Raw genomic sequence first — 72,089 nt, forward strand, 5'->3', positions numbered from 1 at the left:
CACTATTCGATACAAATATAAAATCTATAATAGAGGTGGCTCCTCTACCATTAAAAGTCTGAGTGAGAGATTAGGGTCTCATTCAGACAATCCCCACTTCTTGTATGCGGAAAATGAGTTAAATCATTACTTTTCTCGTCTGACAATCCACAAGTTTGATTAGCGTTAATCCCGCACGGTGTTAAAATAAAATCACCACCCCATATTATAAATACATTTTTAGTGGTCCTATTCTTGAATTCCTGCAGGGAACAACGAATTTTTTTAAAGTTGCAATCAGCAACAGCTTATCCATATTATTGTAGAAATTAACGAGCACAAAAATGTCATATTTGTTCATGGCAAGGCTTATAATTTTGAAATTAGGTCCAGTTTAAGAGAAACTATTTCTTCAATCTCCAAGAGGTTGGAGATAAATATTATCAACCCACCCTTGGCTCACCCGCAAATAGACGGAATGGCGGGCGGAAAATAAATCTTATATCCTTCCATATGTATGGGTGAGGAAACCCAAGTCTCTTGGAGACAAAGAATTTTCCAGCAAGCCTAAGACCTGCTCCGTTCCAATAGGCAATGTTAAGACTGGACAGGCCAGTGGATTCAGTCTGCACCGTGCCTTGTTTGTTTGGGTCCCTTTGGGGGTCACAGTTCATCTCGTTTCCCACGCCTCCCTGTTTTAACACCAAATTGCTATGCGAATTTGAGGCAGTGCCTACTGGGGGACCAAGATGATGAGTAGACTGAGAAAGTGGTACATGATTAATTTTCACAATACAAAACCTGGAATTAGATTTTAAAACATGTTCCTGAGAAGGCGGAACCTTCTTAATGGATTCATCAAATACCCTCTGAAAATTGAGATTTGACTTGACCAGTTAGTCTGTTTCCTCCAAACCTGATAGCATATCAGACCTATTGAAAGTTGGAACATTATAGAGGTGACCTTGATTCCATCTCGAGTCCCAACCCACTGAACCCTTCTCACCATCTTGAATTTATTAAAAAGTTGTTCTGTTACTCCTGTCCTCCTGCCAAACCAATGAAGTTATTTGTTCTTCAATGATTCCCAAGTTTCTTTATCTGACGGCTATTTTTTCGGTACATTTGCCAGGATGATTATATAAGGGGTGGCTTCAGGTGGTAAGTCAAGATGTTGATCCAGTCCAAGTCTATTTTGGGTTTGAACAGGAAGGAGAGAGCCAGAATGTTGCAATGCCCGGGTAAGGGGGTTGAGCTTGTCATCCTCTAGTATCCTCTTAGGTCCCCTATACCCTTCCCCATGCTTTGTACTAATTACTTGATTGTTCATCTCCTTTCTGGCCTGAAACGCACTTTCCTTGGGATTAGTAATTTTAGGCATTGGGTGCTCACCTTCTTAAGTTATACTTAAACTTCTTTTTAGTTCGCATGGTATCCCACTTTGCAGAGTGTTTCCCCTATTTCCCATTCTTGGGTCAACAGATGTCAAAATCATGTCTTTACCTATAGTAATCATATTGGACATAGATGCTTCAATTAGAGTCAATCTCTCACCCATTTGGTCCAATCTGACCCTAACATAGAGATCTAATCTTTCGACCAAGGTCGTAATACTTTTTAACTCGCTACTGTGTACGTCACATTTTCTACTTTCCTCATCCTTGCCTTTACAAGAGCCTTTTCTTGACCCTAGCCTCCTTTTCCCTTGAAGAACTGATTTGAAAACAGCACGAACAGTTACTTTCCTCTGCTTTTTCTAAGGAGATTGTAGGGAGGAGTCAGAATCACTCACCACAATCTCCTCAGACGTCTGCTGAACACAGCCATTCAAGACTGCGTTAGACTGCGTTAGACTTTAAACCAGACCTCACGAAGTCCAAGGGCTCAAATTGTTCAAGTTCAGGGTTGTTACGTGATAACCCTACCTCTAAAGATTCTTCTACAGAAGATATCAGTTTGTCCAGAGTCCCCATTGCCCCTGTGAGATAGCTCAATAGGGTTTGCTGTGCGTCGGTGGAGACCTTTTTTACCACACTCGGTTTAGGGCTAGGTATTTTTATGTTACCCATAATAAAAAACAGTTCTTCACTAGATGTAGTATATGTATGATCTCCAGGGCTCGGAATGCTCTTGCCCGTTGATCTTTGTTCCACCGTATATTTAGATGATACAAAAATATAGCAGTAATCTGAGGATTTATATTCTACTCACCAACCTGCCTTAAACAGTTAGCAGAGAACACACATCATTACTTTAAAATCAGTCACATTTTCTACCGGTTCAGTTCCTTACTGTAAGTCTTTATCCGATGTCTCACTGTAGAACCAAGAGAATAGGCCTAGCCCAGCCTCATCCGGGCACAGACGTTAAAGGACGGGTCCGCCCTCGGCCCACGCGTGTCCCGCGCCGCAGGAGCCCCGGGTGATTTTTAAAGGGGCCTCGATATTTCAGCAAGTCCCGCACCGCAGGAGCCCCGGGTGATTTTTAAAGGGGCCTCGATATGTCAGCATGTCCTGCACCGCAGGAGCCCCGGGTGATTTTTAAAGGGGCCTCGATATCTCAGCAAGTCCCGCGAGAGCGCACTGACTCCTGGGGATTATAGTCCCGGGCAGTCCTGCGCTCCGCGGTCGATGTCAGCAGCGGGTAGTTGAAGCAGTCAGAAGGATCCCAGACGCCAAGGAAAAAAGTAAGTGACCAGCACCAAATGTGTTTAGGCGTCTCAGTCAAAACACGATACACAGATCAAAACTTCATAGAGTACACTTCAATATTTAAACAGACACTAAAAATTATGCGGTATATATGAAATATAACTTTCCTCACATCATAAAAATTACACTAATAAATAACATTTCTACAAACATCTCAAACTTCACTTTCAGGCTACTGCTTAACCATTGGACAACTAATTATAATAATAGATCTACCCAAATACAAAGTAGGAACCCTTCATATATCGTTAGTAAAATTCTCACTGTATTTCTAAACCCATACATGCATATGTCTCTACCATAACACTATCCAAACCTTAAAAAATCACCGAACAAACTTCCAATTTCAAACAAACATCAACAATCATTTTCCATGCATCGACTGTACTTCTCTAGAAACTTGAAAAAAAGAAGCCTAATTAATAACGCCTTATGTCAGCATCTTTTTCACCACACTTTTGTGCTCCATCTTCACCATACTACTAGTACTCACAGTTTTAAGCCTACCACATAAAAAACAACAACACCTCTTTGTTATACATTATGCACCTTCAAATGTATAAGACATATGAAAATACATATACAAGTAGAAACATACTTCAGACAGAAGTCCATGCAAACCTTAAAACTTGACACACTCCACCTCCAAATTTAAAGCAACAGCTAAAATTATGCGGGATACTATAAATGTACATATTTACACACTACAACAAACTACCATAATCAGTAATCCATATTCCAATATACACATATTACTATATAGCATCTATTTCAAACAACATTTAACTACAATAAAACAAACTACAATAAACATCTCTACATTTAGTTACAAAATAAATGTTTTCACTTTAAAAATAAAGCTAACACATAATACACTTCACAAATGTGTAACTCACCTTCCAAATTGATTTTTAGAATACAAATATCAGAAACTCAGAAATGATTTTCTTATGCACACAATCAATGTAATGTACTGCTCTCAACAAGGTAAAACCAGTAACTTCAAACTTTCCCTCTCTTTCTCCACGCAAATAAATGCAAATCACATTGCGTCCAACATTATTCCAAATTGTAAAACACATTCTATTGGTTAGACATAATAACCCTTACCAATTGACTTCTAAAAGTGCCCAAACTAGTTCTGGAATTTTTTTTGAGTCATGACTGCATCGTGCATCAAAGCGATGGAGCTGCGGCTCTATACAGGAGTTCAAACATATATTACTAATGAAAATACCACTATTTATTTAAAACACACCACTTCTAAAGATACTACTGACTTGGGAAATCTTACTTTATTAACATTTCACTTATATATAAATTAAAATTTTACATTTTAAGTCTATAGTTCAGTTTCAACCCTTCCCCCATTCTGCTTCATGCCAGTTTCCAAAGTAACAGTTCTTGGAACATTCAACTGAACTGACAGGTCACAATTTCACTATATTTTCAAGTTCACCACACAATTTTACAAATGCAAACAGCAGGTGTGGTTGACATTTTAAAAATATGAGCTTATCCTATCTACTGTAGCTTACAAACATTTTTTATACCAATAAGAAAATGCTTTTTAAAGACAGTAATATGCCCCCTAATTTTGAACAATGTTCTCAAACAGCCAATCAATTCTCTACTTTTAAAAAAAACAGCATCTTGTCCACCATTTTACATTTGAGAAAATATTGAGATTGGTGGTACTGATGATATTTCAGATGTCATCAGTGATGTCGTGAGTGATGTCACTGACCATGTCATGAGTGATGTAATATGTGACGTCATCAGCAGTGCATTGCGGGCGCGCAAGTTATAGTTAGCTGAGCTAACTATAACGGAGGAATTTCAAAGGTTTTGTATGAGAGAAATGTTCAGCTAACTTTAATGTGTGAAACCTATGGTTTTTTCAATAAATTTGCATGGTTTTTTAAATGCTATTTCCTAACTAGAACGTGTGTGAAACCTATGGTTTTTTCAGTGAATTTAACAGGTTTTGTAAATGATAATTTATAAATGTAATAATTATTATGTCTTTCTTTTTATACTAATGTGTTATATTTTTAATATAAATACTTATATTTATTTTATTTTTTAGATTATATTTCATATTCTTATTATAAAATAATAACAAAACTAAATTGCAAAGTAATTTTTAGATGAATTATTGCTTGACGTTGGTTGCAAGTATTTCACAGCTCAAGCAATTCTCTTGGGGCCCTATGCTCACAATGCTGTATCAATCCTTACACCTTCTTCAAGCATGTGCAAGGTTTTGAAGCAGCATAAGCTCAAAAGTCACTGAATAAAATGTTATACATTTCACTCAGTCACTTTTAGGAGGCCTTGCTGCACCCCCTTCTGCAGAAGAAACACTCCTCTGGCACAACGCTTTACAATGTAATACACCCTCCAGATGTGTCACATTGTTAATACCACACACCATGGCACATCTTATGTACTACCGCTGTGTCACAAACGGCTGTGTAAAAGAGGCACAAGGGGATTGTAAATCCACCCCTAAGGCATACAAATTCACCCAGGCACTTTCACCAGCAGCGTAAATTGAAACATAGGCTTGTAACATATTTATGTACATATGATACATTCAAGTGCTTCAGACATACTACAGTATACTATAGATAAACACCTTATAGATTTATGCTGTAGCAGTTCTTTATAGTTCTGCACTTTCACATTCTCCATACACTAGTAACATATTCATTCATTCATTTATGAACTACACATTCATTCTGACAAACTTTTACATACTAACATACAAATATAGTTCTTTCTTTGACCAGTGAAGGTAGTTCTAAAAAGAACTGTTTTTTTTGTTTGATATTTTTTTGTGTTTTCTCAACAAATTCCAAGCGAAACTAAAGAATGAAAAAAAGAACAAATAATGTCGAGGACAGCAATGATCCTGCATCCTGCGTTTCATCAAGTCTATAGACTTTTCCCAATAACAAAAGTTTTTCGCAATAAATGCATAGAATTTTAACTTTAGCAAAGTTAGAATCAATATGTGGGTGTGGACTGCTTGCTGAAAATGCTGCTGCCGCAGTTGATGTGCTAGGTGTAGCAGCAGGTGGGATCTCGTTCAACCTCCATCTTGCAGCTCGAGCAAAGTTCTTGGGGTGCAAATTCTTCACGTGTCGCACCATATTTGCTGTGCCGAAGGAGTATTTTTTACACGGATCACCCCTTGAAAGAGTTGTTTTGCAAATTTTAGAAGTTACTTTTGGAGCATTAACCTTTTTTTGACCTTCTGGAAAAGTGAAAAACCTCCAAATTAGAGCTTTTTTCCTCTTCTTTGGAGGTTCTTCAGGAATGAAATCTCCCTCTGAAGAACTGCTGGAAGATGACTCCATTGCTCTTATTATTGTGATCTTTCTTCTATTTGAGAAGATTCTCAGAACAAATGCTTCTTCTTAGAAAGTCAAAGTCGAATAATTATAATGGAACAGAACTTTCAACAGTCGCGATAGGAAAAGTTATGAACCAATCAAATCTCTACTTTTTAAGTCACATGGCTTTGCGTACGCTTATGATGCGCTTGCGCAACTCTTTCAATACGAGTACGTATGATGTTCTACCGCGATTTGTGTAATTCTTTTTAAAAGTAATATATGATTATTACAAGTATAATCATAGTTATCACAAATGTCTGTCCTTAGTATGTACATTAAATACAAACATGTTTTAAACCAAGTAGAAAAATTGCCCCCTTTTGCATACAGAACACCGTACATCACGCCACACCAAAGCTTTAATGCGACGCGTAACGTCAAAGCATATTCATACTGTATGCGCGGGTACACGCTGAGTATGATAAGCAGTACAAACTATGGTGCGATCACCCTCTCAGTGACAAATCAGAGCTCAGGGCGCGCTAAGGAGAATGATTAGAAGTGCTGACTCATTGCAGATCCGATTCTGGGCCTGCCTCTGTGCACATGATAACACCGCCCCCATCTCTTTATTTATTTATTTATTTGAAAGTTTTATAGAGCGCAAACAAAACCCTTGCAGGTATCAGAGCGCTTCACAGTAAAGAAGTGCATAGACATACAAACAATAAAATAAGCTGTAACGTAAGGATGGCACCAAAAGCAATTTACAAATGAAACATTTAAGGATAATGAGGACCAAAAGGGTGGCAGCAAGTCAAGTCAAGTCAAGTCAGAAATTTGTATAGCGCGCTACTCACCCAGAGGGTCTCAAGGTGCTTAAGGGAGAGGGGTTCGCTACTGATCAAACAGCCAGGTTTTGAGTTGCTTTCTGAAGGAGAGGTGGTTCTGTGTGAGACGGAGGTGGGTGGGAGCGAGTTCCAGGTCTTGGCCGCCAAGTAGGAGAAGGATCTTCCTCCCATGGTGACTTTTCGGATGCGTGGAATTGCGGCGAGGGCTTGGTTGGACGAACGTAGTTGGCGGGTGGGGATGTAAAAGGTTAGGCGAGTGTCAAGGTATCTAGGTCCTAGGTCGTGGAGGGCCTTGTGTGCGTGGGTGAGGAGACGGAACGTGATTCTCTTGTTGACGAGGAGCCAGTGCAGGTCTCTCAGGTGACCGGATATGTGGTTGTGGCGAGGTATGCCTAGGATGATTCAAGCTGAGGCGTTTTGAATGCGTTGAAGTCTTTTCTGCAATTTGGCTGTGGTTCCGGCGTAGAGGGTGTTTCCGTAGTCCCGTCGGCTGGTGACAAGTGCTTGGGTGACCGTCTTCCTTGTTTCGGTGGGGATCCATCGAAAGATCTTTCGGAACATGCGTAGGATGTTAAAACATGATGATGAGACGGCGTTGACTTGTCTGGTCATCGAGAGGGAGGAGTCTAAGATGAATCCCAAGTTGCGAGCATGGTCCGTTGGTTTGGGTGCGCTGCCTAGGGCCGGGGGCCACCATGAGTCGTCCCAGGCAGAGGGGGATGATCCTAGGATGAGTACTTCCGTCTTGTCGGAGTTCAGTTTTAGGCGGCTGTTCTTCATCCATTCGGCTACGTCTTTCATCCCTTCGTGTAGGTTGGTTTTGGCGGTGGTTGGGTCTTTGGTAAGGTAGAGGATCAGCTGGGTGTCGTCTGCGTAGGAGATGATGTTGAGGTTGTGTTGGCGTGCAATGGATGCGAGGGGACTCATGTAGACGTTGAAGAGGGTGGGGCTGAGCGATGATCCTTGTGGAACGCCGCATATGACTTCAGTGGCCTCTGATCTGAAAGGGGGAGGCGGACTCTCTGGGTTCTTCCGGCGAGGGAAGAGATGATCCAATACAAAGCCTTATCTTGTATCCCGATGTTCCTGAGGCGTTGTACAAGTGTGCGATGGCAGACCGTGTCGAAAGCTGCGGAAAGGTCCAGGAGGATGAGGGCCGCAGTTTCCCCATTGTCGAGCAGTGTCCGGATGTCGTCTGTGGCTGCGATGAGGGCGGTTTCGGTGCTGTGGTTGGCTCGGAAGCCAGATTGTGAGGGGTCGAGGGAGTTGTTAGACTCAAGGAAGGCGGCGAGCTGACTGTTGACGGTCTTCTCTATGACTTTGGCGGGGAACGGGAGGAGCGTGATGGGGCGGTAGTTCTTAAGTTCGGTGGGGTCTGCTGTAGGTTTCTTCAGGAGGGCGCTGAGCTCGGCATGTTTCCAGCTTTCTGGGAAGGTAGCGGTGTTGAAGGAGCAGTTGATGATGTCCCGGAGTTGGGGTGCGATGACGGAGTCGGCCTTGTTGAAGATGTGATGGGGGCATGGGTCGGTTGGCGATCCGGAGTGGATGGAGTTCATCAGGCGGATGGTGTCATTGGTGCTGATTGGGGTCCAGGCGCGGAGGGTGGTGGTGGGGGGCTTCGGTTCAGTTGTGAGGGGAGTGGGCTGGTCGCCGAAGCTGTTATGTATGTCTACGATCTTGCTGTGGAAGAACGAGGCTAGAGAATCGCAGAGGTCTTGAGAGGGAGTGATGTCGTTGTTGCCGGCGCTGGGATTGGTGAGCTCTTTGACAATGCTGAAGAGTTCCTTGCTGTTGTGGGTGTTGTTGTCTAGACGATCCTTTAATGTAGATTTCTTGGTGGTGCGGATCAGCTGGTGGTGTTTGCGAGTGGCGTTCTTGAGGGCGGTCATGTTGTCTGTGGTTGGGTTTTTTCGCCAGGCTTTCTCGAGGGTGCGGCAGTTCTTTTTGGAGTTCTTGAGGTCGTCGTTGAACCAGGAGGCTTTTTTGCTTCCTGGCTTGTTGGAATGGTTTTTCAAGGGTGCTAGTTCGTTAACGCAGTGGGTGATCCACTGTTCGAGATTGATGGCTGCTTGATTAGGGTCCGTTGATATGGCGGGAGGGTTTTGGTTCAGAGATGTGGTGAGCTGGTCGGTGGTAATTTTTTTCCAGTTTCTGCGGGGAACCTGTTGCGGGTGGTGGTGGGTCGTGGTCTTTCTGAAGCTGAAGTGGACGCAGCTGTGGTCCGTCCAGTGGAGCCCAATGGTGTGATTGAAGGAGATGTACTTGCTGGAGGAGAAGATTGGGTCGAGCGTGTGTCCGGCGTAGTGGGTGGGGGTGTTCACCAGTTGTTTGAGTCCGAGATTGGCGAGGTTCTCCAGCAGGGTGGTGGTGTTGTTGTCGTTGTTATTCTCCAGGTGGAAGTTGAGGTCCCCTAGGAGAATGTAGTCATCGGAGGGGAGGGCGTGTGGGCTAACAAAGTCAGTAATGTCTTCGCTGAATTGAGTGCGGGGTCCTGGGGGTCTGTAAATGAGGGTGGCTCTGAGTGTGGTCTTGGGGTCGGTGTGTATCTGGAAGTGGAGGTGTTCGGTGGCTATGAGGGTGTCGTCGGAGTTGGTCGAGATGCTGATGGTGTTCTTGTAGACGATGGCGATGCCTCCTCCTGTTTGGTTAATGCGGTCTCTTCGGATGATCTTGTATTCGTCCGGTATGGCTATGGCGATTACAGGTGCTGAAGAGGCGTTCATCCAGGTTTCCGTGAGAAAGGCGACGTCCGGTGAAGTAGTGTCGAGTAGGTTCCATAGTTCAATGGCGTGTCTGTGGACCGAGCGGGTGTTGAGCAGGATGCACTTCAGGTGGTTGTTCTTGGAGCTCTGTTTGGCGTTTGTGGTTGTAGAGTGGGTCCTGATGCAGCAGACCTTGCAGGATTGGCAGGTGAAGGGTCCATGGGTACGGCCTCGGGCGGCTTGGTGGCAGTCATGGAGGCGGCCGTGTTGAGTGCAGTGTGGGTTGCGGTGTCGTAAGTTCGGCGGTAGGGGTGGAGTTTGCGGGATCCAGGGGGTCTGGCGCTGGGCACGGTCCAGGCGTGGACGGGCGTAGACCGGCGTAGACGGGCTTGCCTTTGGCGCGCCTTTGGCGCGCATAGGGTGCGCGCGCTGCACGTGAACGCTGTGCGTATGCGACTCTGCCATAAGTGGAGAGCGGAGGGGGCGGAGAGAGGGAGGAGCAGCTGGGAGGCGGGAGCGGGGTTGCGAGGTCCAGAGATGCTGGAGGGAACGGGGGTAGGGCCGCTGGGGAGCAGTAGAGGCACAACAAATGGCACCAAAACAAAGCAGGACGGGATCGGGGGCACAATCTGGCACAGACACGAACCACCAAAGCAGCGATACCAGGCAAAGCAAAGTAGAAATGATACCAGGCAGGCACAGATGCGACTCACAAAGGCAGTGTGGATACGATACCAGGCAAAGCAATTTAGAAACAAAATTAGGCTAATCAGCGTAGAAACAATAGCAGGCACAGCAATAAGGAAAACGATACCAGGCAGCCCAGGAGCGAGCAATGCAGAAGGAGGGAGCAATGTGGAAACGACAGCAGGCAGCTCAGGAGCGGGTGGAGCGACCGGTTCTGACCAGATCAGGACGGTCACAGCTCCTCTACGCACGGGGCTTTCCTTATGTTATTCAGTGGGAGGGAGGAGCAGCTGGGAGGCTGGAGCGGGGTTGCGAGGTCCAGAGATGCTGGAGGGAACGGGGGTGGGGCCGCGGGGGAGCAGTAGAGGCACAACAAATGGCACCAAAACAAAGCAGGATGGGATCGGGGGCACAATCTGGCACAGAACGAACCACCAAAGCAGCGATACCAGGCAAAGCAAAGTAGAAATGATACCAGGCAGGCACAGATGCGACTCACAAAGGCAGTGTGGATACGATACCAGGCAAAGAAATTTAGAAACAAAATTAGGCTAATCAGCGTAGAAACAATAGCAGGCACAGCAATGAAGAAAACGATACCAGGCAGCCCAGGAGCGAGCAATGCAGAAGGAGGGAGCAATGTGGAAACGACAGCAGGCAGCTCAGGAGCGGGTGGAGCGACCGGTTCTGACCAGGTCAGGACGGCAGGACAGCAGAGAACAATCAATGGTTAGAAGGGAAAGTCAAGTAAGGTGCGACACTGTACCGATTGGGTTTGATGGATGATGAAAGTACATTGAAGGTAAAAACGACAAAAATAAGTGGCGCACAGCTGTAAAAGAAAGAGAAAACAGTACGTGGAGCAAGGCTGTACATGTAAGATCCACAGTCATGTGAGGCAATGTTTATGTGAATTTAGCCATAAGGATGCTTTTTACTTCCAGTTTGAAGGAAGAGGAGGAGGGGTTCAGTCCTATTTCTGGTGGAAGGGCATTCCAGATCATAGGTGCCATTCCAGAGAAGGAGCGATTATACGTTTTTTTCTTTTTTTCGATTTGAATTTTTGTGGTTTCAGAAGGAGGTTTTCAGCACTTCTTGTTGATCTTGAACCTCCAGATATTGTGAGTTTATGTGTGAGATAGCTGGGCGCATTGTGATGTAGAGCCCTGTGGGTCATGCAAGCTATTTTCAGGTGGATTCTGGCTTCAAATGGCAGCCAATTTAAAGATTTTAGATGAGGGGAGATGTGGGCCCTTTTTTTTGAGCCAGTTATTAGTCTTGCTGCCGCGTTGGTAGAGGCTCTTAGAGGAGCTGTAGTGGTCTTGGGGAGACCGCATAAAGAGACGCTTCCATAGTCCAGTCGAGGTAAAACTAGGGCCTGAACCGCTAGCTTGGAGTCATTGGGAGGTAGGAAGGGCTTCAGCTTTCTCAGGGTATTGATCTGAAAGTTTGCTCCCCTCGTAGCATTGCTAATATGCTTCTGCATGTTGAGGTTACTATCCAGAGTGATTTCGCTGAGTCCACGATGGTTGGTTGAACATCAAGTGCTGTGAGGTGTTTCATCAAATTGTGCATAGTGGGGAGTTTGGCGGGTGGGGCAATAAGGAGGAATTCAGTTTTTAAGGCATTCAGCTTGAGGTGATTCAGTGCTAGCCATGATTTGGTGGTCTTAAGAGTATTGTTGAGTAAATTAATGTCGTCCAAGGTGTTGATTTTAAAGTAGAGTTGAGTGTCGTCTGTATACATGCGGAATTGCACGGTGGATGTTTGTAGCAGATCGGTGAGTGGTTCCATGAAGAGGTTGAAGAGTGTGGGGGATAACGAGGAGCCTTGTGGTACACCTAGCGTAACAGGAACTGGTTTGGACAGTGTGTTGTTGACCTTGAATTTTTTAGTCCAGTTATGCAGAAATGAGGTAAACCAGTCAAGTACCGGTCCTGAGAGACCCATTCTGTGTTTCAGCAGATCTATCAGGTTTCTGTTGTTAATTGTTGGGGCACACATTCACACTTGCACATGCGCGGTGCATGCCCTCCCACACTATACACATGCCACCACCACGCATGCTTGACACACATGCCACCACCAAGCATGCTTGCTATCATTTAGCCTGGAAACCAATACATTAGCTAATGGGATGTCCCACAGGGCCATCATTATTGCAGACCGCGAAAACGCTACCAATGACGGCCCTGGGCTTGGTTTGGTCAGCCCCCGCAATTCCCATATAATGCGGGCACTGACATGAGCACGCTCTCTTTTGCCTGCCTCTGCTACGATGACACACAGACTGTCAGAAACACCCCAGACTCAGCGAAACCACAGCCTTTCGAGACACGACAAAAGACGACAAAAGCAAAGGTAAGAGAAGACATCACAACATCAGCCTCCACTGTAAATTGTATATGCATATTACTATTTTTTTTATCCTTCATATGGCTTTCCTTCCCCTTAAATGGTTTTAAATTGTACTTACATAATTGAAATATTTCTTTATAAGTCTATAAGTCACGAGGTCCTATACACCTCTAATCTTAAAAATTGTGCAAGCATAAATTTCGGTGTCGTATTTCTGTACTACGCCACATGCTTAGGCCTCTATTATTATTAATTGTGCGTACATGATAGTATTTGTTTTTCTGCGTCACGAGGCCGTCCCAGGCCTCTATTAACTTATTGATCTTCCTTTGTTTGCTGGAGCTGCAAAAGTCTTAACTACGGAATATTAAGAACTCACATTAAAATTCACTTTTGATAGTAGTTACGCAACTCCGTTGACGATGACTAATCAAAATGTCCTTTTGTTTCCTTCAGCAAACATCGTTCAGAAGCAACTACTGCCTATCGAGCAACAGCAATGGAATTCTCTGCAACTTATTGAATATACTTTGACGTATAGAAGCAGAGTTCAAGTGGAGTGGTGAACTCCGGTGGCCACACTGTTTATACAAGGTAAGCACAGTAGCCTAGATCTACAAAGCCTTTACAGGAATGAATTAGAAATAATTCGGCATAACGGGCGTTAGTAACGCAGTAGGCACTTCCATATAGACACCACTTAAATGCGGCACTTTAACAAGTAAAATGTACCAGGTACACTGCACTCGTAAAACTGTAGTGTAACTTTTATTTATGAAAGGAGAGACAACCATATTATCAAACCTTGGCAACAAAATTATCGCCAATTTATCAGCACCAAACCGCTAAAGTGGCCATAATAGGTTTGATAATATGTTCTATAGAATTCCAATCGAAGCTCATGTTAGATGTGAAGGACATCTAACATGAGCTTTGATTGGAATTCCATAGAGCATATTATCAAACCCATTATTGCCACTTTAGCTACACTTTCCTGCCGATAAAGTGGCGATAATTTTGTCGCGCAGGCTTGATATTATGGCCCAGAGTTTTAATGTTTTAATGCGTTGACACCCCCACCCACATAGCCGGACATACGCTCGACCCAATCTTCACCTCCAGCAAGCACATCTCCTTCGATCACACCACAGCTCTCCATTGGATGGACCACAACTGTGTTCACTTCAGCTACAAAAGCGCCCTGACCCACAACCGTCCACAACCTATTCCTCGGAGAAACTGGAACAAAATCACCACCGACCAACTCCTCACATCACTCAACCAAAACCCTCCCACCCTCCCAATGGACCCAGACCAAGCGGCCACCAACCTCAAGCAATGGATTACCCACAGTGCTGACGAATTAGCACCCCTGAAAAAGCACCAGATGAAATCAGCCAGCAAAAAGGCCCCCTGGTTCAATGATGAACTCAAAAAAACCAAGAAACTATGCCGCACCCTGGAGAAGATATGGAGAAAAAACCCAACTTCTGACAACATGGCCTCCCTCAAGACAGCCACCCGCAAACACCACCAACTGATTCGCTCCGCCAAGAAATCAGCATTCAAGGATCGTCTCGACAACAACACTCATAACAGCAAGGAACTCTTCAACATCGTCAAAGAATTCACCAACACCACAGCAGCATCAAACGACATCACTCCCTCCCAAGACCTCTGCGACGCGTTATCCTCCTTCTTCTACAACAAAATCGCCGACATCCACAACAGCTTCGAGAATTCTCCCAGCGATCAACCCTCCCCATCCCCTTCAGATCCTACTCCGCCAACTAACATCCTCAGCGCCTGGAACCCAATCACCACTGAAGACACCATTCGCCTCATGAACTCAATCCACTCTGGCTCGCATTCTGACCCCTGCCCCCACCACATCTTCAACAAAGCTGACTCCATCATCGCACCCCATCTCCGCGATGTCATCAACTGTTCTTTCAACTCCGCCACCTTCCCAGACAGCTGGAAACACGCCGAACTCAGCGCCCTTCTGAGGAAACCCACAGCAGACCCTTCTGAACTGAAAAACTACCGACCCATATCCCTCCTCCCATTCCCGGCCAAAGTCATAGAGAAAACCGTCAACAGCCAGCTCGCCGCCTTCCTTGAATCCAATAACTCCCTTGATCCATCTCAATCCGGATTTCGAGCCAAACACAGCACCGAAACCGCCCTCATTGCAGGGACCGACGACATCCGATCACTCCTGGACAACGGGGAAACAGTGGCCCTCATCCTACTCGACCTTTCCACCGCTTTCGACACAGTCTGCCACAGCACCCTTATACACCGCTTCAGCAACATCGGAATACAAGGAAAAGCCCTGGACTGGATCATCTCATTCCTCGCTGGGAGAACTCAAAGAGTCCAACTTCCCCCATTCTACTCAGAGGCCACCGAAGTCATCTGCGGCGTACCTCAAGGATCCTCACTCAGCCCCACCCTCTTCAACGTCTACATGAGTCCTCTCGCCTCCATCGCGCGTCTACACAACCTAAACATCATCTCTTACGCCGATGACACCCAACTAATCCTTTCCCTCACCAGAGACCCCAACACCGCCAAAATCAATCTTCACGAAGGAATGAAAGAAGTAGCCGAATGGATGAAACAGAGCCGCCTAAAACTCAACTCAGACAAAACGGAGGTGCTCATCCTAGGATCCTCCCCCTCAGCTTGGGACGACTCTTGGTGGCCTTCCGCTCTGGGCACAGCTCCCACACCCACAGACCATGCACGCAACCTCGGCTTCATCCTAGACTCCTCCCTCTCGATGACCAGACAAGTCAACGCCGTCTCGTCCTCCTGTTTCAACGTACTTCGCAGTCTCAAAAAGATCTTCCGCTGGATCCCCCTCGAAACAAGAAAGACTGTCACCCACGCTCTGGTCACGAGTCGACTGGATTATGGTAACACACTTTACGCCGGAATCACAACAAAATTACAGAAAAAACTCCAGCGCATCCAAAACGCGTCAGCTAGACTCATTCTAGACATCCCGCGCCAAGATCACATCACCGGACATCTAAAAGACCTCCACTGGCTCCCCGTCAGCAAAAGAATTACATTCCGCCTTCTCACCCACGCACACAAGGCCCTCTACAATCTAGGACCCGAATTCCTCAACACTCGACTGTCCTTCTACAAGCCCACCCGTCAACTAAGATCGTCCAACCAAGCCCTCGCCGCAGTCCCGCGTATCCGGAAATCCACCATGGGCGGCAGATCCTTCTCCTTCCTGGCTGCCAAAACCTGGAACTCACTCCCCACCCACCTTTGCCTTACTCAGAATCACATCTCCTTCAGAAAAGAGCTCAAAACCTGGCTATTCGACAAATAATGTACCCCTTCCCCTAGCGCCTTGAGACCCTCTGGGTGAGTAGTGCGCTATACAAATGCTCGAACTTGAACTTGAACTTAATGTTTTCTCTCTCTCTCACTCTGTGACATCATTTCTCTTTCTCTCTTAAACTTAGACACTGCTGTATGCTTGGACGTGTAGAAGACTTGTTGAACTTAAATTGTGAACTCTACTTTCTAATGTGGTTGGCCGCAAGGTTTATACAATGGTAAGCACAGAGGCCTAGATCTACAAATCCGTCATAGGAATGCATTAGAAATAATTCGGCATAACGGGCATTAGTAACGCAGTAGGCACTTCCATATAGACACCACTTGAACGCGGCACTATAACAAGTAAAATGCACCAGGTACACTGCACTCGTGAAACTGTAGTGATAGCTTTATTTGTGAAACAAGAGAGGGCCATATTATCAAGCCTTGGCGACAAAATTATCGCCACTTTATTGGCAGCAAACTGCCACTAAAGTGGCTATAATGGGTTTGATCTATAATTACCTCCGAGCAATGACAACAGATAGGTTACAACAGTCTGACAAACAGATCCACAACCTTATTACACCACTTGTGATTCACTTTTAACATGAGTAAAGTGACGCAAGGAAAAAATCTCAACTCCAGACCCTGCGACACAGTTTCAATGTTGTTTTCTCTCTCTTTCTCTCTCTCACTCTCTGTAACATAATTTCTCTTTCTCTCTTAAACTTAGACACTGCTGTCTTCGACGTGTAGACGTGTAGAAGAATTGTTCAGAATAAGTTTTGAAACCAACTGCCTAAAATGTTTACCCGCAAGGTTTATACAACGGTAAGCACAAAGGCCTAGATCTACAAAGCCTTCACAGGAATGCATTAGAAATAAGTCACCATAACGGGCGTCAGTAACGCACTAGGCACTTCCATACAGACACCACTTGAACGCAGCACTATAACAGAACTGGAATGTACGAGTCACACTGCACACATAAAACAGTAGAGTTACCAAAACTTGTAGGGGCATAGTATCAAGAACGGCGATAAAACTATTGCAGTTTCAGCGGCAAGAAACTGACGCTAAAGCGGCGATAATGAGCTTGATAATATGCCCTTGTAAATTCCCATAGTAGCCCAGGTTTACACCAGAACATGCACTGCTATGGGAATTCACAACAGCATATTATCAAGCCCATTATCGCCGCTTTAGCTGCAGTTTCCTGCAGCTGAAACGGCGATAATTTTATTGCCGTTCTTGATAATATGCACCGTAATGCTTAGCTCATTTCCTCACTTCTACATAATTCTAAACTCTAATTTTATTTTTTCTTTTGCAGATTACCAATTGGACACCTTTTGGAATCCATTCCACAATTTGTTTATAACATTGTTTTTCCAGTTCTAATATACTTATAATTGAGTTTCGTTTATATTTATTGTTTATTAAAAGTTAATTAAAAAAAACTACATACTTCTTTTATTTTGTGGGGGAGGGATATGACGGCCCACAATAAAAATAAGGTTGAAATACTATAGTAAAATAGTCAAGACTAGGATTGAAATCTACTGAGTTCTACTAAAATGGTGGTGGACGAAGTACATAATCAACGTTTGGCTCCTCGGCACTACCTTTCAAATAAATATATAAAAAATATGACTATTAATACTGTACAAAAGTACAGCAGCGGATGACACACGAACCGGAAAAAGAAAGCGACTGATTTACTAACTGATATAAAGAAAGGTTTGCTTGTTAAACTTGAAGAAAATGAAAACGTGGGCTTCAAAACGATGCTGAGCATGCAAACACAGTACAACTGCTACACTAAAAAAAAGGAAAGCTTTTCATACTATAAAAGAAATGAGGGAGCATATTATCAACAAAAGGCGATACATTATCCCGCTTTTATCGACAGGAAACTGCCGATAAAGCGGCGATAATGTGCTTGATAATAGGCCCTTGTAACTTCCCATAGCAGCCCAGGTTGTGGTGTTAACCTCGGCTCCTATTCTTATTCACAAGGGCATATTATCAAGCCCATTATCGCCGCTTTCTAAGCAGTTTCCTGCCGATAAAAGCGACGATAATGTATCTCCTTTTGTTGATAATATGGCTATTGCTCTTCTTTTGACCAGTAAACCTAGGTGCATATTATCAAAGATTGGTGTTAAAATTATCGCCGTTTTATTGGCAGGAAACTGCCGATAAAACAGCGATAATTAGCTTCATATTACGGCCTTGGTATTTCCCATACAATATGACTATTAATACTGTACAAAAGTATAGCAGCGGATGACACACACGAACCGCAAAAAGAAAGCGACAGATTTACTAACTGATATAAAGAAAGGTTTGCTTGCTGAACTTGAAGAAAAAGAAAATGTGGGCTTCGAAACGATGCTGAGCATGCGAAGAGAGTACAACTGCTGCACCAACTAAAAAGGAAGCCTTTACATACTATCATAGAAATGAACGAGCATATCATCAACAAAAGGTGATACAATATTGCCGCTTTTATCGACAGGAATCTGCCGATAAAGCGGCGATAATGGGCTTGATAATAGGCCCTTGTAACTTCCCATAGCACCCCAGGTTCTGGTGTTAACCTGGGCTCCTATGGTTATACACAAGGGCAAATTATCAAGCCCATTATCGCCGCTTTATCGGCAGTTTCCTGCCGATAAAAGAGACGATAATGTATCGCCTTTTGTTGATAATATGGCTCATTGCTCATTTTTTGACCAGTAAACTTAGGTGCATATTATCAGGGACCGGTGTTACAATTATCGCCGTTTTATTGGCAAGAAACTGCCGATAAAATGGCGATAATGACCATGATAATACGGCCTTGTTATTTCCCATAGAAGCCCATGTTAACACCAGAACATAGGCTTCTATGGTAATTAACAAGAACGTATTATCAAGCCCACCCTCCCAACATTAATAAAAAAAAAAAACATAGGCCCTTGTAATTTCCCATAGCAGCCCAAGTTCTGATGTTAACCTGGGCTGCTATGGTTATTCAAAAGGGCATATTATCAAGCCCAATATCGCCGCTTTATCGGCAGTTTCCTGCCAATAAAAGCGACGATAATGTATCGCCTTTTTTTGATAATATGGCCCATTGCTCTTTTTTTTTAGCAGTAAACTTAGGTGCATATTATCAAGGACCGGTATTAAAATTATCGCTGTTTTATTGGCAGGAAACTGCCCATAAAACGTCAATAATGAGCTTGATAATACGGCCTTGTTATTTCCCATAGAAGCCCATGTTAACACCAGAACATAGGCTTCTATGGGAATTTACAAGGACGTATTATCAAGCCCACCCTCCCATCATTAATATAAAAAACTCCACACAATGCAGGTACCCGGAGCTGGAAGGTCATTTTACATATCACTGCCCCAGAAATGAGGCGTTCCCCGTGACGTGTACGGGGAGAGAGAGAGAGAGAGAGAGACCTCAAAACATATTTGTTTTTTTAAAGACCCGAGAGATGCCGCTCACCGAGACTGCAGAGTGTACGAAGTGCTCGGGGTACCTTACAAGCCCCCATTATGCAGAAAAATTGCCCCCGTAATTTCCCACCGGGACCTAATGAATAAAACAGACTTCTACTTTTTTTACAACTTTTCCACCGTGTACAACTACTGCTTGAGTACCCCGCCATTTTTTATTTTTTTAAAAATAAAAATTGAGCCTAAAGATCCATGTACCACCCCCTGACCAAGACTATAGGCTCAGAATGTTTCTACCCTGCCCCGTTTCCTTATTTCTCAACTTTGTTTTACTGTTTTCTTCTGACTCTGCTCTCCCGACAAACAACATGGCTGCCAACACATCCTGGTTTGGAGTATTAACAGCCAATCAGCATGCAGCTCCTGCTCGTAATTGTACGTATTTCCATACGCGTACGCCGCGATTTTTCTTTAAACAAAAAAAAATAGAGCCTAAACATCGATATACGACCCCCTGTGCAAGCCTAGATGGTCAGAATGTCTCTAGCCTATCCCCTTCCCTTATTTCTCAACTTTGTTTTACTGTTTTCTTGTGACTCGGTTCTAGTGAGCCACAAGATGGCCACCAACACTTCCTGGTTTCGAGTGTTGACAGACAGTTCACAGCCAATCAGCATGCAGCTCGTGCTCGTAATTGAACAGATTTCCGCATGCGTGCTGAACTCCATCTCTAGATATCGCTATGATTTTATTTGCAATTATCTCAGAAACTACTGAACGGATTTACACCATTTAACAAAAAGCACATTCTGCGAACAGAACTCTACCTCTCTGCCAAATTTCGTGTAATTCCATTCAGCCGTTCAGGCTGTAGCCCTGGCTAAAGGTCCCTATGGAAAATTGCATGGGGTAAACACGTTTTGGGACCCCCCTTTTTTCTCGGCACCAACTTAACGAATCACCCCTAAACTGCTGGAAAAAATTGAATGAAAAAATCCCGAAAAGTGACCCAATATACTTTCTACAGAAGTCACAAGGCCACTGCTTCTAAGGTAACGCCGTAGTCAGGAACACATTAGAGATAGTCTAAATTAACTCCCCAAAATTCAAGAGCACGTCTGTATTTAATAAAGCATGCACTTCTGTGCGGGTGTTTGCTACATGAAGGACAAATGTTTCTGTAGCAGATATAAGAGCGACCTCTTTTTGAGACAATAGCGCTCTTAGACGACTCATTTGGTTGAAATGAACAGCCAGATGGAAACATCCAGCTTCCCATGCAGAGGAGTTAACACAACGTTTAATCAAAGCACATGCTCAGTTACCGTAATCATGTAAGCGATGCCTGCTAACATTGCACAACAATCTCCATTATTTCAAAGTAAATAACTCCCGTTTTCAGTAAACTGAACGTTGTTACAATAGGAGGTGTCGGACTACCTTTCAAAACTTAGTCCAGATTAGGCACATCTTGTTTACAAGAGCCATGCAATTATATGTGTACAAATTAAGGAGTGATCTGGTGCTATTGTGCAATCCTCGCCATTCACATAGACTTATTTTCCCTCCCTCAGGCACCTATATGTAAATGGTAATAACCAAGCTTCATGGAGATAAGCGCTGGCTAAAGATCCATATCTGCCCATAGCATAGTATTTCACTCAAACCTCAAACTTAATCAGGTTCAAAAATAACGTTCTGATACTGTGGATAAGCCACACACCTGAATTGCATCTCCAATGAGTGACCACTTCTAACCATTCTCATAGCGTGCCCTGTGCTCTGATTTGACAGTGAGAGAGTGATCGCACCATAGTTTGTACTGCTAATCATTCTTAACATACGCTACAAATACGCTTCAACGTTACGCGTCGCATCACAGCTTCCGTGTGACGTCATTTATGGCACCCCGTACGCGAAAGACGAAAATGTTTTTAACTGTTTAAAAACATATATTCATGTATTTAATGAACATACTAACAGAAGACTTAATCTAGGATAATTTTGAAATAATTTTTTTTAAACTTTTAAAAATCCTATATTACTTCTATATTGTATGAGTGGAGCTGCGTGGCCCTACGCCTGGTGCCCTAGACTCCACCACGCCCAGACCCGGTTCATGAGAACGCGTGATCGTCACCACGAAACCATTAGCACGCATATCACTTTACCACACATGCTTTTAGAACTATTATGCATTTACCACGCATGATAAACGCATAATCTTAATAATGTTTTTTGTTGACGAACATGCGTTGTAATGGCTGTGGCTTACGTCCTTCAAATTAGTTTCTAGGTATACGTGTGACCAAGTCTGACAAGATCGGAGGCCAAGGACAAACACCGTGGTGTCTGTGGCAGGAAATCTCATTGATCACAGAGAAATATGCGCAGGGTAAAATGAAACTAACAGGTATAATAAAAATAACGGAGGAAAACTACTAAAATGGCGGTTGGACGGAGTATGTAATCAACGTTTGGCACATCGGCACTACATTTCTGATAAATATACATACAATATGTTTATTAATATATTATAAAAGTATAGCACCGGATGACACACACGACCCAGGAAAAGAAAGCGGCAAATTTAATAACAAAAAAAACGAGAGGTTAGCTTGGCGTACTTGAAAAAAAAAAAGTGCAATTGCAAACAAGGCTGCGCATGTGTAGAGAGTACAACTGATGCAGGAAAAAAAACGGAAAGTTTTACATACTGTCATAAAAATATAGCTCTAAAAATTGCCCCCGGAATTTGCCCCCCGAGACCTAATGAATAAAACGGACTTTCCCGTTTCCACCGTGTACGAGTACCATACGCGTACGCCGCAATGTTTTATTTAAAAAATATAAAAATTGACCCTAAAAATCCATGTACGACCCCCTGAGCAAGCCTAGAGAGTCAGGATATTTCTACCCTGTCCCCTTTCCTTATTTCAAGAAACTTGCAACGGGTGTACCCCAGGGCTCTACCCTTAGCCCCCTGCTTTTTAATATATATCTAACCCCGCTCATTTACCTCGCTGAACAACTGGGAGCAAAAATAATGGCCTACGCTGACGACACTCAACTCCTGTTCACGTGGCCCAAAAACAACCTGGACAAATCAGGAGCCCAAACCTGCTTGTCATCTGTCTTTCGCTGGCTTGCCCTCGCACAATTAAAATGCAACAAAAGCAAATCTGAAATTCTGCTATATGGCTCCTTCCCAGATAACTTTGGCAACTCTCTTTGGCCGGCCGATTTACCTTGCCCCAAATCCATCGGAGGCCCTGCTAAAAATCTTGGAGTCTGGTTTAACAATGACCTCGGATTCGAGGATCATTTAAAAAAACTCACCGGGATCTGCTTTTCTACACTTAAAACTTTACGCAGGTTCTTTCCACTCCTCCCGAGAGCGGCCAAAGAGACCGTCATCCGTGCCCTTATATTATCCAGACTGGATTACGCAAATGGCCTCTTCTGCGGCCTTCCTGCCTATCTGATCCATCGCCTCCAAGTTATACAAAATGCCGCTGTACGGCTTTTGTTTAATATCCCAAAAAGTTCAAGTGTCCGTCAACCTCTCCGCACCCTACATTGGCTCCCGGTTGCCCACAGGATTTTATTTAAAATCCTTGTCCTCGCCTATCGAGCTGTCCACCAAGCCGGTCCAGTTTACCTGCGGAAAAGATTCTCCATATATGTTCCCAACTGCCCCCTCAGATCAGCTAATCTGCACCAAATGACTGTCCCAAAATTCAAATACAGCAGGCTCGGCGGCCAATCCATCTCAGTCAGAGCGGCGAGAGCATGGAACACCCTCCCGCAGCAGTTAAGAACAGCTCCATCCATCATTCTGTTCAAGAAGGGATTGAAGACCCACCTCTTCAACATCACTGTATAGAGTCCCCCTCTGCCTTGCCTCTCACCTTCTTCGCGCCAGGATACTATTTTCTTAGTAACAGAGCGCGCTATAAAAGCCTATAATAATAATACATTTCTCAACTTTGTTTTACTGTTTTCTTGTGACTCGCTTCTAGCGACGAACAAAATGGCTGCCAACACTTTCTGGTTTGCAGTGTTCACAAACAGTTGACATCCAATCAGCATGCAGCTCTTGCTCGTAATTGTACGAATTTCGGTACGTGTGTCGGACTCCGTCTCTAGATATCGCTATGATTTTACTTGTAATTTTCTCAAAAACTACTGAACAGAATTACACCATTTAACAAAAAGCACAATCTGCAAACCAAACTGTACCTCTCAGCCAAATTTCGTCTAATTCTGTTCAGCCGTTCGGGCTGTAGCCCTGGCTAAAGGTCCCTAAGGAAAATTGCATAGGTAAAACATGTTTTGTGACCCCCCTTTTTTCTCTGCCTCCACTTGACGAATCACCCCCAAAAGGAAGGTTTGGAACCAAGCAGGCCATTTTCTTGGAGAAATTCATGAAGATTCTTTCACTGGCGCCAAAGTTATTCCAAATAGAATGTTGTGGATTTCCTATGGAAACCACAGGAAAACTGCAACATTCTATTGGAAATAACTTTGGCCTTGTTTGATGAATCTTTTCCAAACCTTCGGCCAGATCAGTTCCGCTCCTTCCCTGAATGTTTGGGGGTGATTGGTGAAGCAGGGGCAGAGAAAAAAGGGGGTCCCAAAACGTGTTTTCCCAATGCAATTTCACATAGGACCTTTAGACATGGCTACGGCTTGAAAAGCTGAATGGAATTACACCAAATTTTGCTGAGAGGTAATCCTCAGTTCGAACTTGTGCCTTTTGCTTATATGGTGTCAACCTGTTCAGCAGTTTTTGAGAAAATTGCGATTAAAGTCATTCGCGGATTGTGCGAGGATTGGCATCGTAGCATAAGCGCACCTAATCATCCATTAGTTATACAGAGATCCACCCTGTATCTGAACCATCTGTACAAGTGTGAATTGGAGAGTATCTGCCACCAAAAAACCCTCAAGTACTTATATCGGTTACTTTTTTAAACTTCGTCGACTGGTCCTATTGAGAGTATTTACCTTAACGTTATCAGTTAAAAATGTGCAGATTTTTTTGGCTTCTTACAACTAGTTCATGCCATATTTTAGACATCGGTGTAATGAGCTAGAATTTGCTGCTGACTTATGTAGCATTCTGCAAAATGAAAAAAAGAGTTAAAAAGTATATGTTGTACATATGTCCAAGCTTAATTTTAATGTACATAAATGAATAGCAACCATTAGAGGTTTCAAACCAACCGCGTTAGGACCATATTAGTGGTTAGGCAAAATCATATGCGAATACCAATATGCTTTCGATTGGCACTGTTGACGCGCTCAGTGGGCGTTCATAAGTGTCATCCCTAAGAGCCCTCTTTCCTATTTACAACTATTCTAACAAAAACAGTTATTAACATAAAATAACATAAAGTAATGTATCTTCAACAAATTAATCATTACCAGTTTGCAAAAAACACCACAATTGTAGTTATATGTCTGCAAACACATGAAAAACACAAATGCTCATCTCAGAATGTTTTTCTATTATGAAATGTTGAAGTCAAACCTGATAACTCCATTAGGTCCATTGCAATTTTCGGCTGATAGCATATAGAGAGTAGTCAGTGGATCTGGTGTGTCGAGTTGTTGACTACAACCTGGGATAGGGCATGGTCAGGAATAAACAGTTTGTGCCGACCAATACATCCCATGGTTGAGACATCTGTATAATGAGCTAGAACAGAGGGCAAATCAAGTTTAACGTTATTAAAAAACATGGAGAGCGTGCTATAATACAATATTGGCCAATCGATTACATGTGCATTACAAGAGAAAAACTACATCGCATTAACTTGAACAGCACATAGCACACTGCTGCGGGAACGGCCGCGTGGCGCTTGGCAAATTAAAGAAACATGGTAGTATTAATTGATTTGCACAGAAGAAAGGATAAGAAATCAAGTTTAACATTATTAAAAAACATGGAGAGCATGCTAAAATACAACATTGGTCAATCGATTACATGTTCAGTACATGTGGAGGAAGCAGCATGTGGTGTACTACTTAAAAAATTAAAGGCAGCAGGATTAAGTTATTTGCCCGGAAACATCGCCTACCAAGGCAAGATATTTGAGCTGGAAACCGTGCTAAAATACACTATTGCTGAAAACATTACATTTGCAATGCATGGGGCACATGACGCACTACTTACACGAGAAAAACTACATTGCACTAACTTGAACAGCACGTAGCACACTGCTGCGAGAACGGCCACATGGCGCTTGGCAAATTAAAGAAACGTGGCAGGATTAAGTGATTTGCATAGAACAAACAATAACAAATCAAGTTTAAAATTATTAAAAACATGGAGTGTGTGTTAAAATACGACATTGGTCAATCGATTACATGTGCTGTGCATGGAGAGGAAGCAGCATGTGGCGCACTACTTAAAAAATTAAAGGCGGCATGATTAAGCGATTTGCCTAGAAACAATGGCTGCCAAGGTAATTTATTCGATATACAAGAGCTGGAAACGGTACTAAAAGACACTATTGCCAAAAACATTACTTTTGCAATGCATGTGGTACATGACTCACTACTTACACGAGAAAAACGACATCGCATTACCTTGAACAGCACGTAGCACACTGGTGCGGGAACGACCACGTGGCGCTTGGCAAATTAAAGAAACATGGCAGGTTTAAGTGATTTGCATGGAACAAACAATAACAAATCATTACATGTGCACTGCATGGGGAAGAAGCAGCACGTGGCGCACTACATAAATAATGAAAGGAGGCAGGATTAAGTGATTTTCACAGAAACAACAGCTACCAAGGTAATTTATTTGATATACAAGACCTGGAAACCGTACTAAAATACACTATTGCTGAAAACATTACTTTTGCAATGCATGGAGCACGTGACGCACTACTTACACGAGAAAGACTACATTGCATTAAGTTGAAAAGCACATAGCACACTGGTGCGGGAACGGTCACGTGGCGCTTGGCAAATTAAAGAAAAGCAGCAGGATTAAGTGATTTGCACAGAAACAAAAGTTACAAAGTCAACTTTAACGATATAAAAAAGCAGGAGCAGAAACAACATTGTCAAATCGAACAAAATGTGCATTTACGTGGTATTTAAAGATCGTTCAGAATAATTATTTTAATTACTCTTAAAAAAAGTACTCACCTAGGAAGATGTGGATACGAATAGTATTAATGGCTGTGACTCCGGAATAGTAAAAGTTCGAGAAGGTTGGCAGCTTATAAATGCTTTGCAGAATAATGATTGGTTGAGCATGATGTCACTGTGTGTGAGAGCTGTGTTTGGGCATGCTGTAATTGAGCATGTGCAAATAAAATTAAATATGTTAGGGTTACTTAGCCAGACGGTGGGCGTATTGTGCGCATGGGTAACATTAACACGCAAACGCTACCACAAACATGCATGCGCAAAGTGAAGGCAACTCCTAGGAGGTAAATACACAGATGAAGTTCAGATGTCGTTTGAACACCAGCTCCTGCAGGAGACAGGAAGCCGGCGGGACAGTGGGGGAATTGGAGACCCTCCCATGGTCCTCAACAGTGGCGGCCAAAATACATTTTAAATAAAGGCCGTCCCCGGAGAATGGGGTCCGCGGGACCTTGAAGTGGCTTCAGGTCGGGGGCTATGTAGCCCTACTCCATAAAATAAAAATAGATAATTAGCAATGCCCCGGGGGATTGGGACCCCGGTGCCCAGAATTGGCCTTGTGAGGGGGGCCACACAGCCCCCTTCCCATAAACAAATTGAATACGGCTACTCCGCTTAATATCATCATGAGATTTCATCAGTGATGTCATCAGTGATGTCACTGACCATGTCATGAATGATGTAATATGTGACATCATCAGCAGTGGATTGCGGGCGTGTGAGGTATAGTTAGTACAACTAATTATAACGGGGGAATTTCAATGGTTTTGTACGAAATGTCCAACTAACTATACCACCCCTGAAACCTGTGTTTTTTTTCAGTGAATATAAAGATCAAATATATGAACTACTTCTTTCAAACACAATTTTCCAAATGCAACATCAATTAGCACAAACAATAATCCAAACACAAATTGTTCACATCTTCCCAATAGGCTGAATGATTTTTCCGAATTCATTTGCATTGAAAATATCCAAAATAGACTCTTTCGTTCATGTTCTCATCTTCACAATGGGCCGAATGATGTTTTCAAAATTTTGGCATCAAAAATATCAGATATGAATTTGGTAATTCATAAGGCAACCCACATTTGAATTCCAAATTGGCATCATTACAATATGTCTTTCCTTTATTGCACCTTGAATACACAGTATAGTGTCCAGATGTTGTAGTGGGTCCACCATGGAAAATAATAGCCACTGTGTTAAAAGTTCTTCCTGAAATTGACACATGACTTTCCACCCCAAAAATGTTTTGGTTTCCAATTTTATTCCATCTGCTCTACAACGTTGTAGCATTAAAATGACTTATTGTCCAAATCTTTCTATAAATAATGTTGACAAAATATATGATTTACTATGAGAACATTTCAAATTGTAGTTAGCCGTTTTTACTAATTTGTTAAGACACTGATTTGCAATCTGGTATTGTCAAATATATTAATCGTTTAGTGTCTACTTCAGTGGCAGAAGAAATTAAGTACTTTTCACATTTATGATCCCAACTGTACCTTAGTCCAAACAAATTTTTAATTTCAATCCCTTCATCTTCCAATACTGCAAGCATGAACATAAGAAACTATTGTGCATCTTGTTGTATATTAAGTGTAAATTGCGAAGAACCAGTATATAAATATCAAAACAATGCCAAATGCCAGAAGCATTATGGATTTTAGTTTTATCAGTTACCAACTTTTGAAAAACATAATGTAATATTATGATAAAGATCTTCTAGATAAAAGACAACATTTAGAATTACATTAGCATAGCAGTTGATACCTGTACGATTTTCTAACTGATATCCTACAATATCATAAACAGTGTCCATTTACATTTTCTTTGCAGCCTCATTTTCTTGAATTGTTTTCTTTTTTCCAACCTCACTAGAATGTTTGTCATATTTTCATTTTGAACATACTACACATTTTTCATATATGGGATATTCACCTAAGTTAGGAGCATACAGTTTTCTTAACCAATTACACAATTTGCCTCCGCACTAACCTTTTTCTCATCAAAATCAATTAAATACAAATCAGATAATGTTCTTACTTGAGACAATGCAACATATTCCATGCTTTCTTTAACCTCTGCACTTCCAATGTTTCCCAAAGCACTGTCTACACTTAAACCTTGAGATTTATGAATGGTCACCGCATAGGCTAAAGAAAGAGGAAACTGTTTTCTACAAACATACAAATCTTTTACAAGCAAAAAACAAACAGCCCAACGTCCAATCTGTTTTACCTCTTCAATCTGATCAAATTTGTTCTTCAAAAATTCAATTCCATCTCTGTTCTGAAAATTTACATAATCAACAACTTTTCCCATTGCTCCATTCACCAAACCTTTTTGAACATCTAAATTACACCGTAATATTACCCGACAATTTACAAATACATATAAAGTCTTCTCTAAACCAGCAGTCTTAGATACAGACTTTTCCAAAGAATACAATTTTGACTGTAATTTCTCTGAGAGAAGAATAGTACCTCCTTCGTGTTCCATTTGATCATTGGCTTCCATTTTAGCTATTGGTTGTTTCTCCAGTTTCAAAACTTCTTTATTGAATGTAGAACACTCTTGCAGTGTTGCCATTAGACAAACTATAGACTTCTTTTCGCCAATATTTTTGTACATTGTTTCAGGTGCAATACTTTCATTCGGAAACAAGTTTGTTAGTAGTCATCTTTGTAAAGCTTCTTTACCATCTTTTGTCAAAATACTAATTTTCATATCTTGAAGAATGCTTACATAATGTTTATCACTTGCTTGTTACATATTCTTATTAAGTTCTTTATATGCAAAAAGAGACCAAATGTTCACATTTCTATTACTAACCAAAGATTTCTTAGTGTCTTCATGGACAAGTGTTTTAAAAACTGGTTGTCCTTTCGCAGGAGTAAGTTGTAATAGATCGCTGAATACAATTGCATGTTTTCCTCTAAATAAATCCTCATAATCGGTTTTTAAAATCTGTGGCATTCTGTAATTTACGAAGGCAAGCATTAAGTTTGAGACAATGCTCACTGCATCAATGATCAGAAGTTTCATTTTCTTTAGTACTCTTGAAACTTCATAACAATCTTCTCCTGATAGCGTCTGATATTCCAACTTATCTTCATGTTCAACTGGTAGCATGAGTAATCGATGTAATGTAATCCCTTTAAGGTTCTGTGCTGCTAACCCAGTTGGAGTAGTTATCACACAAGATAAATATGATTTAGTTTTGAGTAGATAACTGATTAAAACTTTAATGAAAAAAATGTTTTCCTGTTCCAGCTTGTCCACTGATATACATTGGAATAGGTTTAAATGATGTGCATTGGCATTCTTTTGTTTCATGCAGTAAACCATGCTCTCTATCTGTTGTGTAACTTGCTGATATATTTCTTTTTGTTCAATATTTAGTTGTTCTTCCAAGTTTCCCAACTCAATAAAATCCTGCTGTGCCTGTTGCATTGCTCAGTGGAGCAGAACTTTGACTATCTTGAGAACTATCTCTAGCGGTTTCAGCTGCAATTCTATGTTCAATCTCATTATTCAAATTTGTTAGACAATTTGAAAAACTGTTCATTCAATGCTATCTTTACATGCATTAAAAGAATCTTCATAGTAGACACAAGTAATTCCATTTCACTACCCCAAGGTTTGAACAGTTGTAGAAGAATTCCCTTTTATCTGAAGTATCACAACTGAGTTTCCTGTGATTAATAAGATTTCCTTTGTAATGTTTTACCAAACATCCATCACATCCAAGTACTGCATATTTTTCGTCATTTATATTTTCTGTAACATTTCTCTTAAAGCTGTATTATTGCAGTACTTCATAGAGACATATGTTTTCCAGATGTGGACTTCTTTTAGGATAGTACGTTTCCAACTTATTTGTTTAAACAATATCTGTACTCTCTGGTTCATTCAATGCTAAATATTCAATTTCTTGTACATAATTCAATACTCGATTTCGGGTTGCAGCAAGACCTACACTTACCCAAATGATTCCTCTTGACTTTGAATATAAACTTGCAGACGTCAACCAATCCGAACATTCATATGATCCAATTTCTCGATGGGAAAGAATCTACAAACTAAAGCTGTACATTTGTCACTAAGAGTCTTATCTTGTGGAAATTCTTCTCACATTTTCTTTCAACTATGTCTTTTCAGATTTTGTTATATATGATGTAACATAGCGAGCAACAGAAATTGAATTATCTGCAACATACTGGATATCCATATTTGAATTCCACATTGTCAAAATCACTGGATCATAATCATTAATATACTTTGAATCTTCACTTCTTGTTATATTGTAAGGATTCTTTGGGGATTTCTGAGTTATAGTATGCCTCACTGCTGACATGAAACTGTTGACTCTTCCTTTGGAAATTACTGGAGGTGGGAATCCAAAATTACATTTTGTAAAAAAATGTTCCTTCGACTTATATTTACGTCAACAAAATTTCCCACATCAATGACTTTGAAACAGTAAAACTTGCTGTCATAAGGTATTTTCTCCTCCTGTTTTTGAAATAACACAGGTAACATAGTCTTCAATGAAAGACAAAACAGTCTCATCAGAATTGGTTCCAAATGTATGTGCATCCTTGATCCATAATAGCATGTGCATATGTGGAGCACCTCTGGCTGGTACTCCTTTCTTCAAAAGAAATCAATAACTTCTCCATGAGGTGGATTATTTTTATTGCAGATAAAATACATCATAGCATGAAACCTATGATTAAAATATATGCACACATTTACAGAATACAAGGAACACAGTTCTCCAGCTGTCTTCAATTCAATGTTTTTAATATTTGAATTTGCTTCTTGTAGAAATTCAAATAAATCGTCCCATGCGTATTCAGCACAGCTAAGCGTAACAAATCACATAGGAGTTCCTAAGTTCCTTAACATACATGTAAGTTCTCTGTGACGATAAAACTAATACTCATTAGTACCACGTTGACACGCCATCAAATTATTTATCTGAGATTTAAATTGATTGTCTCTTTGTTGTACTATGTCCATGAATTTCTTTGCAGAAACATGTGTTCGATGAACTCCTGTTTTTAATATGTGGTTTACTGCATATGAAAGTCCAGACAAGTCACTTCCAAACAGAAGGTGAAATATATATGGAATACATTTTCGAAATCTTGGATCTTCTGAGTACAATCTTCTGAAGCTGGAATCTGTACGGGTCATTCATCATATCATCCACCTATTCCAGTGGGGAAAGCTGTGGAAAACAACGGGCTTCTAAAAATCTTTCCCAAACACTAATAGGAGTTCCCTTCGCTTTCTTCATTTGGAATAATTCAATAGTATTTCCAATCACTTCTTTTGAATATAAAGAATCTGTACCATAATGTTCATAAATGTCTTTACTCCTGGAGTTGTCCACTTTCTCGATTTGGCCAGTTGAACTATACATTTTTATAATAAATATTGTTTTCTATGAGATATAACGTTGCCTTTTGAACTTTGGTGACATCTACTCACTCTTGCCATTCTTCCCTTTTTGTTGGTACACCATTAACTAGAATAACTACAGGTTCAGTTTCCTATCTCTCTACACAAATAGATTCAATATTTTACTTCAAATCTAAAGTTAAATGCACAGGAGGGGACTTTCCTGTTTTAGGCTCCAAACGAACTATAGCCTGAAACGGGTATACAGATTTAATAAGAATAGATTCATATGCATTCAAACCCACCAATTCCAGAGCAATAGCTACCAACTTGTAACGACCGCGTTTGTGTTTGCACACAGTGTAAAACCCATGTTGTAAACATTGTTTGCCATGGATAATGCCTGGGTGATTGCATAACTGTCTGGGATATTGGTGGAGTGTATGAGTACAGTGTGGGTGATTACATGAGTGCAGGGGCTCTCATTCACCTTGGGGCACTGGCTGAAACTCACCCTACCAGGCAGCTTTGCAGAACATCGGACACCGCGCCATCATCCTACCGCTCTCACCCGCCGCCGCAGTTGTTATCGCGGCCGCCGAGAAGGGGGAGCGAGCAAAGGATTACACTTCCCATCGTCCCTTGCTGGGACGACGAGACGCCCACAGCAGCGCCACTTTCCCACGCCCGGAGGCGCATATAGACGCGGCGCTCCAGCAGAGGAGCGGGGCTCTCATTCATCTGGGGGCACTGGCTGAAACTCACCCTACCAGGCAGCTTTGCAGAACATCGGACACCGCGCCATCATCCTACCGCTCTCCCCCGCCGCCGCAGTTGTTATCGCGGCCGCCGAGAGGGGGGAGCGAGCAAAGGACTACACTTCCGAGCGTCCCTTGCTGGGACGACGAGACGCCCACAGCAGCGCCACTTTCCCGCGCCCGGAGGCGCATATAGATGCAGCGCCCCAGCAGAGGAGCGGGGCTCTCATTCATCTGGGGGCACTGGCTGAAACTCACCCTACCAGGCAGCTTTGCAGAACATCGGATACCGCGCCATCATCCTACCGCTCTCCCCCGCCGCCGCAGTTGTTATCGCGGCCCCTGAGAGGGGGGAGCGAGCAAAGGACTACACTTCCCAGCGTCCCTTGCTGGGACGACGAGACGCCTACAGCAGCGCCACTTTCCCACGCCCGGAGGCGCATATAGACGCGGCGCTCCAGCAGAGGAGCGGGGGCAGGGCTTTCATTCATCTGGGGGCACTGGCTGAAACTCACCCTACCAGGCAGATTTGCAGAACATCGGACACGGCGCCATCATCCTACCGCTCTCCCCCGCCGCCGCAGTTGTTATCGCGGCCGCCGAGAGGGGGGAGCAAGCAAAGGACTACACTTCCCAGCGTCCCTTGCTGGGACGACGAGATGCCCACAGCAGCGCCACTTTCCCGCGCCCGGAGGCGCATATAGACGCGGCGCTCCAGCAGAGGAGCGGGGCTCTCATTCATCTGGGGGCACTGGCTGAAACTCACCCTACCAGGCAGCTTTGCAGAACATCGGACACCGCGCCATCATCCTACTGCTCTCCCCCGCTGCCGCAGTTGTTATCGCGGCCGCCGAGAGGGGGGAGCGAGCAAAGGACTACACTTCCCAGCGTCCCTTGCTGGGACGACGAGACGTCCACAGCAGCGCCACTTTCCCGCGCCCGGAGGCGCATATAGACGCGGCGCTCCAGCAGAGGAGCGGGGCTCTCATTCATCTGGGGGCACTGGCTGAAACTCACCCTACCAGGCAGCTTTGCAGAACATCGGATACCGCGCCATCATCCTACCGCTCTCCCCCGCCGCCGCAGTTGTTATCGCGGCCGCCGAGAGGGGGGAGCGAGCAAAGGACTACACTTCCCAGCGTCCCTTGCTGGGACGACGAGACGCCCACAGCAGCGCCACTTTCCCGCACCCGGAGGCGCATATAGACGCGGCGCTCCAGCAGAGGAGCGGGGGCGGGGCTCTCATTCATCTGGGGGCACTGGCTGAAACTCACCCTACCAGGCAGCTTTGCAGAACATCGGACACCGCTTCATCATCCTACCGCTCTCCCCCGCCGAGAGGGGGGAGCGAGCAAAGGACTCCACTTCCCAGCGTCCCTTGCTGGGACGACGAGACGCCCACAGCAGCGCGACTTTCCCGCGCCCGGAGGCGCATATAGACGCGGCGCTCCTCCCGCATCGCGGGACGCGCACGGGCAACGCCGGGCTGAACCCGGGCAGAGGGCGGGCCGTCTGTGGCCGTCCGGGGACGACCAGGGACGGGATGGGCTACCCCCCTTGGTTCTGCTGAAAGGTACTGTAACACCCACCTCCCATACTCCAGAAGCGCACATTTAAAAAGAGCCTGGAGGTCTGGTAAAAAAAAAAAGACTGGAACAGAACACTAGTAACTGCTAGATGTGAAAGTGGACATATCATTGCTATTGTGTTTACTATTCTAGTCAGAACTGTTTTATAAACAATAGGAAGAGGGTAGATAGTACCGACATAGTAACTTAAACATCATGGCTACTAAACCCAAAACTCGCTCGACCAACAGCAAAGTAGGAACCCCTCTCAAACCAAAAAACCCCGGCCCAGTGCCTGGTGATGTATCTACCCACAAAGCTATTCCGACGGTCATTGATTTAATGTTACGTAAGGTTGCAGGGGATATTGAGCGCGCGGAGAGACGCATATCAATGACTTTAACCTCCCTGCCATTGACACCAACTCAAACCGAGGATATAACCCCAGCTGATATATTACCCGTAGGGAGCAGTGAAAACTCACTAGACACTATCCCCTGCGCACAATTAGTAGCAGAGGACCAAACATCTATAAATATAGACACAAACGTCACATCTAAACTACCCTCTAAAAAACACCAAAATAAGAGCAGGCAAACAAGGACTAGGAAAAAGATCAATACGTGTAGTAAGCCTAAAGACACAGAGGAGGAAGTCTTAATTATAGAACCTAAAGCTGCCCCAATCCCCCCGAGGTGGCTTGATCCTATAATTTTAGATCTACAAAAGCACCTGGAAACATTTATAACTAGCCTAATCAAACTTCTAGTGAGTAAGATAGATAAAATAGCTAGCGAACTGCAAAGACAAGGTAAGGCAAGGGAATCCCCAATATCCAAACAAAATGATAAGGGGATCTCAACAAATAACGTCCCAGCCCAACAACCAGTACTATCTAATAACTGTGTTAGCTATGACCAATGCACCATCGCCCAGGTGCATGCCACGACAGATGAGGCAATTGCAGACAGGGGCGGGAGTACAAACACACATGGAAACACGGATAGAAATAACCCTCAAAGACAGGGTGTGGGAGGGCCAAGGCAGCCAGATAACATCGGCACCTTACATCAGGTAAAAAATCAGCAACCATTCACTGAGCAAAATGCTGGGCACAAGGCCCACTCCCATGTGTAAACCTACCCCCGGAAGCAAGCCCTTTTGTCGTTATTTTCACCGGGGTCCCAGGGCTAAGATGGGGGCAGAGAGAAACTTTTATAGAACTAAAACAGAAAATCACAATCTGGCTAAACATCCATAGACCCTTGCAGGGAGGAAGAGGGGGGAGATTTTACATTTAAGGAGAGCACAGTGGGTGGGAACCAGAAAGAAAGAAATTGAGGGGAATTGTATTATTGCCAACTTCAGGGACCCGAATCTTGTGAAGTATATATTAGCTAACGACAACAGAAACACCACTAGCACGATAAGGACCATGCCACTAGCATATTTCTACCCCAGAAAACTGGTTACACACCAACCAAATTTCCAATTCCCGGGAAGGAACAGATTCACAGATGGACACGGTCCTAGGCCCATGGAGTATGGCATGAAAACCATAGCATACCAGGGAGGTCCCCAGTGGAGAAATAGATACAGTCCTTTACAATCCATGGACGAAAATGAATGACTAAGGGTAGTAGAGAAGGATAAGGGAGAAAAGACTATAATGTTGGCCAGAGGGGAGGCAGTGGAGGAAAGCGAAAATACTCAAAATAGGGCAGAAAACCTAAACAACAAAACAGTAGAAAAAGCGAGGGCTGGCAACGAGATGCTAACTGATTCAAACCCTGTCTTACGAGATATGAACAGCGGGGAAGCACGGACACGAAAGGTGAACATTCTGTCATGGAATGTAGTGGGTTTAGCAGGTAAATTTGAAAGCCCTGAATGGAGGAATGAAATCCAGGGATTCCACATCCTGGCATTTCAGGAGACATTGGCAGTCAGTGCGGCATCATACCAAATAGAGCGCTACAAGTGCTTTTTTGTGCCTGCACAAAAAGGAAGGGCGGGTAGAGCGAGAGGAGGGCTGGTGCTCTATGTTGATTTAACATTAGAAGGTAAATGGACTGTACCACCTTGGACATCACATACCCTGCAAACTGTAATATTTCAGAGTAGAGGGCTGAGGGTACAGTTTTTCAATTTTTACAACCCTGGACCCATAGATGGGAAAAATGCCGCACTCGGTGAACTAGATGATAAACTCACACATGAGGCAGAGTTGAAGAAGGGGGGGGTACCAATGACATTAGTAATGGGCGACTTCAACTGTCATCCTTGCCCAGATTTGCTTCGGGACCATCTATATTGGGACATTTGCCCCTTTAATGAGGGGCCACATTGGGAACACAACCAGGAGGGCACAGAATTAAACGCAATGATAGAAGCCCCTTCACTAGCGCATACGATGGACTTAATAGTCCTGGAGGTAGAGGGTATATACGTTCCAACCTTCAAAGGCAGAGGAAGCTCTACCATAATAGACTATATATTAATATTCTCCTTTGCAAAAAATAGAATTACCAGGATCAAAACTAAATGGAGTTCCTTTAGTGACCATAACCCTCTTGTTATGGAACTTAGACATACCTGCGGGGTGGGCAAACCCAAAGGGGGGGGGGACTTAGCCTCCAACCAACAGATCAGGGTAGGCGACTCAAGTGGGCAAGGGTAAACTCTCACGAGTTTTTATAAAACTCTTGTCCAAAATGGAAGAAAAGAGATAGAAGACTGTTTGGACCCCCTAAAGGAAGGTTTAGAATTAATGGAATCATTCACAGCCCTCACAAGCAGAGTGGATAAAATGTTGGAAATCAAAGGCCCGAGGAAAGAGCCGAAGAACCCACGGTGGTTTGATAAGAGCTGCTCCAAAGCCTTAAGGGATCTAAAAACTTGTCTCAAAGTTAAACCAAGGAACAAGATAGACGTGGCCACTTGCAGACTAAACTACAGAATTAAAGTAAAAGAGAGGAAGAAAGTGCTACAATCAGAAGTGTGGGCAGATCTGAGAGAGGCGGGAGAAAACAGGGACTTTGCAGAATTCTGGAGAATTGTGAATCGCCCCTGTTTTAACGAGAACTCCGCTCCGGCGATTAGTAGCAACATCCTCCCAGAGCAATGGGTCAATCACTTCCAAGGGTTATACAATAAGTTAAACTTAGAAATTCAGGAGGGCGAATGGCAGGGCACACGGAGCGATAACATAACCCTCTCGCTAGTGGAGATAACAAAAGCTATTAGTGGGTTGACCCCTAACAAAGCCCCTGGTCCGGATGGTACCCCACCGGATCTATATAGAAGCAATATAGACTTATGGGCACCGATTTTAACAAGGGTCCTAAATGCGGCCATCAAATATGGCCTACCACACTCCTGGTCCACGGCACTGATTGTACCCATTTTCAAAAAAGGAACCAGGGACGATCCTAAATGTTATAGGCCGATTTCGCTCACAGATGTTTCTGCCAAAATTCTGGGGCGAGTGATTTTAAACCGGCTTATGGAGTGGACTGAGAAACATCATATCTTGGCTGAAATACAATATGGGTTCAGAGAGGGCAGATCGACAAGTGACCAGTGCCTAAATTTGTATCTTTTGACAGCTAAATATACAAAAGCAGGCAGGGGCACGGTCTACATGGCATTTATGGACCTAGCCGCGGCCTTTGACAATGTCAATAGGTCTAAACTGTGGTCTATGATGCATAACCTAGGGATTGAAGAGGGGCTGATAAATATCCTGAAAGAGCTGCACTGGAACACCATGGCCAGGGTCTGCTTCAGTCCAGAGGGGGGGCGAACTGATCAATTTTTATGTTCAGGGGGAGTAAGACAAGGGTGCATATTAGCCCCTTTTCTCTTCTCTCTTTACATTAACGCCCTAGAGAGTGCCCTTACCGCCCTAGAAGTTGATTGTCCTAAAGTAGGACCGCGTCATATCCCTGTACTATTGTACGCGGATGACGCGGTCCTGCTTGCCAGGACACCAAGGGCTTTACAACTTCTGGTGGACGGATTTGTTAAGTTTATGGGTGACTTGGACCTGTCTGTCAACCTAACCAAATCCTTTGTTATGGTGGCCGGCAAAAAACCTACCAATAAGAGTGTGTTTAAAATAGGGTCACACACCTTGGGCAAAGTAAAGACCTTCCCCTATCTAGGGCTGCTAATGGATGGGGACATGCAGTTTAGTCAGCTGCTAGAGGCTCATTGTAACAAGCTTGTTTCCTCAAATAGGGCCATCTCGAGTTTTGCCCGTAGATTGGGACGCTGGTGCCCAGAACAGATAAAGGCATTATATGGCTCAATCAGCACAGCAAAGGCCTTGTATGGTGCTGAGGTATGGGGCTTCAGGGACTGCAAGCAACTTCAACAATATGAAGATAAATTTTTTCGAAGGATCCTAAAAATCCCACAAACCATCCCAGCCGAAATTGCCCATGATGAATTAGGAATGCCTTATATCTTTGACATTGCTAAATTAAGACCAACCATGGCATGGATGAGAATCTGGACCAACCCGGAGGCATCCCTGACCAGGGAAATAGTCACGGACTGCTTACAGAGAGACAAGGCCCTACAAATCCCTTGGTTAAAGTATGTGAAAGACTCTCTAATAAGTATTGACCAGTGCCAATTTTTTAATGATCCTTCCTCGATTGTAAATAGTTGTAAACTGAAGGTGAAAAAATTGCTTTTAGAAAAAATTGTTTCTGACAGAAGAAGTCATGGCCTGGCAAAGAAATCAATAGCAGCCTATGATCTTGTAAAAAATGGGGTGGGAATGGAATCATATCTGTTTCTGATGTATAGTCAAAATGATCGATTTTTAATGTGCCGTTTTAGGCTCAATTGGTTACCAAACATTTTAGCTTATCCTGCTGGTTTCCCATAACAATTGAGCAGAAGGGTGCCTGCGGCTGCGACAATAGGTCTCCGCAGGACTCTTATGTCCATTTTATAGTAACCCTAGACGCTTGTTTTTGGTAGACATTCTTAAGAAACAGAAATTCCTCCACGCAAAAACTGCATTGGTGTTTTTACAGAAAGCTAGTAATCCCCATACCCTATGTGCCATTTTAAGCTTTTTAAAAGTAGCCGTAAGATTGAGGCATACAAGAAATGAATCTGTTTTGTAAAATTATACCTGCTTCATGAATTATATCCTCTCTTTTTTAAAGTTGTTTTTATCATTTAAAGTTCAGGAATGAAATGTAATGATATTTAATGAAATTTTATAATGTAATGTGTTTTTATGAGGAATTTTTATTCTTCGAAATAAAGATTTACTGAACTTACTGAACTGAGTGCAGGAGTAATGTGTGAGTGGTTGTATGAGTATAGTGCTAGTGCCTCTGTGATTGAAGGATTACAACGGTAGTGCCTAGGTGAATATATAAGTGTATGAGTAGTGGCTACATGATTGAAAGAGTAGATGGGTAATACCTTGGTGATTGCATGAGTGCATAGATAGTGCCTAGATGATTGCATCAGTGCAGCAGTAATGCCTGAGTGTTTACAGTACTGCATATGTTGTGCATGCATCATTGGAATACTGCATGGTGAGTACTTGCGTGTTTGTATAACTACATGAGTATTGGGCCTAGCTAAATATAAAGCAGCAGACTATTACATGACAAGCACACATACATATGTCTTGATGTTTTCAAATCATCATGATATCTAAAAGAAATGTGTATACAATATTGCTGTCATTGCAAACAGCAATGTCCCTGGGTGAGCACCCCGGGACATTGCAGGAGACGGCCCTGGGGAGTGGCAGTCCCCAGGGCCATCGAGGGTTCCAAGAGAGGGGCCGTGCGGCCCCCGATCCAACATTTAACATAGCCCTGGGAAGGCGGTTGTCCCTGGGGCTTAGGGGCCCGTGAAACTCCCCTGATTAATGAAGGAAGCCCTGGGGAGGCGGTGGTCCCCGGGGCTTGGGGGCCCTGTGAAGCCCCCCAATTAATGAAAAAAGCGTGCAGGGGCTCTCATTCACCTTGGGGCACTGGCTGAAACTCACCCTACCAGGCAGCTTTGCAGAACATCGGACACCGCGCCATCATCCTACCGCTCTCCCCCGCCGCCGCAGTTGTTATCGCGGCCGCCGAGAAGGGGAAGCGAGCAAAGGATTACACTTCCCATCGTCCCTTGCTGGGACGACGAGACGCCCACAGCAGCGCCACTTTCCCACGCCCGGAGGCGCATATAGACGCGGCGCTCCAGCAGAGGAGCGGGGCTCTCATTCATCTGGGGGCACTGGCTGAAACTCACCCTACCAGGCAGCTTTGCAGAACATCGGACACCGCGCCATCATCCTACCGCTCTCCCCCGCAGCCGCAGTTGTTATCGCGGCCGCCGAGAGGGGGGAGCGAGCAAAGGACTACACTTCCGAGCGTCCCTTGCTGGGACGACGAGACGCCCACAGCAGCGCCACTTTCCCGCGCCCGGAGGCGCATATAGATGCAGCGCCCCAGCAGAGGAGCGGGGCTCTCATTCATCTGGGGGCACTGGCTGAAACTCACCCTACCAGGCAGCTTTGCAGAACATCGGATACCGCGCCATCATCCTAACGCTCTCCCCCGCCGCCGCAGTTGTTATCGCGGCCCCTGAGAGGGGGGAGCGAGCAAAGGACTACACTTCCCAGCGTCCCTTGCTGGGACGACGAGACGCCTACAGCAGCACCACTTTCCCACGCCCGGAGGCACATATAGACGCGGCGCTCCAGCAGAGGAGCGGGGGCGGGGCTTTCATTCATCTGGGGGCACTGGCTGAAACTCACCCTACCAGGCAGATTTGCAGAACATCGGACAAGGCGCCATCATCCTACCGCTCTCCCCCGCCGCCGCAGTTGTTATCGCGGCCGCCGAGAGGGGGGAGCGAGCAAAGGACTACACTTCCCAGCGTCCCTTGCTGGGACGACGAGATGCCCACAGCAGCGCCACTTTCCCGCGCCCGGAGGCGCATATAGACGCGGCGCTCCAGCAGAGGAGCGGGGCTCTCATTCATCTGGGGGCACTGGCTGAAACTCACCCTACCAGGCAGATTTGCAGAACATCGGACACCGCGCCATCATCCTACTGCTCTCCCCCGCCGCCGCAGTTGTTATCGCGGCCGCCGAGAGGGGGGAGCGAGCAAAGGACTACACTTCCCAGCGTCCCTTGCTGGGACGACGAGACGTCCACAGCAGCGCCACTTTCCCGCGCCCGGAGGCGCATATAGACGCGGCGCTCCAGCAGAGGAGCGGGGCTCTCATTCATCTGGGGGCACTGGCTGAAACTCACCGTACCAGGCAGCTTTGCAGAACATCGGATACCGCGCCATCATCCTACCGCTCTCCCCCGCCGCCGCAGTTGTTATCGCGGCCGCCGAGAGGGGGGAGCGAGCAAAGGACTACACTTCCCAGCGTCCCTTGCTGGGACGACGAGACGCCCACAGCAGCGCCACTTTCCCGCGCCCGGAGGCGCATATAGACGCGGCGCTCCAGCAGAGGAGCGGGGGCGGGGCTCTCATTCATCTGGGGGCACTGGCTGAAACTCACCCTACCAGGCAGCTTTGCAGAACATCGGACACCGCTTCATCATCCTACCGCTCTCCCCCGCCGAGAGGGGGGAGCGAGCAAAGGACTCCACTTCCCAGCGTCCCTTGCTGGGACGACGAGACGCCCACAGCAGCGCGACTTTCCCGCGCCCGGAGGCGCATATAGACGCGGCGCTCCTCCCGCATCGCGGGACGCGCACGGGCAACGCCGGGCTGAACCCGGGCAGAGGGCGGGCCGTCTGTGGCCGTCCGGGGACGACCAGGGACGGGATGGGCTACCCCCCTTGGTTCTGCTGAAAGGTACTGTAACACCCACCTCCCATACTCCAGAAGCGCACATTTAAAAAGAGCCTGGAGGTCTGGTAAAAAAAAAAAGACTGGAACAGAACACCAGTAACTGCTAGATGTGAAAGTGGACATATCATTGCTATTGTGTTTACTATTCTAGTCAGAACTGTTTTATAAACAATAGGAAGAGGGTAGATAGTACCGACATAGTAACTTAAACATCATGGCTACTAAACCCAAAACTCGCTCGACCAAGAGCAAAGTAGGAACCCCTCTCAAACCAAAAAACCCCGGCCCAGTGCCTGGTGATGTATCTACCCACAAAGCTATTCCGACGGTCATTGATTTAATGTTACGTAAGGTTGCAGGGGATATTGAGCGCGCGGAGAGACGCATATCAATGACTTTAACCTCCCTGCCATTGACACCAACTCAAACCGAGGATATAACCCCAGCTGATATATTACCCGTAGGGAGCAGTGAAAACTCACTAGACACTATCCCCTGCGCACAATTAGTAGCAGAGGACCAAACATCTATAAATATAGACACAAACGTCACATCTAAACTACCCTCTAAAAAACACCAAAATAAGAGCAGGCAAACAAGGACTAGGAAAAAGATCAATACGTGTAGTAAGCCTAAAGACACAGAGGAGGAAGTCTTAATTATAGAACCTAAAGCTGCCCCAATCCCCCCGAGGTGGCTTGATCCTATAATTTTAGATCTACAAAAGCACCTGGAAACATTTATAACTAGCCTAATCAAACCTCTAGTGAGTAAGATAGATAAAATAGCTAGCGAACTGCAAAGACAAGGTAAGGCAAGGGAATCCCCAATATCCAAACAAAATGATAAGGGGATCTCAACAAATAACGTCCCAGCCCAACAACCAGTACTATCTAATAACTGTGTTAGCTATGACCAATGCACCATCGCCCAGGTGCATGCCACGACAGATGAGGCAATTGCAGACAGGGGCGGGAGTACAAACACACATGGAAACACGGATAGAAATAACCCTCAAAGACAGGGTGTGGGAGGGCCAAGGCAGCCAGATAACATCGGCACCTTACATCAGGTAAAAAATCAGCAACCATTCACTGAGCAAAATGCTGGGCACAAGGCCCACTCCCATGTGTAAACCTACCCCCGGAAGCAAGCCCTTTTGTCGTTATTTTCACCGGGGTCCCAGGGCTAAGATGGGGGCAGAGAGAAACTTTTATAGAACTAAAACAGAAAATCACAATCTGGCTAAACATCCATAGACCCTTGCAGGGAGGAAGAGGGGGGAGATTTTACATTTAAGGAGAGCACAGTGGGTGGGAACCAGAAAGAAAGAAATTGAGGGGAATTGTATTATTGCCAACTTCAGGGACCCGAATCTTGTGGAGTATATATTAGCTAACGACAACAGAAACACCACTAGCACGATAAGGACCATGCCACTAGCATATTTCTACCCCAGAAAACTGGTTACACACCAACCAAATTTCCAATTCCCGGGAAGGAACAGATTCACAGATGGACACGGTCCTAGGCCCATGGAGTATGGCATGAAAACCATAGCATACCAGGGAGGTCCCCAGTGGAGAAATAGATACAGTCCTTTACAATCCATGGACGAAAATGAATGACTAAGGGTAGTAGAGAAGGATAAGGGAGAAAAGACTATAATGTTGGCCAGAGGGGAGGCAGTGGAGGAAAGCGAAAATACTCAAAATAGGGCAGAAAACCTAAACAACAAAGCAGTAGAAAAAGCGAGGGCTGGCCACGAGATGCTAACTGATTCAAACCCTGTCTTACGAGATATGAACAGCGGGGAAGCACGGACACGAAAGGTGAACATTCTGTCATGGAATGTAGTGGGTTTAGCAGGTAAATTTGAAAGCCCTGAATGGAGGAATGAAATCCAGGGATTCCACATCCTGGCATTTCAGGAGACATTGGCAGTCAGTGCGGCATCATACCAAATAGAGCGCTACAAGTGCTTTTTTGTGCCTGCACAAAAAGGAAGGGCGGGTAGAGCGAGAGGAGGGCTGGTGCTCTATGTTGATTTAACATTAGAAGGTAAATGGACTGTACCACCTTGGACATCACATACCCAGCAAACTGTAATATTTCAGAGTAGAGGGCTGAGGGTACAGTTTTTCAATTTTTACAACCCTGGACCCATAGATGGGAAAAATGCCGCACTCGGTGAACTAGATGATAAACTCACACATGAGGCAGAGTTGAAGAAGGGGGGGGGGTACCAATGACATTAGTAATGGGCGACTTCAACTGTCATCCTTGCCCAGATTTGCTTCGGGACCATCTATATTGGGACATTTGCCCCTTTAATGAGGGGCCACATTGGGAACACAACCAGGAGGGCACAGAATTAAACGCAATGATAGAAGCCCCTTCACTAGCGCATACGATGGACTTAATAGTCCTGGAGGTAGAGGGTATATACGTTCCAACCTTCAAAGGCAGAGGAAGCTCTACCATAATAGACTATATATTAATATTCTCCTTTGCAAAAAATAGAATTACCAGGATCAAAACTAAATGGAGTTCCTTTAGTGACCATAACCCTCTTGTTATGGAACTTAGACATACCTGCGGGGTGGGCAAACCCAAAGGGGGGGGGGACTTAGCCTCCAACCAACAGATCAGGGTAGGCGACTCAAGTGGGCAAGGGTAAACTCTCACGAGTTTTTATAAAACTCTTGTCCAAAATGGAAGAAAAGAGATAGAAGACTGTTTGGACCCCCTAAAGGAAGGTTTAGAATTAATGGAATCATTCACAGCCCTCACAAGCAGAGTGGATAAAATGTTGGAAATCAAAGGCCCGAGGAAAGAGCCGAACAACCCACGGTGGTTTGATAAGAGCTGCTCCAAAGCCTTAAGGGATCTAAAAACTTGTCTCAAAGTTAAACCAAGGAACAAGATAGACGTGGCCACTTGCAGACTAAACTACAGAATTAAAGTAAAAGAGAGGAAGAAAGTGCTACAATCAGAAGTGTGGGCAGATCTGAGAGAGGCGGGAGAAAACAGGGACTTTGCAGAATTCTGGAGAATTGTGAATCGCCCCTGTTTTAACGAGAACTCTGCTCCGGCGATTAGTAGCAACATCCTCCCAGAGCAATGGGTGAATCACTTCCAAGGGTTATACAATAAGTTAAACTTAGAAATTCAGGAGGGCGAATGGCAGGGCACACGGAGCGATAACATAACCCTCTCGCTAGTGGAGATAACAAAAGCTATTAGTGGGTTGACCCCTAACAAAGCCCCTGGTCCGGATGGTACCCCACCGGATCTATATAGAAGCAATATAGACTTATGGGCACCGATTTTAACCACATGAGCGCTAGCGAAATTCCGCTCCTGTGCTCATGTTTTAAAAAACCCATTATTCATGACGAGCTGGGCTCGTCATGAGCGTGCTGGGAGGCTACCTCATGACGAGCCCAGCTCGTCATGAGCGTCGAAGGGGTTAACAAGGGTCCTAAATGCGGCCATCAAATATGGCCTACCACACTCCTGGTCCACGGCACTGATTGTACCCATTTTCAAAAAAGGAACCAGGGACGATCCTAAATGTTATAGGCCGATTTCGCTCACAGATGTTTCTGCCAAAATTCTGGGGCGAGTGATTTTAAACCGGCTTATGGAGTGGACTGAGAAACATCATATCTTGGCTGAAATACAATATGGGTTCAGAGAGGGCAGATCGACAAGTGACCAGTGCCTAAATTTGTATCTTTTGACAGCTAAATATACAAAAGCAGGCAGGGGCACGGTCTACATGGCATTTATGGACCTAGCCGCGGCCTTTGACAATGTCAATAGGTCTAAACTGTGGTCTATGATGCATAACCTAGGGATTGAAGAGGGGCTGATAAATATCCTGAAAGAGCTGCACTGGAACACCATGGTCAGGGTCTGCTTCAGTCCAGAGGGGGGGCGAACTGATCAATTTTTATGTTCAGGGGGAGTAAGACAAGGGTGCATATTAGCCCCTTTTCTCTTCTCTCTTTACATTAACGCCCTAGAGAGTGCCCTTACCGCCCTAGAAGTTGATTGTCCTAAAGTAGGACCGCGTCATATCCCTGTACTATTGAACGCGGATGACGCGGTCCTGCTTGCCAGGACACCAAGGGCTTTACAACTTCTGGTGGACGGATTTGTTAAGTTTATGGGTGACTTGGACCTGTCTGTCAACCTAACCAAATCCTTTGTTATGGTGGCCGGCAAAAAACCTACCAATAAGAGTGTGTTTAAAATAGGGTCACACACCTTGGGCAAAGTAAAGACCTTCCCCTATCTAGGGCTGCTAATGGATGGGGACATGCAGTTTAGTCAGCTGCTCGAGGCTCATTGTAACAAGCTTGTTTCCTCAAATAGGGCCATCTCGAGTTTTGCCCGTAGATTGGGACGCTGGTGCCCAGAACAGATAAAGGCATTATATGGCTCAATCAGCACAGCAAAGGCCTTGTATGGTGCTGAGGTATGGGGCTTCAGGGACTGCAAGCACCTTCAACAATATGAAGATACATTTTTTCGAAGGATCCTAAAAATCCCACAAACCATCCCTGCCGAAATTGCCCATGATGAATTAGGAATGCCTTATATCTTTGACATTGCTAAATTAAGACCAACCATGGCATGGATGAGAATCTGGACCAACCCGGAGGCATCCCTGACCAGGGAAATAGTCACGGACTGCTTACAGAGAGACAAGGCCCTACAAATCCCTTGGTTAAAGTATGTGAAAGACTCTCTAATAAGTATTGACCAGTGCCAATTTTTTAATGATCCTTCCTCGATTGTAAATAGTTGTAAACTGAAGGTGAAAAAATTGCTTTTAGAAAAAATAGTTTCTGACAGAAGAAGTCATGGCCTGGCAAAGAAATCAATAGCAGCCTATGATCTTGTAAAAAATGGGGTGGGAATGGAATCATATCTGTTTCTGATGTATAGTCAAAATGATCGATTTTTAATGTGCCGTTTTAGGCTCAATTGGTTACCAAACATTTTAGCTTATCCTGCTGGTTTCCCATAACAATTGAGCAGAAGGGTGCCTGCGGCTGCGACAATAGGTCTCCGCAGGACTCTTATGTCCATTTTATAGTAACCCTAGACGCTTGTTTTTGGTAGACATTCTTAAGAAACAGAAATTCCTCCACGCAAAAACTGCATTGTTGTTTTTACAGAAAGCTAGTAATCCCCATACCCTATGTGCCATTTTAAGCTTTTTAAAAGTAGCCGTAAGATTGAGGCATACAAGAAATGAATCTGTTTTGTAAAATCATACCTGCTTCATGAATTATATCCTCTCTTTTTTAAAGTTGTTTTTATCATTTAAAGTTCAGGAATGAAATGTAATGATATTTAATGAAATTTTATAATGTAATGTGTTTTTATGAGGAATTTTTATTCTTCGAAATAAAGATTTACTGAACTTACTGAACTGAGTGCAGGAGTAATGTGTGAGTGGTTGTATGAGTATAGTGCTAGTGCCTCTGTGATTGAAGGATTACAACGGTAGGGCCTAGGTGAATATATAAGTGTATGAGTAGTGGCTACATGATTGAAAGAGTAGATGGGTAATACCTTGGTGATTGCATGAGTGCATAGATAGTGCCTAGATGATTGCATCAGTGCAGCAGTAATGCCTGAGTGTTTACAGTACTGCATATGTTGTGCATGCATCATTGGAAGACTGCATGGTGAGTACTTGGGTGTTTGTATAACTACATGAGTATTGGGCCTAGCTAAATATAAAGCAGCAGACTATTACATGACAAGCACACATACATATGTCTTGATGTTTTCAAATCATCATGATATCTAAAAGAAATGTGTATACAATATTGCTGTCATTGCAAACAGCAATGTCCCTGGGTGAGCACCCCGGGACATTGCAGGAGACGGCCCTGGGGGGTGGCAGTCCCCAGGGCCATCGAGGGTTCCAAGAGAGGGGCCGTGCGGCCCCCGATCCAACATTTAACATAGCCCTGGGAAGGCGGTTGTCCCTGGGGCTTAGGGGCCCGTGAAACTCCCCTGATTAATGAAGGAAGCCCTGGGGAGGCGGTGGTCCCCGGGGCTTGGGGGCCCTGTGAAGCCCCCCAATTAATGAAAAAAGCCCCAGGGAGGTGGTGGTCTCTGGGGCAGCGTGGGAGGTTTAGGACCCCCCAGACATTCATTTAACAAGCCCCGGGGAGGTGGCGGTCCCCGGGGCTACAGGGGGGCCCAATTCCCCCCACATACCCCCAGGGGCTTGGGGGCCCTGTGAAGCCCCCATTAATGAAAGAAGCCCCAGGTAGGTGGTGGTCTCTGGGGCAGCGTGGGAGGATTAGGACCCCACAGACATTAATTTAACAAGCCCCAGGAAGGTCGCGGTCCCCGGGCTGCAGGGGGACCCAGTTCCCCCTGTATACAGTTAACTAAGCCTCAGGGAGGTGGCGGCCCCTGGGGCTGCAAATTAATTAATGATTGCCCCTGAGTACAAGGCAGCACGGAAGCCGGTTCTTTTTTTTTTAAAATGTTCTCGGCCAGATTCGCACACTCAGGACAATTTCACAAAACAAAAGCACAAACTTAATTGTACTACAATACAACCCACTTTCCAACTTTAACTATTAATTTTAAGTTGTATATATTTTTTACAACTCTATAAATCGTAATCTTGTCATTAACTTCAATCACAGTAAAGCTTTAAAACAAGTTCACAAATGCAACACTACCTTCTACATTATTTAATATTTAATTATTTATTTAAGGTGAATTCGCAAAAGGCAACATGACGTTATACTGGGGCGATGCTGAGAGCTGCGTTGGAGTCGAAAATCCAAACTCGAAGCAAAAAAAAGATTTACTTCCATTATTTTGTATTTGCCTCAGGACCCCTTCCGCCAGAGCCTGCAACCATTTAAAAATATATATATAAAAATAAGGAGGGGGACTGCGTGGCCCACTTCCTAAGTACAATAATGGCCCTGGGGACCCCATCCCCTGAGGCTGGCTCTTAGCGTTGGGGACCATAGGGGTCCCTGCCAGCTCCCCGCCCCCGGCTGGAGCCGGCATTGATTTTGGACAAGGGGAACTGCTAACATGCAGCTCCCCTTGTCCAAAAGCAATACTGCTATGCTTCTTGAAAGTGGGAGAAGGTTTCCTGCTCTCGCTTCCAAGAACCAAACCAGTGTTTGCAATGACGGGGCAGGAACCGCACGGCCCCCGCCCTGTCATTGCAAACAGCAATGTCCCGGGGGAGAGTACCCCAGGACAGTGCAGGAGCCATCCCTGGGGGTGGCAGTTCCCAGGACCATCCTGGGCACCAGGAGGGGGGCCGGGCAGCCCCCTTCCCAACTAATTTAAGCCCCGGGAGGTGGTGGTCTCCAGGGCCCAGGGTCCGCAAAAGACTCCCGCATTTACGTATTCAATGCCCCAGGAGGTTGTGGTCCCTGGGGCAGTGTGGGGGGGGCTAGAGTGCCACACACTTTGTTTTTTAATACAGCCCCAGGCAGGTGGCGGTCACCGGTGCTGCGGGAGGGCCGCATGCCCCCGCATTATTATCATGTAGCTCTGGGGAAGTGGTGGTCCTCGGGGCTTGGAGGGGCCCACCTGCCCTCCCACACAAAATATTTAAAAGCCCCGGGGAGGTTGTGGTCCCCGGGGCTGCAAGGGCCCCCATTGATGCCGCCAATTATTTCAAAATTGCACCTGGGACCTGGAGAACTCGGGGCTTTTACAAAATGAAACACGAGAGCCCGCATTTCGTTTTTATTCTTCTTTTTTTGCCAGATTCTCGCACCCAAGTCGGACGATATGTTTAAAAAAACAAAGGCCTGGGGTCAGGGTGTTTGTACCCTGCTACACTTTCTTGTTTCAGGGTCAGACTGATTTGCATATGGCCATGTCTGAACTGGGGTGGCGGAGTGAGCTAAAGAACGGTGATGGATTAAACCCAGATCAGTTGACTGGAGGTGAGTGTTTGTATTGTCAACGCTCCGTCCATCATCACCTTTGGTTTTTCTTTGTTCGCCCTAAGTTGGCAGGGTATGCTCAGACGTGAGTCCCTTGCTCACTTTGCCACTGGATTCAAGCAAGCCCGGCTGAAGACGGCTGTTATGCCAGAAACCGGTCCTGGGAAGCTTGATTCCGGTCCAGGGAAGACATGGCCTGGCAGTTCGGGCTGGACTGTTCCCATGAGGCACAGGGTCAGACTGCTTTGCATATGGCCATGTCTGAACTGGGGTGGCGGAGTGAGCTAAAGAACGGTGATGGATTAAACCCAGATCAGTTGACTTGGGGTGAGTGTTTGTATTGTCAACGCTCCGTCCATCATCACCTTTGGTTTTTCTTTGTTCGCCCTAAGTTGGCAGGGTATGCTCAGACGTGAGTCCCTTGCTCACTTTGCCACTGGATTCAAGCAAGCCCGGCTGAAGACGGCTGTTATGCCAGAAACCGGTCCTGGGAAGCTTGATTCCGGTCCAGGGAAGACATGGCCTGGCAGTTCGGGCTGGACTGTTCCTATGAGGCACAGGGTCAGACTGATTTGCATATGGCCATGTCTGAACTGGGGTGGCGGATTGAGCTAAAGAACGGTGATGGATTAAACCCAGATTAAAGCGCTCTACTTTAATTTAAATAAAAGACAGAAGAAGTGCTCGCTATGGAAATAAGAGAAGCAAAGCGAATAGCTGAATTGTCAGATATGTTCACAACAACAACAACACCTCGAACAGAAAGGGGACACATTTTAACATCAAACAACAATAAAGACACATTGGGAAAGACTGTCAAAAAGGAGATAAATAAGTGGTGGGAATTGCTAACTCTGCAAAAGTATGTCGAAGTAAAGAGAAACCCAAGAGAACTACGCCTCATGTTGATGCCAAGCCATCAGGACACAAGTGGGGAACTCCTACAAGAATGGGGGGAACACTTATTAGAATCATCCACTGAATTAATGATCATCCTGATAAAACACATTGAAAAAGCATTGAAGGAAATTAAAAAATAGCTTAAAAATATGGAAGAAGAAATAAATAAACTAACCTTAAATGAGGAACAACAAAAACTGAAGTTTGACATTCTCAAAAACCTGGAGAAACATGAAGAGAGGGTGAAACAACGTAAACAATTCAAATTTCAGAGTGACAAAACTGACTTTGAAGAAGGGAGAATTTTCACATTTGAGAGACAGTATAAAAATAGAAGAGGTAAAACACAATTAGAGACAACGAATCGGGATACTTCCAGCTTTGATTCCTTATCCAGCACAGGTATAAGTGAAACAGAAGACAACCCACAACAAACAACATAACTGAGAAAAAAGACCAATTTTTTAACGGAAATGCAGATGGCCTTAGAGCAACAAAACAAAAGCAATCAACCAAAAAGAGGTGGCATCAGAGGCCGTGGCAGAGGAGGACGAGGAAGACAAGAAGAGGCCAGAGAGGTCAGGGAGGAGGCAAAATCGGATACATGGTCGAAAGAAAGACTGAGACCACCCAGGAAATAGACAACTTTATCACACAAGAATTGAAAGTAATCAACCTCTCAAGAAAAATCTTAACACCAAATGAAAATGACATTTTGAAAAAGGGCCTCACCTTCTGTGCCACTTCCCATCTGGACATTGCAGAAACAAGAATTGATCTATATATATATACCAGAAAACTAAAACTTACCAAAATGTATGCAGAAAAACCAATGAGCAAAAATCATACCACCATGAAGAAAACAACAAGTTCACTATTTGCAGAAGATGCAGATGGCTTAGAAGCATTAATAACAATGGGCACAACAACTCTTTCCTTAGAGGAACTACAACCGATGGAAGGAGCGAGTGAAAGTGTTTTGAAATTAAAATCAACATTTTATCCAAACCTGCCACTGGGTAATAAAATAGACACTTTCCATGAGGCAATTGTGGAAGAATTATATAAAATGACACCAAACAAAGATAAAAATAATCTAACCAGAGAATAAATGAAGGCACTAAAGACACTACAAGAGGATACAACCATTGAGATAAAACCGGCGGACAAAGGCTGTAATATCGTCATCATCAACATGACTATATCACTGAGGCGAAACGTCAACTAATGGATCTAGAATGTTACAAAGATCCAACCAAGGAATTACAAAAAGAAGCAATGAACCAACTACAGATATGGCATCAAAAAGGTCTAATTGATGATGATGAATTTTGATATCTAGACAAAAAATATCCAAATACACCAACATTTTACTGCCTTCCTAAAGTTCATAAAAATCGAGATAAACCACCTGGGAGACCGACAGTGTCTGCCAATAACTTCTTGTTGGAACCCATCTCAAACTACATCGATTATGTTCTAGCACCATTAGTCAAACATCTTACTTCCTACTTAAAAGACACGACAGATCTTCTGAAAAAAATAGAGGAAGTTAACTGGCAACCAACATATAAATTAATAATCATGGATGTGGTCTAATTATACACAAACATCGAACACTCCATTGGTACAAATGCTTGTAAATAATATTTGGGAAACGAAACATAAAATACAAGGTGCATAACATCATGTTGAATGAAATGATCTCATTATGCTTAAACAACAACATCTTCCTATTTAATAAGCAGATATACAAACAAGTGAGAGGATGTGCGATTTCATTCTCACCCAATTATGCGAAGCTAACAAAGGGGTGGTTCGAACAAAATCTGGCATGGAATACAGAAAACTATGAATGGAGAGAGAAGATCATACTATGGCTCAGATTCTTATACAATCTTTTGATCATCTGGAATGGTACCCAAGAAGATTTAAAAAACTATTTTGACAAATTGAACAACAGTCCGGCAAAATTAAAACTCACATATGAAATAAGTCCTGAAAGAGTGGTGTTTTAGGACACAGAAATATACATAGAGAATCATTCCCTACAAATGACTTTGCCGGTCCTTATCCGGATTGTATCCGGATAAGGACCGGAACACGGGATCCCGCACGGCATCAAGGCAGTCCACGTATAGCCGGAAGAATACAATCCTGATACCCATCGAAGGGAGTACACCCGCTCCTTCGTTACCTCTAGCGGCTGCCGGCGGATTTTCCCTAGCGGATTCACCTTTCTCTAGCTTTATTGAGCTTCATTCTCCCCGCCGCCAAAATATTTATCGATAATAATTTCAACAACTGAATTGGAGTGAAGCAGCAAAATACTCGCACTCGAGTTTCTGACCGGAACCTGGAGCACTCTACCTTGACCCACACACTTCACATGGTCTAGAGCCCGGTCGGGTTGGAAGTATCACCGGCTAAGCGACCTTTCTTCTTTTTGTTTGAACCTCACAGCCCTGAGGAGTCGCATTGTTAAGCGACAAAACACGTGTCGGCTGGCTGCAAAAGATATTAAAGAAGACTCTCTTTAAGATATTGTGTTTTCTCTGACAGCTGTATATGTATAATGTTTTGAAAAATGTGTCCACTGAGACACGCACTAGTGATATAGAGAAGGAATTACTCTCTTGTTGTGTGCAATAGGCATCCTGTTTTGTGTTTATAGTGTTTGTTCTGGGAACTAACGTTTTGGAGAGGTTACAGGGCTTATCCCCTCGCCTATATGCACCAACACCTAATATTGATAATCTTACTTATCTTGCATCTACAGTAGCTGAGCGCCCCTTTCCCTTTACTCCAAAAACCCTTCTTGTTTTGACACTGATACAGATATTTAAATATTTAAACATTACTCGCTAATACATGTATTCAGTAAGATACACTTAATAAGTCAGTTATACAATCAATAAAAAAAAACATCCATTTAGACAATTATTTAACCGTGTGTTCTTCCATCGACGTTTAGGTATACATATATAAAAAATATTTATTTTTCAGAAATACACACATTCACTGGATGATGTCATCAGTGATTTCATCAGTGATGTCATTTGAGATATCATCAGTGATGTAATGAGTGATGTCACAGAACATGTCATGAGTGATGTAATATGTGACGTCATCAGCAGTGCATTGCGGGCGCGCTAGTTACAGTTAGCTGAACTAACTATAATGGGGGAATTTCAATGGTTTTGTATGAGTGAAATGTCCAGCTAACTATAACATGTGTGAAACCTGTTTTTTTCAGTGAATTTTTAAGGTTTTTTAAATGCTAATTCCTAAATATAAAGTGGGTGAAACCTATGGTTTTTTTCAGTGAATATATATTTTCCAACAGTAATGTGGTTATTTTCATTCCAGGCACTATGTCCTGACTTTTCTGACACTTTTGGTTATTTGTATATTATTGGCTAATCTTTTGCTCCTTTTGGTTCCTCTTTTTTGGCACTCAAGTAATATTTGGCACTATGTCATTACACTTGCTTGTTGCCCAATGTGGTACCTTTATTAGAGGTTGCGACTTTTTTTGTCTATCTCTGAGCGTTATTTGCCAGTTACTTCAATGTTATATTATTTACCATGTGTCAAATTATTGTATTTTTTCCACATGTTCCACTGTTACCAAGTGTTCATTTTGCAACTGCCTCATTTTCTCGTGTCTATACCTTACTGTCATGCGTGTATCACTTTAATATAATACTCTCTTGTGCACTATTTCTATTTTTACTTTTGGGCGTGTTCCCCGAATTAAGCCCCTCCCTATGTTTTGTATATATACTTACACTTTTTTCTGAGTGTCCTTATGTGAACAAGCTCCCTTGTGGAGTGAAACGCGTCATTTAAAATAAAACGTTTTTCCTGCATACTCACTGGAGTTGATACGTTTTTTGAGCTTAATTGACCGTTTGATGTGGCGTCTTGAGGTCTGCACCCTGCCGTAGCCTGTCGTCCATTGACAGGTTGGGATCCTTTCTTCATATATATATATATATATACATATTATCTCCTCCAGTGCCGGTTGACGCACCTTGGGCTGTCACGGAACGGTCCTGGGTAGGCCACCGACAGGCCTTCAAAATTGTACCCCAAATACCTCCTTTACCGAAGTAAACCAGGACACCCGGAATCTGTATGCAGAATTTATTCAGCAAAGTGAAAAAGTACTTTTTCACTTTGCTGAATAAATTCTGCATACAGATTCCGGGTGTCCTGGTTTACTTCGGTAAAGGAGGTATTTGGGGTACAATATATATACATATATATATATATATATATATATATATATATATATATATATATATATATATATATATATATGTATTTATATTTCGCTCAAACTCCTCTCGGTTCACAAGAAACAGAAGGCAGCACTCAAGGAATAAAGATTGCACGGTGATTTATTATTTAGGGAAAAGCACAAGACGCGTTTCGGCGTGAGCCTTCGTCAGTGTGTCACTCGTGACAAACAAACAGCAGGTTAATAAAGTTTTTTAGCAATCATTGACACTGACATAGGACTCAACCCTCACACGCCGATGAGGGCGCCATTTTGGAGTGGTGTTATATCCAATAAGAGGGTATGGAAATTATAAGATGTCAATTAATTGTGCCGTGGATCGGCTAGTGTCCTATGTACAAAGTGTCTACACATGATTCTTGCATAAAACATATACTTGGATCAACAATGCAGCCAGTTACGAAAAATTTATGATAACAGTGTAAATCATCATATATACATATATAAATATTTACATGTCATGAGCCCTGCAAGAACTATGTAGATGGAAAATAAGTGCAGGGCAAAAGACAAAAAAGATCCAACTGTACAAAGAGAGGTGCAGAAATATACACATGGCAGTCAAGGATGGCAGTTAAACAGTACGTGGCATACCGACAGATATCAAGGGCAGAGATCACATGCTAGTAATAGACCGTTTCCAGGAGGTGATATGGTTGTTTCAATCTTACTTGCCTAAGTGGAATGACAATTCCTCCCCACTATTAAGTCCTCTCGGGTATTTCGTGGAAAGGTCTATAATGTACCTTGATTCCAACCTGCGGAGTCTTCTCAATCGATCGCCTCCTCTAACATTAGGTGGAACAATGTCCAACCCAAAGAATTGGAGCTTGTTGCAATCTTTGCCATGTTCTTCGGCAAAAGTTTCTTAATTGTGCTGCCGATGTATCGGAGGCCACACGGGCAGAGCAAACAGTATACAACAAACTTGGAGCTGCAGGTTATAAATTTCTTAATGGGCACTGTATTTCCCGTATCTGGTATAGTGTATGATAACACTCTTCTACTTCCTGTACAGGCCTTACTGTGCCCACAGGGAAAGAATCCCGCCATTTGCTTCAAGGTATAAGTTTTGGGTGTCAGTTTCTCCAGATGACTGGAGACCAACATGTCACCAAGTGATCTAGCCCTACTGAATGTAATTAGGGGATGGGACGGTAAATCCTCCTTAAGTATGTTGTCTGTTTGTAATATATGCCAGTTCTTGTTAAGCATGGTTTTTAAATCTTTGGCACCTGAAATAAAAAATCGCGGCGTACACATATGGTACTTGTACGTGGTGAAAAAGGGAAAAAATAATAGAAGCCCGTGTCATTCATTAGGTCTCGGGGGGGCCAATTCCGGGGGCAATTTTTAGAGCTATATTTCTATGATAGTATGTAAAACTTTCCGGTGGTTTTTTTCTGCACCAGTTGTACTCTCTACGCATGCACAGCCTTGTTTCCAAACGCATGTTTTTTTTTTCTTTTTCTTCAAGTTTGCCAAGCAAACCTCTCCTCATTTCAGGTATTAAATTTGCTGCTTTCTTTACCCGGGTCGGCTAAGTCATCCACTGCTATACTTTTGTAATATGTTAAAAAACATATTGTATCTATATTTATTTGAAATGTAGTGTCGAGACGCCAAACGTTGATTACATACTCCGTCCACCACCATTTTAGTCGTTTTCCTCTGTTATTTTTATTATACTTGTTACTCTCATTTTACCCTCCACATATTTTCTCTGTGATCGATGAGATTTCCTGCCACAGACACCACGGTGTTTGTCCTTGGTCTCCGATCTTATCATACTTGGTCACACGTATACCTAGAAACTAATTTGAAGGACGTAAGCCACAGCCATTATAAGACATGTTCGTCAATACAAAGACATTATTAAGAGTATGCGTTTATCATACGTCGTAAATGCATACTAGTTGAAAAAGCATGTGTGGTAAAGCCATATGCGTGCTAATGGCTTCGCGGCGACGATCACGCGTGCTTATGACCGCGTTGTAATAGCTGTTTCACCCCATGAGACTGCAGAAACCAGGTCTGGGCGTGGTGGACTCCAGGGCACTAGGCGGAGTGCCACGCATCCCCGCTCATACAATATAGAAGTCTTTGTGGGGTTATTGTTTCTGTGGTTTGAGGGGCGTCATTGAGGCCCACACACTCAATTTTGTAGGGGGATAGGCATTGCATGGGGAAATGTCGCAAGAGGTTTGTAAATGTGGTACACATTGTTTCGTATTAGTTTGATTTCTTTGCCATGTTGTAGTGTATCCAGAGAAAATATAACTCAGTACTTTTCAATCCTAGTCTTGAACATCTTACTATAGTACTTCAACATTATAAATATTATTTTTATTGTGGACCGTCACCCAGTATGTCGTTTTTTTTATTAACTTTTATTAAAAGAATAACTGTAAACGAAACTTGATGATAACTATATAATAAATAACTAGAAATATAACTTTAAAAAACAATAGTATAAACAAATTGTGAAGTTGACTCCAAAAGACGGACAATTGGTAATCTGCAAAACAAAAAAGAAAATTAGAGTTTAGAATTATGTAGATGTGACTAATTGAGCTGAAGCATTACAAGTCAAGGTAACACTACGATTATACGTGTGCAGTGTGCCTGGTACATTTTACTTCTGCTATAGTGCCGCATTCAAGTGGTGTCTATATGGAAGTGCCTACTGCGTTACTAACATAAAAGGGGCACAACGGGATTGTAAATATGCTGACTTATTTCTAATGCATTGCAATGAAGGCATCGTATATCTAGGCCTCTGTGCTTACCGTTGTATAAACACTGCGGCCAAACACTGCGGCCAGTGGAATTCACAACTTCACTTCAGGTGTTGTTCTACAAATCAAAGGAGACAGCAGTGTCTATAAGTTTAAAAGAGAAAGAGAAATGATGTCACAAAGAGTGAGAGAGAGAAAACAACATTAAAACTGTGTCGCAGAGTCTGGAGTTGAGATTTTTTCTTGAAAAGTCAGACGTAGATTTACAAGCTTCTTGCATCACTTTTCCCATGTTAAAAGTGACAGAAAAGTGGCGTAATAAGCTTGTAGATCTTTTTGTCAGACTGTTGTAACCTATCTGATGTCACTGCTCGGAGGTAATTATACATTTTACACAGTGAATCTGCTGCACACTACCGACTGTCTCCTTTCACAAATGAAGGTAACACTACAGTTTTACGTGTGCAGTGTGCCTAGTAAATTTCAGTTCCGTTATAGTGCCGCGTTAAAGTGGTGTCTATATGGAAGTGCCTATTGCGTTGGTGACACAAAAGTGGCACAACGGGTTTGTAAATATACCGACTAAGTTCTTATGCATTGTAATGAAGGCATTGTATATTTAGTTTAGAAAAAAGCCCTCTGCACTCAAATACTAGTACAGCAAATAGTGTGTGTAGTGTGACACTCGAATTACAAAATCACGGTTTCCTAGAGGAGAAAAGGAAGAAAAGAACAGAAACAGAATCTTCTTCGGGTGTCTTTGTTTAATACTTTAGAAGCCAGCCGACACGTGTTTCGTCACGTTGGAACATAAATTCCGCGACTCTTCAGGGCTTTCCAAAAACGTTGTCAGTCTGTTGAGGTCGCACAGCCGGTGATAATTCCAACCCGGCTGGGCCCTTTGACCAGGAGATCAGGATTTAACAGAAATCGAGGGTCACGAAGCAACAAGCACAAGTATACCGCTTGAGTACAAGCACTGATGTGGTTATAAAGTGGCCAAAATTACTAGCAAATAGAGACGTCGGTATGTAGAACTCCGTGTACCTTATAGTTATGGCGCAGGTTTCTTGGAAGTAGCCTGTAACATACTATGCATCAAATGTCGATGCAAGGAGCGAGTCCACTCCTATGAAAAACACGGGACCCGAGGTCAGACAGGGTCCAGTGCGTGAAGAAAATTGCGGGCTACTCCTAGTCGGTCAGTTCCAGGTATGGACCATAGTATATTACGGGCTACTCCCAAGAAACCTGCGCCATAACTATAAGGTACACGGAAAGAGAAAGAGAAAGGGAAAAAAGGACATTAAAATGTAGGAGAGGCACACATTGACTGCTGTCTCCTTAATGACCTCATTCTGGAGCAAAATCTAGACTGCCTTCTCATAACAGAGACATGGCTCACGAACAGCAGTAACCCAGACTTAGCAATAGCCCTACCTGACGGCTATACTATTGTTAGGCAGGATAGACTGAAGGGAAGAGGAGGAGGTCTTGCTTTGGTGTTGAGAAACCATATAAAATGTCACACTTTTAACCTAGACTCTCTGCAGGGTTCTGAGGGGATTGGATTCTCCATCAAATTAAACGACACCACCTCCTTCTCAGGAGGACTAATTTACCGCCCACCAGGATCCACAACTAAGTTTTTAGAGTCACTGAGCGACTCCCTAGGCCAGCTCCTTCTCCGTTACCCTCATTTCACACTCTTGGGAGATTTCAATTTACATCTGGAATCCAATATAGACACCCAGGTGCTTACCTTCCACCAAATTCTGGAGATCTTCAATCTACAGCAAAAGATAACCAAACAGACACATCAAGCAGGTCATATCCTGGATGGGATATGCTCGAACTTTCCCCTTTTGAATGTCCACACTCCCATTCCACAAATTTGGACAGATCATAGTCTGATACCCTTTAACATCAAAATAACACGCCCCCCTAACTCATCAAAATTGATTCAACAGGCAGTAAATAGTATAAACTGGACTAAGGTCGAAGACAGTTTTAAACTTCGACCCATAATACAGAATCAGACTCCTAACTTGTCTGGCAATGTAGAACTAGACTCAATACACTTCCATGACTGGATGCAGCAAGAGATCACACAACGTGTTCCACCAAAACATCCCCGCAAAATGGAAAAAAGAGGAAAGAAGAGTGCCCCCTGGTTTACGCCAGAACTAGCAGAGCTCCACTTATCATGCAAGAAAGGGGAACGCAACTGGCGCAAAACCTATGATCCTGCCCACAGAATCCTTTATGTACAACAGAGGAAAATATACCTAGTCTCTATTAAAATTGCTAAGAAGGATTACTACACTAATGCTATAAGGGAAGCAAAACAAAAACAAAAAACATTATTTTCCATCGTAAAGACCTTTACGCACCCAAAATTCCTACAGCCAGAAATTCCACCCTCCTTAGAGCTCTGCAACCAAATTGCAGACTTCTTTGTGGAAAAGATCGATCTTATACAAAAAGATTTCCCAATTCCTAAAGTCGACCAGCCCTCAACTCCCTTTCACCAAGGAGCAAATATAACTGATAATCTTAACACCTTCACACCAGTATCGCTCGACCTTACCAGGGAAGTAATTCTCACCTGCAAATCAGGTGCCCCTTCTGATTCGTGCCCCCCACGAATTCTCCATCAGGCAATAGAAGTGGTCAACCCTTTGATAAACAATATTGTAAATACCTCTCTTAATACAGGCATAGTCCCTCGCCAATGGAAACAGGCAGTCGTAAAACCACTAATGAAGAAACCCAACAAACCCCCCACAGAGCTGGCCAACTTACGCCCAATATCACTTCTCCCAGTTCTGGGCAAGATTACAGAACAGATGGTACATAAAGAACTAAAAAGGTACGTGGAGACCAATAATATTTTGCACCCTCAACAATCGGGTTTTAGACCTAGCCACTCCACAGAAACAGCCTTGATCGAACTCTCCGACTCCATAAAAATCCTGCAGGACCAAGGAAAGAACGCCGTCCGAATTCTTTTAGACCTCACAGCGGCATTCGACACCATCTCCCATACAATACTGATAGGGAGACTTAGAGATATCAGAATCTCAGGGGTAGTACTGTCATGGATTACCTCTTTTCTGACGGAGAGATCACAAACTATCGCTCTAGGCCCTTTCCTATCTAAGGAAAAAAAGATCATGTCAGGAATTCCCCAGGGCTCTATTCTGAGCCCACTCCTGTTCAATATTTACATGGTCCCTCTCATTTCCCTCATTGAATCATACGGCATACTGGTAACATCGTATGCCGATGATACTCAGCTCATTGTTCCTCTGGAGAAGAACTCTACCAATGCTGAGCTTAACCTTAAGAACTGTTTGAAGGATGTGTTTCTCTGGATGGACAAAAACCATCTTAAATGCAATGTCAGTAAAACAGAGATTCTTCCTATGGGAAAGTCCCAACATTTCTGTCCCAGCAAATGGTGGCCTGAAGACTCTCCTGTTCCCTCACAAACTGTGACATCAGCAAGAAACTTAGGGGTTTTATTCGACACCGAGCTTTCATTTGACCAACACGTGAGGAATGTCGCAGGAAGTTGCTTTAGCATCATTAAATCCCTAAAGAAATTCTTTGACTTCCTGCCCATTGACTCACGAAAAGCCGTCACTGTAGCCCTAATCCTAGCACGCTTGGATTATTGCAATGGCCTGATGGCTGGCGTTAAGAAAACTACACTAAAAAAACTCCAAAGTGTACAACACGCGGCAGCCAGACTGGTCCTTAAATTGCCAAGAAGATCCTCAGCGTCAGCTGCCCTAAAAACCTTACATTGGCTACCCCTCCACAAGAGGATCTTATTCAAAATCTTGATTGTTGCCTTTCGAGCTTTCAATGGCGTCGGCCCGAAGTATCTTACTAAACGTTTCCCCCATTACACTCCAACTAGGACATTACGATCAGCAGGAGAAAACCTCATTAAACTGACCAAATTCAACCTCAAAACAAAGGGGGGTAAGACCCTAACCTTCTTATCCTCCAAGGCCTAGAATGCGATGCCCAAACACCTTAGACTGCTCACTCAGGAAAAACAGTTCAGGAAACATCTGAAAACCTGGATCTTCAGTCTTCCAGATGAGTATGTAATGACAGCCATCTAACCCAAAACCCGCAATTGTATGCACTTTGTTTTACTAGCGCCAAGATGCTCCTTCCGGAGCGATAGTTGCGCTCTATAAATAACCAATACAAATACAAATACAAATACACACGACAGGGGAGGGGTACGTGAAGCCAGAGGCGCAACCACAGTCAAAAATATCAGGGGTGGGGAGGCTAGAAAAAATTTGGGGTGGGGGCTTAAGTTCAAGCAAAAAGTGGAGCTGCAGGGGCTGTAAGCGGGGGGGAATATCAAAGCCTCATTAACACGCAAAATATGTTTGAAAGACCTGTGACGTACTCGGGTGCAACTGTGTGTGGGACCAGGAAGCTATTTCATCCTAGCTGAAGCCCCATTAGCCCAATGTTTTTTTGCGTTTGCTGCATAATGCAGATTCTCTCCTTTGACGGATAACTTGTAGTTGTTTCAGAAACAAGCTTCTTTGCTCACCTTCTCCTATTGCCGTCGTCTGTGTTACATAAACCATCATGGCGCTGTACTTCTAAAAGATATTGAAAGAAAGATGTTATGATTGGTAATTGTTACAATATTAATTTGGAGTTAGATAATATTGTGCTTTTATAGACATTGATTGTCACATTTCTACGAACTGTTTGTATTGTGAATATATTCCGGACATTTCAGCTATTATAAAAACGTTACTGCTATTGGGAAACAAAATGAAACGTGCGTTCATCTAAAATACTAAGTCGCATTTTTGTATGTAGTCAGCTTCAACCCTTTGACTCCTTCCGATGCATACTGAAGCCTAATTGCTCACCTTTTCGTGGAAAAGACATCTTCTTCATGATGTAGTCCCGATCTCCAACAAAGAAGTCTCATATATGGTGCAGAGTCTTGATATCTGTATGGCTAACGACATACGCGTGCTCCCATCATCATCATCGCAGGTTCTTCACCCGCTCAGTGCTTCGGGCACCACTAACTCAGTGACCAAAGAGTGGTAGTGGGACCCTTGTTCGGTGGTTTGGGAACAACTCTAAAATGGCGTACAACACGTGCGCTCTGTCTTTTTTATACATAGGGTCACGTGAGAAGTGAGGAATACGCTGAATGGGTGTGGTGTGGGTGTATAAAAGCCATGAGGGAGTGTGTGTGTGTCGATCTGACAACTAGACCTGCAACTAAGAAATCAGTACAATGGAAATTTGGGCCTATTAGTGTTGTTGTGTTTTCCTGGTAGCGTAAGAGTGGCTTTCTTTTTTCTATGTGACGTTACGATACAGTCACTATGTATATAGCCTATTTTGTGACGCATTTTATTGTATAATGCGTTTCAAAAACTAGTTGTGGTAGGGTGCTTTTAAATTAAACTGCAAAGTCTGCTTACGAGTTTGTTGAGTGTAGAAGTATTTTTTTTCTATTTTCTATTCTATTATAATTGTGCTGACTTTTCTCCTTTAGCATGCAGTACTATATTATTTTATAAAATGTATAACTGATTAAATCATCTTTGAAGAAGAATGTAAGCATGTAAGCTGCTCTCTGTGACGAAAAGCAATGCTGGCTCCAGCAGGAAGTGGGGAGCCGTCTGGGACCGTGGAGGCCTTGGGGCTCCTCCCACGGTCCGCAACGTTACATTTGAGCCCAGGGGGATGGGGTTCTTCAGGGATTATAAAACATTAGTGATAAAGGCTATTTACGTACCAAGCACGTATGGACGACGTAGCGTGCGAAGATTGGAAGTCGTCCCATAAGCGTACTGAAGGAAGAAAAAGAAGAATAGTTTTAAGATATTTATGAAGTGTATGTGTTTAGATGTTTGATGACTCTAAAAAGAGCCCTTGTGTTTATTGGGAGATGTTAGTACCTACAAGTAAGTACCAATGCAGAGTCTAAAGTTCAAGAGGAAGACTCTGTTTCCCTCATCTGTAAAATGTACACCGTCTCTCCTATATATGTCATGGATATTGAAACATAGATTGTTGTGGTAGATGGACACCATTCTATAGTCTCTGAGAAAGGCAGAAACAGATTTATTCACATTTTTTCTAGCTTTTTCAATCTGTGGACAATAGTGGTTGGACCGCTTCCATTTCTGCCTTTGGCATATATTAGAATATACAAAGGCAGTTTTGGGGAACAGTGTCGTCAATTGTGCAAAGGTGTCCTTCATAAACATTTCCAGACCTACCCCTGTCAAAGTGCATAGGTCATTGCCACCACAGTGCACAATTATGAGGTCAGGGTGTTGGAGATGCAAAAAGGATTTCACCAATGGTTTCAATTGGTGCCACTTTAATCCTCCCTGTCCAATCCATTTAATGTCTACATTTGGTAAACGTAGGTCTTTGTGAATTCCTTTCTGTTCTGCGTACCTTTGACTCCAGAAAGTATAGCTGTGTCCCACAATCCACACTGTAAGCATCTTGAAGAGAGGTCTGGATGCACTCTGAAGGTCTCTGTAAATATAATTGCAGTTTGAAAAGTAATTTTTTTTCTAAAACGGTGGACACCATGCAGTTTTGAAAAAAGAAAAGGAATGATTAGTTGTTCGAGAACATTCTACACTAGGCTAGGATGAATGTTTCAGTTTTTTAAAAGCCTGATGTTTATTGGTCAAGAAAAACTGATAGAAAAGAACGTTACATAAGATAAGCTGGTATATTCTCAAGTCAAGCACACTTGCTGTTTTAATTTGCAACAATTTATGATGAACTTTTCACCTATGTGCTGAGTTAGGGGTTCCCTGAAGTGTTTCTATGGTAACTGGCAGATTGTGGAATGGGGGAAGGGTTGAAAGTTTTGTCAGTTGGAAAGGGTGCAAAAGTTCAAGCAATATAAACGTGTGTTTCGTTTTGATGTAATGTGGGAATAAATGTGATTTTATATTTATTTGTATATGTGTGTAGGTTGAGTGTGTAGATTGACAGGAAAAGTTTGCTATTTGCTATTGGACTTCCTCTCCCCCTAGGACTGCTTAGGGGGGTTTACAATGATCCCAATGTCAAAATCGTTGATGGCCCTAGGGACCACCACCTCCCAGGGCCGGCTCCGGTAGTGTTATGGGGTGCCTATCCCTGGGACACTGCTGTTTGCTATGGTAGGGTGAGAGTTCTCTTTGAAGTAGGAAAGCAGATTGCTTTTCGTCTGAGAGAGCAGCATGTAAGCTGGTCTCTCTGACAAAAATCAAATGCCGGCTCCCGAAGGACGTAGGGAGACGGCTGGGACTGTGGGGGTTTTGGGGCTCCCCCCACGGTGCTGAACGTTATATTTGAGGCCTGGGGGATGGGGTCCCCGGGGATCGAAAAAAATTAGTGATAGATGCAATCTTTTTTTCCCGGTATATTTAGTGTAGGCGTACTGTGCGAATTCACAAAGTCTTTTCATAAGCATATGTAAGCAAGAAAAAATCAATAAACAATATATATATATTACAGATATCTATCAAGTTTATGTGTTTATATGTTGGTTGCTTGTAATGGGACTTTTTTTTTATTGGTACTTATAAGTAAGCGAATATGCATGGTCTAAAATTGTTGAGGATGATTCAGAAAAGGGGGTGGTGATGAACAGAGTGCCTGAATTAAGCAGACCACTCTTACCCAGTCCAAAGATCAGGGCTTGATCCATCACCGTTTTTTAGCTCACTGCACCATCCCAGCTCAGAACTTGGCTATATGCAAATTAGTCTGTTCCTGTCCCAGTGCATGATGGGAACAGGGCAAACCAAACTACCAAGCCAATTCTTGTACTGGGAAGGAAACAAGCTTCCGGGGACCGGTTTCTGCCATTTCAGGCGTCGTCGGCCCGGCTTGCTTGAATCCTGATGGTGCAATGAGCAAGGGACTCACATCTGAGTATACCCTTCCACGCTTATGGTGGACAAAATGATTCAGAAAAGGGGGTGGTGATGAACAGAGTGCCTGAATTAAGCAGACCACTCTTACCCAGTCCAAAGATCAGGGCTTGATCCATCACCGTTTTTTAGCTCACTGCACCATCCCAGCTCAGAACTTGGCTATATGCAAATTAGTCTGTTCCTGTCCCAGTGCATGATGGGAACAGGGCAAACCAAACTACCAAGCCAATTCTTGTACTGGGAAGGAAACAAGCTTCCGGGGACCGGTTTCTGCCATTTCAGGCGTCGTCGGTCCCCGGTAGCTTGTCTCCTTCCTGGTGAAGAATTGGCTTGGTAGTTTGGTCTGCCCTGTTCCCATGATGCACTGAGCCAGGGACAGACTAATTTGCATATAGCCAGGTTCTGAGCTGGGATGGGGCAGTGAGCTAAATAACGGTGATGGATCAAGCCCTGATCTTTGGACTGGGTAAGAGTGGTCTGCTTAATTCAGACACTCTGTTCATCACCACCCCCTTTTCTGAATCGTTTTTGGCCACTATAGGTGTGGCAGGGTATACTCAGACATGAGTCCCTTGCTCACTGCTCCATCAGGATTCAAGCAAGCCGGGCCGACGAGGCTGAAATGCCAGAAACCGGTCCCCGGTAGCTTGTCTCCTTTCTGGTGAAGAATTGGCTTGGTAGTTTGGTCTGCCCTGTTCCCATGATGCACTGGGCCAGGGACAGACTAATTTGCATATAGCCAGGTTCTTAGCTGGGATGGGGCAGTGAGCTAAATAACGGTGATGGATCAAGCCCTGATCTTTGGACTGGGTAAGAGTGGGCTGCTTAATTTAGACACTCTGTTCATCACCACCCCCTTTTCTGAATCGTTTTTGGCCACTATAGGTGTGGCAGGGTATACTCAGACATGAGTCCCTTGCTCACTGCTCCATCAGGATTCAAGCAAGCCGGGCCGACGAGGCTGAAATGCCAGAAACCGGTCCCTGGTAGCTTGTCTCCTTTCTGGTGAAGAATTGGCTTGGTAGTTTGGTCTGCCCTGTTCCCATGATGCACTGGGCCAGGGACAGACTAATTTGCATATAGCCAGGTTCTGAGCTGGGATGGGGCAGTGAGCTAAATAACGGTGAAAGATCAAGCCCTGATCTTTCGACTGGGTAAGAGTGGTCTGCTTAATTCAGACACTCTGTTCATCACCACCCCCTTTTCTGAATCGTTTTTGGCCACTATAGGTATGGCAGGGTATACTCAGACATGAGTCCCTTGCTCACTGCTCCATCAGGATTCAAGCAAGCCGGGCCGACGACGCTGAAATGCCAGAAACCGGTCCCCGGTAGCTTGTCTCCTTTCTGGTGAAGAATTGGCTCGGTAGTTTGGTCTGCCCTGTTCCCATGATGCACTGGGCCAGGGACAGACTAATTTGCATATAGCCAGGTTCTGAGCTGGGATGGGGCAGTGAGCTAAATAACGGTGATGGATCAAGCCCTGATCTTTGGACTGGGTAAGAGTGGTCTGCTTAATTCAGACACTCTGTTCATCACCACCCCCTTTTCTGAATCGTTTTTGGCCACTATAGGTGTGGCAGGGTATACTCAGACATGAGTCCCTTGCTCACTGCTCCATCAGGATTCAAGCAAGCCGGGCCGACGAGGCTGAAATGCCAGAAACCGGTCCCCGGTAGCTTGTCTCCTTTCTGGTGAAGAATTGGCTTGGTAGTTTGGTCTGCCCTGTTCCCATGATGCACTGGGCCAGGGACAGACTAATTTGCATATAGCCAGGTTCTGAGCTGGGATGGGGCAGTGAGCTAAATAACGGTGATGGATCAAGCCCTGATCTTTGGACTGGGTAAGAGTGGTCTGCTTAATTCAGACACTCTGTTCATCACCACCCCCTTTTCTGAATCGTTTTTGGCCACTATAGGTGTGGCAGTGTATACTCAGACATGAGTCCCTTGCTCACTGCTCCATCAGGATTCAAGCAAGCCGGGCCGACGAGGCTGAAATGCCAGAAACCGGTCCCCGGTAGCTTGTCTCCTTTCTGGTGAAGAATTGGCTCGGTAGTTTGGTCTGCCCTGTTCCCATGATGCACTGGGCCAGGGACAGACTAATTTGCATATAGCCAGGTTCTGAGCTGGGATGGGGCAGTGAGCTAAATAACGGTGATGGATCAAGCCCTGATCTTTGGACTGGGTAAGAGTGGTCTGCTTAATTCAGACACTCTGTTCATCACCACCCCCTTTTCTGAATCGTTTTTGGCCACTATAGGTGTGGCAGGGTATACTCAGACATGAGTCCCTTGCTCACTGCTCCATCAGGATTCAAGCAAGCCGGGCCGACGAGGCTGAAATGCCAGAAACCGGTCCCCGGTAGCTTGTCTCCTTTCTGGTGAAGAATTGGCTTGGTAGTTTGGTCTGCCCTGTTCCCATGATGCACTGGGCCAGGGACAGACTAATTTGCATATAGCCAGGTTCTGAGCTGGGATGGGGCAGTGAGCTAAATAACGGTGATGGATCAAGCCCTGATCTTTGGACTGGGTAAGAGTGGTCTGCTTAATTCAGACACTCTGTTCATCACCACCCCCTTTTCTGAATCGTTTTTGGCCACTATAGGTGTGGCAGGGTATACTCAGACATGAGTCCCTTGCTCACTGCTCCATCAGGATTCAAGCAAGCCGGGCCGACGAGGCTGAAATGCCAGAAACCGGTCCCCGGTAGCTTGTCTCCTTTCTGGTGAAGAATTGGCTTGGTAGTTTGGTCTGCCCTGTTCCCATGATGCACTGGGCCAGGGACAGACTAATTTGCATATAGCCAGGTTCTGAGCTGGGATGGGGCAGTGAGCTAAATAACGGTGATGGATCAAGCCCTGATCTTTGGACTGGGTAAGAGTGGTCTGCTTAATTCAGACACTCTGTTCATCACCACCCCCTTTTCTAAAATTGTTGAGGAGCAGTGTTTTATATAGTGCTGAACTTTTGACCTCTGTTGACAGTTGAGTTTTGCATGATCTGTTGGTGGTAGGGTGGAAAGTTATGTCAGTTGGAAAGGTTTAAAATGTCAAAGCAATGGAAATGTGTGTTTCATTTCGAATAAATGTGTCAAGGATTTTAATTGGTTATTTATATGTATGTATGTGTAAAATGAGAGGGAAAATGTTCCATTTCGTGGTTCTGGTGCAAACACTGAACTAGAGAGATTCTGTATAAGAATATCTACTGTGTGAGTGGCATTCCTTTTAATCTACAAATCAATTTAAAAGGTGGGTTGACAAATTGTATTGGAATGTATGTGGTTCATGTGTTGTATATAGGAATTATGGGGCATATTATCAAGACAGGTGATCAAATTATAGCCGCTTAATCGGCAGAAAACTGCCGATAAAGCAGCGATAATGGGCTTGATAATATGCTCTATGCAATTCCAATCAAAGCCCATGTTAGATGTGAAGGACGCCTTTGTTATTTCCTATAAAAGCCCATGTTAACACCAGAACATGGGTTTCTATGGGAATTAACAAGGCTGTATGATCAAGCCCATTATCGTCCGTTTTATCGGCAGTTTCTGGCCGATAAATCAGCAAAAATTTTAACACCAGTCCTGGATAATATGCCCCTATATTTGCTCCTTTTTAAATGTTTTACAGTAGTAAATATGTTTTGGTAAAATGCATGGTCTTATCATTTTTTGGGGTACTATCACACTGTGTATGTGTGTACATTAAGGAATCATATTCGCACCTTTTTTGCATATTTTTCTACACCTTCTTGTCATACTCCCTCCTCTCTCGTCTTACTCCTTCCTCTCTGATTATACTATCTTCTTTTTCTTATACTCTGCTCTCTTTTTATCCTTTTTTTCATACTTGCTCCTCTGTTTGCATATTTGTCTTCTCCTCTTTATATTCTCTCTTGTCTTTATATTCACCACTGCCATAGTTCTTACTGTGTTCTCATAGTACTCCCTCTCTCCTTATGCGGTCAGTCTTCCTTTATAATTGTCTTTTCTCCACATTTTTGTCTCTATGTCTTTTTACATTCTTCCCTCTTTCTTCATATATACTCTTCTGTTCTTATATCCTCTGTTTCTTCTTATTCTCTTTGTTCTTTGCAGGTACTCCCTATTGTTTTCTCATACTTTTCTTATTGTTCTAATACTTTTCTCTGTGTAGTCACATTTCTCCTCTCTTTTCTTATACTTTGCACTCTCTACTAATATTGCCGTCATTTCTTATTGTCACATTCCTCTCATCATTTCCCCCCCTGTTCTTATACTCCCCCCTGTTTTCATATTCTCCTCTCTGTTCTCTTACTTCTCCATGTCTCCACATACTACTGAGTTTTTGTTATATTTTCTTTTGTCCTATACTCCTTCTCTCTGTGTTCATATTTTCCTCTTTTTTCTTCATATTTCTTTTCTCTTTTCATTTTCTGTCCTCCTCTGTTTACACTTCTTAAATCTGTTCATATTGTTTGCTCTCTTCTCTTATTCCTCCTTGACTCCCTGCATACACGCTGCAGCAGTTTCCTCATATTCTCCATCTTTTCATAGTGATCTCTCTTTATATTGGTTTCTCTTGTCATACTTCTGCCCGTTTTCTCATACACTTTTCACTCTTTATAATCCTCCATCTGTTTATGCGCCTTCTTTTCTCCTCAATCTGTATCTTCTGTTCTTGTACACCCCTTTTTTCCTTATGCTCCAATTTTCCCCACATTCTTCGTGCTTTCTTCTGGTACTGTTCTCTCTCTCCTTATACACACTGTCCTTTGCTAGTATTCCTTTTTTGTTCTTATAGCTGCGTATCTTTTCACATATTCCTTCTTTTTTCTTTAGAGTCTTTCTCTCTCTTCTTATAGTGCCCACTCTGTCCTCTTACTCTCTTTTTTTCTTCTTATACTCTTTCTTCTATCCTCATATTTCCATCTTTCTCTTCATACTCTCCCTTACCTATTGATAATTTCCAGTTTATTCAAACTTCCTTTATCTAGTTATATTACAGTGTCTGTTTATACTCACCTTTTTCGTTATATTTTCCCTTGTTTCATACTTCTTCCTCTCTTGTTGTAAGTACTTTCATTTTCATAGTCTCACGTTTCTCGTCAAATCCTCTCTCTGTTCTTATAAGTAATATTATAGAATATTTCATATATTTATTTTTGTAATGTTATATATATTTTTTTTAATACATTCTGTCTATCAATACTGAAAAAACGGTTTCATGCCTACCACATGTCAAAAGAGGAAACAACGAAAGAAAGGTGTTTATTTGAAGAGAAGTCATCCACAAGATTTACATGAAGAACCATGTGTTAAGAAAAAGAAAAAAAAGTCCTGGTAAGAGAAGGAACACTTTTGTGAAGAAAATATTAAAGACTAAGTGTAGCGTGCACAAAGGGAAAAATGGTATTACTGTGTCAGAAACGAAAAAGAAAAAGTAGAATAAAGAAAACAATCATGGAAAGTCAACTGCTGAAAAAATAGTGTATAGTAAAAGGAGGAAAAACCAATTTATGGAAATTAGGAAAAAAATGTTTTATAATAGAGTTGTTTCAAATTTATTTAAAGACAATAAGGGATGTAAAAAAAACAGCATTTTATAAGAAGAAGAAAGGTATAGAAAATGTAGTTGAGAAATCTTTAGAATTGAAAACAAAATTGTTTATTTTAGTAATCAATAGAATTCGATCAAGAGGATAAGCAAATCCATTTAACAAAGGCCAAAAGTAAGTGGAGAAGAGTAATTAACAGAAGTAAGTTTTGTGATTTTTTTGGGTGAATGGAAACATAGTTCAAGTTCTGAGCCTTTTATTAATGAAGAAAGTTATCTTCAAAGTAGTAAGTTGTTGCATGCAGTTGACACTAGTGGTCGTGCTTATGAGGTGCTTAGACATGGTTGTCCTATTGAGAAAGCGAAAAGTGTTCCTAGAAATGCAGAAGAGGTGTTAGCTGATGAAGTTTTAGGGAGAAGTCCTAAAGCTCCAGTGTACACTTAGAATTGTAGTAATATTTGCAGTGTACGGCAAGAATCAAATA

Source organism: Lissotriton helveticus, chromosome 5_1 (assembly GCF_964261635.1).
Source record: "Lissotriton helveticus chromosome 5_1, aLisHel1.1, whole genome shotgun sequence".
NCBI lineage: Eukaryota > Metazoa > Chordata > Amphibia > Caudata > Salamandridae > Lissotriton > Lissotriton helveticus.